This window comes from Pistacia vera, unplaced genomic scaffold (assembly GCF_008641045.1).
Source record: "Pistacia vera cultivar Batoury unplaced genomic scaffold, PisVer_v2 Contig374, whole genome shotgun sequence".
Taxonomy (NCBI): Eukaryota; Viridiplantae; Streptophyta; class Magnoliopsida; order Sapindales; family Anacardiaceae; genus Pistacia; species Pistacia vera.
The window spans coordinates 1,682,600-1,754,688 of record NW_022196195.1 but is presented as its reverse complement, the minus strand read 5'-3'; the positions used below and the strand labels follow the sequence as shown (position 1 = coordinate 1,754,688).

The 72,089-nt window shown below is 36.5% G+C and overlaps 1 protein-coding gene, 2 long non-coding RNA genes, 1 other non-coding gene and 1 pseudogene across 9 annotated transcripts; 2 read left to right on the top strand and 3 right to left on the bottom strand.

The window, feature by feature from the left end:
- Positions 1-12,510: 12,510 nt before the first annotated feature.
- On the bottom strand, positions 12,511-19,126 carry LOC116140623 (annotated as a pseudogene).
- Positions 19,127-19,195: 69 nt separating this feature from the next.
- LOC116140645 lies at positions 19,196-20,580 on the bottom strand. The gene is made up of 3 exons (XR_004129663.1): positions 20,392-20,580; positions 19,918-20,048; positions 19,196-19,417 (listed from the first exon to the last, which is right to left on the bottom strand). It is a non-coding gene; the product is annotated as an uncharacterized LOC116140645 (long non-coding RNA).
- A 14,619-nt stretch (positions 20,581-35,199) lies between these two features.
- Positions 35,200-45,010, top strand: LOC116140567. Of its 6 annotated transcripts, XR_004129658.1 has the most exons (8): positions 35,200-35,931; positions 36,232-36,300; positions 37,828-37,916; positions 38,296-38,353; positions 38,780-38,906; positions 41,023-41,142; positions 43,112-43,324; positions 44,635-45,010. It is a non-coding gene; the product is annotated as an uncharacterized LOC116140567 (long non-coding RNA). The 6 variants fall into 6 exon arrangements; XR_004129659.1 differs by lacking the exon at positions 38,296-38,353; XR_004129656.1 differs by having other exon boundaries at positions 38,296-38,906.
- A 4,113-nt stretch (positions 45,011-49,123) lies between these two features.
- Positions 49,124-49,195, bottom strand: TRNAD-GUC. Its single transcript has one exon. It is a non-coding gene; the product is annotated as a tRNA-Asp (tRNA).
- A 3,662-nt stretch (positions 49,196-52,857) lies between these two features.
- Positions 52,858-53,889, top strand: LOC116140622. The gene has a single exon (XM_031426230.1). The coding sequence runs from the start codon at positions 52,858-52,860 to the stop codon at positions 53,887-53,889; it is 1,032 nt and encodes a 343-aa protein (XP_031282090.1).
- Positions 53,890-72,089: the final 18,200 nt, after the last annotated feature.

Here is a 72,089-nt window from a genome sequence, read left to right as displayed (position 1 = left end):
ATATATTATATATATGTAGTGTATGTATGTATGTGTGTGTGTATATATATATATATATATATATATATATATATATATATATATATATATTCCCATTTTGCCCTTGTACTTTTATGATTATGCCATACGTACATTTACCGATATACCCTCATTTTCAATGGATTTAACACATGTTCTTGGTCATTTTCACTTCACACTCTTTCATCTAGTTGTGAGTGAAAATACCATTTTACCCTTATTCTTTAATTTCTTTCTATTACTTTTCAAACACGTATTTATCTCGGCATCACACCATGTGTATTTTCCATAATCTTTCTACACTCTATTTTCATGACTAGCACACTTAATACATTATATTTATCATACTCACTTTTTCACTTGAACACGTGATTTTTTGTGAAATGACTATTTTGCCCCTATTGAAACTTTTATGGAATTCTACTATAAAACTAGTTAAATATATTCACTATGACTATAAAATAATCCCTACCATATTTCTGAATGTGGGTATTACATATCAGGATTTGAAGAAAGGCTTTTGGTGGCCAGGGATGAAGAAGGATGTAGCTGACTATGTAACCAGATGCTTAGTGTGTCAGCAAGTTAAGGCAGAGTATCAGCGTTCGTTAGGATTGTTGCAACCACTCAGCATTCCTTCATGGAAGTGGGAGTATATTTCTATGGATTTTATCACTGGTCTTCCCAGAGTATAGAAAGTCTATAATGCGATATGCGTGGTTGTTGATAGACTAACTAAGTTTGGTCATTTCATTCTAGTGTCAGATAAGATTTCCTCTGACCAGTTGGGTCGATTATATGTTAAAGAGATAGTGAGATTACATGGAGTACCCAATACTATTGTCTCAGACAGGGATGCCAAATTTATGTCAGCATTTTGGTGTAGCATGTAGAAGACATTGGGTACTAAACTTAACTTCAGCACAACCTATCATGCTCAGACTGACAGGCAGACAGAAAGGACGAATCAGATATTGGAGGATATGTTACTGGCTTGTTGCATGGATTACCAAGTAAGTTGGTGCAACATTCTTCCATTCACTGAATTTTCCTATAATAATAGTTATCAAGCAACATTTAAATGGCACCATATGAAGCCTTGTATGGAAGGAAATGTAGATCTCCGTTACATTGGGACGAAATAGGAGAAAAGAATGCATTAGCTCAAGCTCTCAGTCCAGAAATGACACAAAAGATGATAGAAGATGTAAAGTTAATTTGAGAGAGAATGAAGCAGGCCCAAGACAGACAAAAGAGCTATGTAGACCCGAAAAGAAAGGATATAGAGTTCCAAGTAGGAGACAAAGTGTTTATGAAAATCTCTCCTTATAAGAGCGTGATGAGGTTTGGAAGAAAAGGGAAGCTTACTCCTAGATATATCGGTCCATATGAGGTATTAGAGAAAGTGGGCAAAGTAGCTTACAAACTTGCCTTACTAGCCAGTATGGACCGGATCCATAATGTTTTCCATGTTTCCCTATTGCGAAAGTATGTTAGTGATCCTTCGCATGTACTACAAACCAAGTTTCCTGTATTGTCTAGGATGGCTCGAGAGATACTAGCCATCCTGATCACAACGGTTGCTTCAGAGTCTGCATTCAGTGCTGGGAGTAGGGTTATTGATAGTTACCGAGCTTCTTTGTCACCAGCTATGGTGGAGATGTTGTTATGTGGATGTGACTGGTGTCACACTTTGAATGGAGTGAAGAAAGGGTGCAAAGTCAGTTCCATTGCTTACATGTTTTGTTTAATTCTATATTTAAAATAACTTTATTCTAACCTATAGATTATTTTTATCTATTTTTCATCTTAGAAAGAGGAGGATGAGAATCACTTGGAGATTCAGCTTCCTGTTCTATCAGGTGATGGGAGTCAGCAGATTGGTTGATTCACTCGTTAGTTATTGGCTGTGTCAGTTGGATTCTGCAGGTCTATATTTATTACTTTTGTGTTGAGGTTTGCATTTTCATTTTTATGGTTTATATAAAATGACAATTATACTTACTATGTTTCACATTAATTTGTTTGTAGGAGGAGTAGGGCTACAATAGACATACAGCCAATTATCTTTTGCTATTATATATATTTTTTGATGGATGGGGATGTCACTTGATGTATAGTTATGCTAATCCCCTATTTTGTTTTTGTGAAAACTTTATTAAGTCAAGTGAACTAAACAAAAATTATTTAGTTCACTTAACTTAATTTATGGTATATATAGTATGTTAAATGATAAATTGTTAATAGCAGTAGTATTTCATTTAATATTGATTTTACGTAGGTTTAACTGTTGGGTGATGTATGAGAAAAATAAATCAGTTTGACAAAATAAATGAAAAGTGGAAAATTTAACAAAATGAATTAGACATTAGTGATTCTTCCTCTGCCCAGCAAATTAATGAAAAGTTAAAGTAATTCGCCTGGCATATTTAAATATTTTAAACTAGATTTTCTCATTTTCAATTTTGAACATTGATTCAGCTTCAAAGTGAAATTATGATTTCAATTTATTTGAATTTGAATTTAAGACAATCAGACATTCAGACGGCAGCCCAACGATTTTTTGTAAAAAAAATTGAATTAAAAACAAAAAAAATTAGTTTATTTGGAGATGGCTCGCGAGCCGGCTCGAACTCGACGCGAGCCGGCTCGAAATATGCAAAATCTATTGCCGAGCCGAGCCGAGCCACATAATTTCTGGCTTGGCTCGGCTCAGTCTCGGCTCGTTTAATTCTCTTCTCTCACGAGCCGAGCTCGTTAAGCCGAAAACTCGGCTCGGCTCGGCTCGATAACACTCCTAGCTTTGATGCTTTAAAAAAAATTTATTAAAAAATATTCTCTCAATAGTATTTATGTGATGCTATAGTAAGATAAGATTTCTTAACCTCTCAAAGCTCTCCAAAAAGAAAGCTTGTATTGTAAGTTCAAATTCCTTAAATCTGTCAATCTTTTATTGTTTAATCTTTCAGTTCTTTAATTATTCTCTATAATCATTTATCATTCATCATGTTTGATTTTAATGTTTATCCAAGTTTTTATTTGTGTTCTTTGTTTTTTTAAATTTTTGTTGATCACTTAATCTGGTTCTAGTGCGGCACTGTCGCCGTTACCTGGTTAAGAATTAATCTCACTTCTTAATACGATTTCAGTGTAGCGCTGCCGTTGTTATCTTATTAAGTTGTAAGATTATTTAAGTTAATTTTTTTTTAAGTTTTGTTTAATCTCTACATATCTCCTCTTTGTGTGCAACAATCCTATGATCCCTCTGCTATGAGGATTAGTTCCTACAAAATACTATAAAAAAAACACTAGAATCTGCTAAGTCAGCCAATGGCTCAACCCTTTTTATCAATTAAAAATTATTAGATGTTAAAGTCTGTAATCAAAACATTTGTTTAAAAACCTCCTTTTTATTAGTAAAAAATTTGAGAAGAAGAATGATATTAGGAACACCCTTCATTAATTTAATACAACCATTTAGTGTTGATGACTCAGGGATATCCACAGAAATAATGGGTGAAGTTCTTGTCTTCAAATTTATACACAAACCAATCCAAAAAAACCTTAATATTCTTCAAGAATACTCAACGTCAAAGAAATAAATTAATCACCTTATGCTAAGCAAACAAAAACACATACACTTCCTCCAAGAAGAAGTTAAAACTAAAAAAATCGAATATCAACTTCAACATAATGATATCCGCTCAAAGATAAAACAAATAAAAATTGAAGTTAAAGAATTAAAAGAACAACAAAAACAACATTCGAAATTACTTATTGCTAAAGAAAAAGATAAATTTGAAGAATCTGATCATAATGAAGATTTTATAAATATGCTAACCCAAATAACTTATAAAAAATGGCATATTCAAATAAAACTCTTAATCAATGATGAATTTATCCTAGAAACAATTGCTCTATTTGATACTGGAGCAGACTTCAATTTTTATTTGTTGGATTTCTTTTGTTAAATCTTCAAGTGTTAATTTCCTTTTTTTCTTGTTTTTCGAATTTGTCAATAATATTTTGAAAAGTATAGGCTTTATGGGTTTCTATTTTCCTATTAATTTTTTCGAAGATATTTTTCAGTCTTTCTAGATACTCTTTTCTCAAAAGAGGATCATCAATTTTATAGCTTCTAAGAGGAATTCTTGGTCTTTGGTTAAGACATTTATTTCATTTTCACTTGAGGTTTCGATTTCATCAATTTGGTTGTCATCAGACATTTCTTTTTCACCTGAATCTAAATTAGAGGATTGCATCATTAACATTTCTATTTTATGTATGATTTCTTCATCAAGGCTAAATTCTTTAATTCCTTTACTAATTTTGCAATACTTAGCGATATGAACCTGTTTACTGCATCTAAAGCACGTGAATTGTTTTGTGGGTTTGTCTATTTTAGAAAATTTGCTTTGTTGAAAAGGTTTTTTTTTCCTAAATATAGGTTTGTATGTATGATTCTTATGATCATTCATGGTTTTATTATGATTATTCATGGTTTTAGCACGTTGACCTTTGCAGGTTATTGTTTTCTTGGTTTTCTTTCCTCTAAAAGAATTTTTGTGATGATTGTCAAATTGTTGAAAAAAATTTCCTAGTTCTTTTCCTAGCTGTTTTCTTTCTTTTTGCCTTTGGTAGGAGAGTTTTTCATCTTTGCAAATTTTCATTCCACCTTTCTGGACAAAACTATGCAATTGTCCACAAGTTAAATTGCCATAGGTATAATACCATCGTATTGTTTCCTAATTTTTTCTCTAACCTTTTCAGCTAAGATGTTGGGTAATCTGTAAGGAAATGATCTAACCCAACACAGCAGAAAACAAAACAAAAACAAGCATAGATCGATTCCTTTCTAAACTAAGATCAGGGTATAGATAATACAGATAATAATTATAATTAAAATATCATGATTGGGAGTATTTGGACATAGGGGCTGTATGGGTTGAAGCCCAAGTCTATTCCTTATTGGAATAGGGTTTTATGTGCACTATATAAGTGCAATGTTATGTGAATTAAACTGAATAGAAATTCAAGTAAGGTCCTAATCCCTTCTTTTAGATACACCATTATACTAGAGTGTACGCGGAGATGCGAGTTTTAATACTATCCCACATTCCTTCAAGTATGTTTAGCTCAACTTGCCATAGTTGACATAGTTGTCATTTTGAGATTATCCTTATTGTCTATCTTAAGAACATATTATTATGAAACAATTCCATAAAGAATATTATTTACACTTAAGGACAATAATCCATTAGTAAAGTAATATTCTCATTTGTCCTAAGTGGACACAGAAATATAATTTCTAGAAACTGAAGAAAGATCATAATAATCCACAAGTTCCAAGAAACAAGCCCATCGACAAAATCAGACGATAAGATCCTACAGCAAATGCAGCATCATGTGCTCTATTTTCAACTGGTAGGTCCACCTCTCCCTCGACGAGCAATCTACTCCAACATAATCTTGCCAAAAATTTAACCTTCTAATAAGCTCTTCTCAGAGCCCAACAAATACAGAGATTGAAAACATAACTGAAAATTCTGATGGAAGTGTTCGGATTAGATTTAGTAGGCCTCCAAGAATAAGTTTTGATGACTCACACTTATCCTCATTCGGATTAAATCCCAAAGAACCTCTTGACAAAGAAGATTTTCTTGTTCAATAAGAGACCCCCCTAGACCTAGCCAGGTTAAAACAAATATTCAAGGAATAAATAATTCCTCAACAATACCACAACCTCATTATTCAATTCAAACACCTTCCCAACAAGATGGGGAAGAAACATCACAAAGAATGTCTCCAACCTATTCCCAAATGACAGATTTGCTAGAATTAAACATGATTGAAAATTTTGAAATAAATAAAACCTTCTTAAAAAATATTTTTTATTCAAAAGAAAATCAAGAATTAAGAGAAACGTTCTTCAAAAACTTTAATAAAAAAGAAAGAGATATAATTCAACAAAATTATTACAACTTTATGAAAACACACCAAATTCTTATACCTTTATTTCAACGGTTTGATAGTGAAAAAACAATCAATGTCCAAACAAAAGCAAAATAGTGGAAAATCACAAAAGGAAAAGATATTGAAGAAATAGAGTCAATTCATCCACCTTTAGCAGAAGTAACGATTCCCTATAAAGGAGTATAAATTAAGGCTTCACCTTTTAAAGTCAAAAAAAATTTAAGTGAAATATCAACAAATGATATAAAAAATATTTACCAACAAAATAATTATGCAAACCAATGCTTGAATACTATTGGCGAACAACTAAATAGAATTGAAGACATTGTAGGAAAACCTATCCTAAAACCCATTGACATAAGGTCAAAACCACTAAAAATTGTAGATAATAAACCTTTATTTGTTCCACACGAGATCCCTCCAAAACACACTAAAACTTTAACCAACAAAAAAGAATTTATGCAAGAAATAAATAAAAAACTCAACCAAATAAAAGAAGAATTCTCTAGCGTTGTCGTACCAGAAACCCCACAAACTTCTAGACATATAAATTTTATTGGCAAAACAGATTCATCATAATCATTAGAAACTAATGATCAAAATACATCCTCAAGTGATAATTCTATTCAAATCAATAACATGAATTGGAAAAAACCCCCAAAAATGTATTATCCAAGAGCTTTAGGCCCAAATTTAGTTTTGGAAGAATCCTCTCAAATACAACAAAGAAAATACAAATGCATAAAGAATTAGAAGAACATTGTAAAAAGGAAATCAATGATCTTCTACAGAAAAAAATTAATTAGGAAAAGCAAGTCTCCTTGGAGTTGCTCAGCCTTCTATGTTTAGAAATATGCTGAACTTGAAAGAGGAGTTCCAAGACTTGTCATAAATTATAAACCTCTTAATACAGCCTTAAGATGAATAAGATGCCTAATCCCAAATAAAAAAAATAACTTCAAATTTATACACAAACTAATCCAAAAAAACCGTAATATTCTCCAAGAATACTCAACGTCAGAGAAAGAAATTAATCACCTCATCCAACTCCTGCAATTACCCCTAAAATCACCAATTTTTTACAGAAAAAGACTATGGCATCAGTATCCTTAGCAGGAGCCAAAACAAAACAAGAACGTAAAGACCACCCCAAGACTATTCTTTCACAACTCCAAGATGAAGATGAAGAAGAAGAATCTAACCGAAGCTCCAGTGCCTCGATCAATCTCACCCAGAGCAATGGAAAGCCAATTCTCAAACTTTCTCCTCCCTCACTGTCTTTTCATGTAACCTCTCAAAGCTCTCCAAAAAGAAAGCTTTTATTGTAAGTTCAAATTTCTTAAATCTTTCAATAATCTTTTAATGTTTAATCTTTCAGTTCTTTAATTATTCTTTATAATCATTTATCATTCATCATGTTTGATTTTAATGTTTATTCAAGTTTTTATTTGTGTTCTTTGTTTCTTTAAATTTTTGTTCATCACTTAATATGGTTCCAGTGTGGCACTGCTGCCGTTACCTAATTAAGAATTAATCTCACTTCTTAATATGATTTCAGTGCGACTCTGCCACCGTTATCTTATTAATTCATAAGATTATTTATTTTAATGTTTATTTAAGTTTTATTTAATCTCTGCATATCTCCTTTTTGTGTGTAACGATCCTATGATCCCTTTGGTATCAGAGCCAGGGAGGAGGCAGGGATTTAGGATTGTTAAAATTTTGTTTATTAATTATTTTGAGTATCGAGTCTTTTTGGGTTGTGTAGGGCCATAGGATGTAACCATTGTAAGTCCTTTAGATCAACCACTGTAGGGAAAGAAATAGGTGATAGACAAAATGGAAAACTTTTCTAGATCAATGTCTACTTCCAGTTCAAACACTAGAGATGAACAGATTATTTATCAAGAAGAGATTTGTATAAATCAAAATGACAACATAATTGAAACAAGTCATGCTTGTACACAAAAAGAAAAACAGGTCATAAGACCTCAAGATTTACAGAAACATTTTGATAAATGGAACATTCCCAAAATTTCTGTAACAGATGTTTACAAAGAAGGAAAACTATCAAGTCTCAATAGAGTAAACCCTTTAAACAAATCAAAATACATAAACTAAACAGAAGAAAAGACTCTTAAGGTAAACAATTCAACTCAAATAACTCAATTATTATCTAAGGAAATGGTCGAAAAATACAAAAAGAGTTATAATTATCTTCATATAGGATTAGTCCAAATAGGAATCAAACCTCTAAGCATTAAAGGCATGGATACTACCATCTTTGCCTGTTTAAGAGATTGTAGATGGCTAAGATTTAGAGAACCTCTATTAGAAGCAATAGAATCCAGCCTATCCAATGGATCAATTTATTGCAATTGTTATCTTGATTTCACAGTCTACTTAGATGACCAAAACATACTAGATGTTTTAACTTTAAATATTAAAACATTTAATTATGACTTAAAACTAGGAACCATCCCTATATAGCAACCATTTATAAGATCCAATACAAAGTAATACAATCTGCTTTTGAAACTAGAGCCATTAATCATGACCAAAAAGGCCACACAGTGTTATTTTAAACTGATTTAACAAGATCAAACATAACAGTTCCTAAAACAATAAATTGGAACCAAATAACTTTATCAAGGGATTGGGGATTAGCTAATGTAGTCATACCTTTAAAAATGAGAATTCCTAAACCTTTAACCCAACCAATATAGTTTACTTAATGAAATTTATATATATATAAAGAGAGAGAGAGAGAGAGAGAGAAGTGGGAATTAGGCCTAGACCCAAAAAACCTAGCCCAAAAAACTAGTCCTAGGGCCAGTCCTTGGGAGGACCAATTCTAGGACCAAACCAGGCCCAAGGGAGGAGGGCCTAGGCCTAAAGTCGGTCCCTCCTCCAAGGCTCGAACCTAGGGTCAGTCCCTCCTCCAAGGCCCGGGCCCAAACCCCCCTCCTCAAAACCCTTGTAAAATATCCAAAACCCCTTTATTTAATATGAAATTGACAATAAATATAAGGGTTAAAATAAAATTTTACAAAAAAAAATTGTCCAGGCCCATAAGATTGGTCCCCAAAGAAATCTCATGGGCCCAAGACTAGTCCCTGATTAGTTGGGCCCAGGCCTAAGACCGACTAGGCCCGGGCCTTTCCAACCTCTCTGTCTCTCTCTGTCTCTCTCTCTCTCTCTCTCTCTCTCTCTCTCTCTCTCTCTCTCTCTCTTATAGATGTGCTTATGTTTGAAAGTCATCATTTATTCTATTCGTGAGGGGTACTAGCTGGAATATTTGGGTTTGATTCCCATTATACGTGATGTGGCAATGCAACATTAGTAGTAGACTTGATAAAACATGCGAGCGGGTTGGGTATGGGTTGGGTCTAAACAGGTGCGGGTCTCACGGGTACGGGCCCAAAACGGGTCGATTTAAATGGGTCCAATATTTTGGACCCATACCCTACCTTATTCGGATACCGGTGGACCCGCGGGTGCTCGTACTGTTCACTCCAGTTTTAGATTTTTGTAGTTACACCCCCAAATCTTCCTAAAATCTTGATTCTTGAGCAAAATTTGTCTTTCCCAAGTCCAAACAAAAATACTTTTATACCCAATACAGTTTTAGTTCAAAAAAAACATATCCAAATTTCTATAATCATTCAAATTATTATCAAAACGAATAAGGAGAATTGGATTAAACCAAATAAAAATCTCTAATCCCCAATTTTAGATGTAAATTGAATCCTTTAACATAAAAGAAAATAACTGAAATTTTAAATAATTAATTTTGATGAACTCGGCTAACACAAGATTTAGATAAATCAATATGATCTCTTTTCTTTTTCCCCACAATTTAGAATCCTTTTCCTTAGTTTTCTATGCTGCCAATCACGAATCAAAACCATACACACAGACAACCCCAATTAAAAAAAAAAAAAAAAAAAAAGTCCCTTACATTATTTTCTCCCAACTTTTCTCACCAACCAAACAGAAACCTAGAACCTAACAAAGAAAAAGATAAAAAAAAATTTATAGATTGTCCTCTCATTCCTCATCAACCAAATCAACCCACATAAAAAAATCTGAAAAAAAGAAAAAATTTATACAAGAAAAGCAATAGCGGCACAAGCTAGAAAGTATCTACTAAGTACAGTAAATGGAGACAAGACAAATTAGAAAAACCTCTAGATTTAGTTTGATTCATGTTACAATGGTTTCCAAGGGAATACACATGATTGACATCTGTTATCTGCAGAACAATAAGAATAAAGCAAGAAGAGCAGCCTTCAATGTTACTAGATTGTAGCCGAGGAGAAGCTAAAGATGCCAGAGAGTCGACTCCAAGAATTGGAGCTGTTGAAGAGTGAAGAGTGAAGACGAAGGAGATGAGATCAAATCGGCGACGGTGATACACATACCTTGCTACGTCGACACACATACCTTGCTACGTCGACAGTGGAGACTACAAACGTGGCTGATGAGAAGCGGAGACAGGAGAAGCGACGACGGTGGAGTTAGGGATTTCGATGATGATGAGTTTGAGAGAAGGCTGATGAGAGATTAAGTTTGAGTTAGGTTAGGGATTTTGCGATTTGGGGCAAAATGAAAAGGGCAAAAGGTTTCTTTTTTAAAAAAAACCAATGGGTACCTACGAGCACCCGCGGGTGTACCGCTTGACTAGTTGCCAAAACGGGTTGGGTCGGGTACGGGTAGAAGAAAAATAGGTCCAATATTAAAGACCCACACCCTATATTTTTTACCAGGGTTTAGGATCGACCCACAGGTCCAAACCCGTTTTGCCAGGTCTAATTAGTAGGTCTTGTGGGGACCGTTGAACCATTTTATTTCTCCGGAGTTCCTTCACTTGCATGAGTGAGCTTAATCCCCTAGACTTTCAGCATTTGAAAGATCTTTTTGATATTAAACTCGCTAGAGGAACTCTAGTTTAACCCCATCACCCAATACTGCTTGTCTGTTTCAAATCCAGTCAATAGAAGCTTCGAGAACCCTTTTCCTCACTCATGAAGGGGGCTCAATCTAGACTCTATCTCGCACCTAATGTTTTTTCATTTTATTTGCATCAGTTATATTTTCCTTACTAGATCTCTTGCTATGTCCCATAACATTACAAAATACCACACTTTTAGTGCGGAAATTCTTCTTCTTTTGATTCCTCAGTTCGATCTCCCATCCAAGCCCTTAGGGGTCCATCAATATTGGTAAGCTTGTATAGTGGCCATATTTTGCACCTTCAATTTGCACTCAAGTCCCCTTGTCACATTACTAATTGGTTCTATCAGTTCTTATTTCCTTACCACAACACCCTAAAAAGTTTTAATTTCTTTCAAGTTACCCCCACATAGAAAAATCAATTCTTCAACTTTAATAAATGAAATATCGGGGCATCTGATTTTTGACCCTATTTTGAATTTAAATTTTTTATTTTCTCTTTTAAAGATTTTTAGTTTAATGTTTATTATTTTATAATTTAGTAATTACTAAAATAAGTATTTTTAAATATTGACTTTGTAGAATAGTTGACCAACATTGACCAGTCATTGACGAACGTTGGCTTGTTAACTAGTCGTTGACTACCATTGATTGAACGTTGATTATCGTTTACCAGCATTGACCAATATTGACTAGCATTGAGCAGCCATTAAGTTTTAATTTTTTTAGTTAGAAAATTTATTGTTAAAGTAAAAACAAAATAATGAATTTAAAAATATAAATTTTTTATTATTATTTACATAATTAGTTTTTTATTTAAAAAGTATAATTATTACTTTTTAAAACATTGAATATTTTAATGTTGCGGTATTTTTGTCACTTATCACATATATCATTCGATTCCCTCTATTTTATCTTAAAACTAAATAATGGAATCATAATTAATTCCACCGTCGATTCACTATTTGAATATCTATCATTTTCCATTTCGTCTTCCTTTTCAGTACAATTCCAACAAGTAAACACAACCTTAATCCCCTATTTTATATAATGAACTTTAAGAATACATTTGGCATGCGACATTGTAATGTACTATTTACATTACATAGCATAGCATTGTATTATATTATATAATGTTATAAGAAATGTTGTATGATATTTGATAAAAAATTGCATTGTATTATTTTTATACAGTACTATGTTTGGTGTATAAATTGCATTGCATTATTTTTATTCCTTAACAAAAAATCATTTTGTTAAAAAAATAATGCTATTTTTCAATTAAAAAGATTAATGTAAATATTTATAAGATTCTTTAAATAAACATTTATAGTAAATAAAATATTATTTAACTACAATTTTCAATTTTGTACTGAGCATTATATTGTAATAAATTAGTATTACATAATTTGCTTAATCTAAAATGTCACGTGTCAAACATACAGTAACTTTTTTATCTTTACTAGGATGCTAACATGCTTATATCATTGATATATTGAAAGTGGGCAACACATCAAACATTAAACTGCTAACGTAGAAGATCAGACTCTTGGCCACCAGAGATTTCCAAGAAAAGTTGAATTCACAATCTTTACATATTCCTCGGCAGCAAGGCCCTGCCAGGGCAAAGATAGATTTATAACTGTAGGCATAGATTGATAATTATGAGTACAAAGGATATCTATATTTATTAAAAAAAAAAAAAAATCAGGATTAAAGATTAATAATACAGGAAAATTCTTTGTTTCCTCATCTCAGACTAATTACATGAAAAAATTCCTATGTTATATGTATACGTCTAATTCAAGATTGAAGTTGGTTATCTCCTTTGGAAGTTGAGGAACTTGATGCCATAGGCAAACACAAAGAAGAAGACCAGAACCCATGCCATATGGACAACCGCACCCCACAGGAAGGAAATCATAGTCATATCCCAATTGTCTTTAATGTACTGTTTCACAGTTGTTGAATTTCTTCCAGGAACAAGTACAGTCTCATCATTGTCACCCAACTGAGAAGTCACAAGGCCATAGATGGTCCAAGCGACAGAGAAGCCAGTAGTACCAATTGACCACACAGGAAGTTGCGGCAAGTATGTAGATGTGTGAATTTTTTATGAAAGAGAAATGATATTAAACTAGAAATATTTGAGAAAAGTACGAGATTTTCAAGTCACTTATAGTTCCCAAATTCTAAATGTTTCTAAAGCAATATATTGCTTTGGGAAAACTGGGAATGAGTTAAAAGTATTGAAAAGAACTTGGAATTAGGTAAATCCTTGCGTTAATGTTGATGGGTCACAGGTCAGAAAAAATATTTGTTTGAAGTCACATACCCTCGAGGAATGAGAAAACCAGAGAACAAGTTCCACAAGCTTAAGAAGAAGGACATAAAAATGGCAGCAATTTGGTGGCCTGGCGTCAATGCCCAACCATCATCCCGTACAATGTGAAGTAGAAAGCACATGAATAGAAGTAGAGAACATGAGAATTTTCCCCCCTGCCACTTGAATCCAATCATAGAGTAAGGATAAGGGTGTACAGATGTTTTGAATTAACACGTACAGTTCTCAATGAGTACCTGGAAAATGAGGGAAAGTAAATTAGTCAAGTAGTATTCAGTGGCTTCACATGCACTTTACCTTTTGACGACACATATATAATATTAGCTTTTCGAGTGTTGGGCTTATAAAGGAATTTTCCGTGATTATTTGATTTACAGTTTCTAATTTGAAAGAAATAAGCTCCTGTTCAATGTTCCATTAGAAGGGAAATAAAAAACTATGTAACTTCAAGAGATGAGATTGTTTACTTGAGCGAATGCATAAGGTAGTGCAGAATACATCCCAGCTGCTCTTTCACGGTAAAAAACTGTCCTCTCAATATCAAAAACGGACTGCACACCAGTAGCTTGGAAGCTCCGAGGAAAGTCATGGCAGCATACACAGCCTCTAAAAGTTAATCAGATCTTCTGATTGGTTCTGTACATAAATAAATAAATAAATCAAGGTCCAAACAAACACCAATTATTATATTTTCATCCAGATGTAAGCAAAGAACTTTGAAAAAGAGAGGATGCTTTCATCCATATTTCTTTCAACAAGCAAAATACTTGAATCCAACTGATTATTTACAAAGAAATGTTTTGTTGGCTAATGGAATTGTCTGATAACATCTAAAATTTTAGAAAAACATTTATTTATAGATTTTTTTTTTTTTGCTGACCCTTTATGGTAACCAATTAATTAAACATAGGGAAAGTTAACTTACGTTTTTTGACCTTTATCCCAGAAGATAAGACCAAAAAGAAGGCCATACATAAAGTTAGGATAAACCGGATGGTATTATATTCAGGGTGTCTCCAGTAAGACCAAAATTGTTTCAGAAGCAAGCTTTGCACTGAGTAAAAAAGGATCGTGAGTATTTGGTTGAAGAAGAGTCATTAGAGCCCGGAGCTGGAGTACTAAGCTCTTGATAAGTTCTTGATTCCTCCGAAAGAGTGCCAAGAAAGAAATCATTTGAACATACTTAAAATTCTAAGCCATATGGAAAAAGTTAAATAATGTAAAACTATGTATTGAACACTCAACTACTGATATAAAGAGGAGTTGGCATAGATTTCAGCAAAATCCACGTCCATTTGACCTCGACTGAAGGAGCAGTGACCTCAAGCATCCCGTGCTGGATTGCATCCTCCTTAATTTGAGGAACCCTTGGGACAGCCGAAATAGGTTATAAATATTAGGTCTCAGTGCAATTTCCGATCCACGAATTCATAGGATTTTTCTAAAATAAAATGAATAACATGTGGAGGACATGAAATTAATATTAGAGTCTATTCTTTGTGTATTTGCTGTTAACAGATCAATCATACAGACAACGAAACATGAAATATTTACCTCAAAATATTCTAGATTTTGGAATGGCGACCAAGGGGTCCTGTATAATGACTTGTCCACCTCGTTTCACAATAGTAGCTGTAATAACCCAATACCGTGTTGCATGTTAAAAACATGTAAACAAATAAGAAAGCATAAATAAAGAAAACACCAAGGGAAGTCTATAAAAGTTGAGCATTACATCGTCAAGGCTTCAAATATGTCTATGCTAGGTTGGTGTATAGTGCATACAACAGTTCTCCTGTATCCACTGTATTTCTCACAGTACGCATGACAATGGCAGCTGCTCTAGCATCAAGACCAGATGTTGGCTCATCCATGAAGATTAGAGGGGTTAGCAACCAGCTCTACAGCTATTGTCAACCTCTTTCTTTGTTCTGTTGAAAGACCATCTATTCCTGGAAGCCCAACTAAGCATTCCTCAATGGTTTGAGCTCAACCAACTCCATAACTTCTTCGACAAACATCTGCATGATACTTGAGGTGAATTAAATTATAATGGCATCATTAATAATAGTTCAAAGTATGAAGATAGGAGCAAGTTCCTTCAGAGTTGGAACTATTATTCTACAAGATTTCAGCATACCTTCCGTGATTTTGTATCTATTTCTGAAGGAAGACGAACCAAGCTGAGTATAGGAGTGATTCATAAACAGTAACATGAGGTGAATGATGTCATTTGTTCACAAACCACTCACCTGCAAATTTTTCTTGGTTCTTTGGGTAGCCGAAATGCTAATACTTCCTTCAATATACCCTCGGCTTCCTTCCTGCCAAGACATCCATCAGTTGCTTCCCGCACCACTTACACCTACTAGTCCGTCAATACCCCTGGTCTGAACACCACTAACATCTCGTAGCAGTTGAAGACGATCTTCTTCAATCCTTGGCTCTTATTTCTGATAAGCAATGATAATTAATTCATCTCAGCATATGCTTGTGAGAATCAAAACATTTTCAACAAGATCATTCATTTAAATGCTTCTAACAATTTTAAAAAAATGTTTAGATACATTATGGACTTAAAAAGCCATTCTAATTTTTTGAGAGGTGGTAAACCGAAAATGAAAATGTGTTACGAATGACATACATATTGTTCTCGAATGATCTCCCAAATTCCATGACTCTATGCTATAGCACAGAAGAATCTAAGGTCAAGCAACCTAGTTATTAGTGTTTATTTCATCACTCATGCGGATTTTTGGCACAGATCATCATTGACTAGCAATGGTAAGTGTTAATTTTTGTGTGAAATGATAGATTTCCGGTTTTCAATGATATGGAAATTTGGTTATGGTTTCGGAAATGTCAAGGGTTAAATTTCAATAATCAGGGAAGCTTCTAGGACAAACAAAATCTATATAACACTTGAGATAAATATACGCTTCGAGATGAATGACTTACAACAGGCATATCACGTAGTAGTTCACGGTTGAATACAAGTGAATGGGGTTGGAAAGGCAAAACCATTCCTCTTTTAGAGTCAGCCAGGTTAACCATTTCTGATGAACTTCTCACTGCCAAGTTAATACCTGCAATTGTTTGTCAAGTCAACGTATTTAGACAATATAATATCAATGGACTTTACACAGTACATGAATAAGAAATTTTCCTTGGGAACATGACATAACAATCTGAAGATAAGTACCTTCCATACATGCTTTGGAACATAACTATTATATTCATCATATCAGTTTGTTTTTCTATGAAATCTTAAAGAGGTGGATGAAGGTTTGTGGAAAAAAGCTGGAATATGATTCTGACTGGTACGGTAAATACACAATTCTCCAAGATACATATTCTGCTAAAATATTAGCCCTACTTAATGCAGTTTTCATTTCATGTTCATGCATTTGATATACCAGCTTTAATTCTTGTACAATAAAACTTGACTTTTGTAAACCTTATGTATTGCTGGTTTATCAGAATGTAAAACAAGTTCCTCCATCATCTAATAGAAAACAATTTGAGTGTAGAAAACTCCTAAAATCTCCTAGCAAGGCTAGAATCCCTATAGGAAAAAAGAAAAAGAGAGCTAAAGATTACCCAAAAAAAAAAAAGAGAGAGCTAAAAAGTTTTATACCTACAGTGTTGCTACATACATATAATATCTAATTGAAAAACAGAATAATTGCTGGCCATTCTATGATCCGCATTTTAACAGGATTAACAAGGTTTGCAAGGAAAAATAGGAAAAACATAAACCTTCTACTCCATGTTCCTCAGAGGCTTGCTTATTCTTCTTGTCTCCATTATCCTCTATGACAGTTGCTTTTGACTCACCAAAAGCTGAAAACAATTTCCAATACGAGAAGAGATGTTAATTAAACATTGAAACTTGAACTCTGTACAAGATATCCAGAGATGAAATTAGATACAATAACTTACAACTCAAATCAGTCAATGCGCCAATGAATAAAATGTTGAAGAGAAGAGAGAATCCAGAAAGTGCTACAATGCAAATCCAAAACCAATACTCATTGGTGAAGAAGCCTCTAGCCTTAAGAAGTGCTTCCCCAACTGTAGGCGCATCAATGCTGGTGTCATTGTTGGGCTGCATGAGATTGTAACTTATAAGATCTTTTTGATGAATTAAGGACAGGAAAACTAGATACACCATAGTGAAAATTGCAATGCGAATAAAAAAGAAGATGATCAAAGCATAATAGAACTTACTGTGTCCCATCTTTTATCAAGAAACTCATTCACAACTAGTGCATTCTGTCCATACATCATAGGAGACATATAGTAGCCCCACATTATCCATGGCTCAAGGTCATCTTCAGGAAAAAAAGCAAAAGATTTTTAAAATGAATCATGTTCAAGGAAAAAGTATGTCTAGCAATGAACCTAATTATTTAGTAATATTTACCATCCAATACTAGGCATAATAAATTGGATTATAAACAGGTTTTGCTTAAAAAATAAATTAAAATGGCAAACAGGGTTAAATTCTCACTTTTGGAAATAATAAATCCTCCAAGCAGAAAAACCATTAGCAAGGTGAAGGTACCCAGCAACTTTGATACAACTTCTGTTCTTCCAAGAGCAGTAATGAATCGAAAGAGGGACAGAGCCATCTGATGTACACCAAGTAATGCCAAGAATTGTCGGAAAAACCTACAGAAGAAAAAATAAAAGGATTATTAGCAAAAGAACTCTAGTAGCTGATCTAGTTCTAATTACAGGTATGACAAAACCCATTACATAGAAACAATAATTTCAAAATATAACATCAATAGTTTTCAGCAGGTGATTATTATGGACTGAATGGAACTAGATGAATTGCTTTACCTGCTAGGAGGGAGCAAAACCAATTGTGAAGTATGTCAGAACGATCCATATAGCTGACTCCATAAACGATAAAGGGATCCTAAGAATCCATATAGGTAAGGCAAAAGCCCATGCAGGATAGAATAAGTGATCCCTTTGTTTATAGAAGACAGGAAGCTTCATAATAGTCATTGCAAGTTCCGCCATCCCATTAAACATCACATTAACTAAACTGAAGAACAATGCTCCAAAATACTTAATTCCACCAAAGAAAGTGTCAGGTTTCATTTCTGATCTAAAGAACACGGACATGACTATCAATGACATAATCGGTATCTGGGTAGTCTTGAATATATAAACAAAAGAATTACGCTTCATTGGCAGCCACTCCCTTGCAAAACATGCCTTGAACAATTCCCGATTTAGAATGCGCCATACTTTTCAATCACCAATGCAGCAGTGTGGGCTCTGGATGTGTCAAAAGGAACCCTAAGATCTAACTCAATCTGTCGGCTAATGTGGAAAGAATTGAAACCGAAACAAATCTGTATTGTTGGTTCTTCCTTAACCAATACTGTTCCTAGTCCCTTCTTGGAAGTTACTTCTTGCAGAAAGTCAGCAACTCCTTTTCTATCTGGGCATTTGAAACCCATGTATTCAAAGAATTGAAGGATATTCTCTCGTGGACCTTGATAGACAATTTGACCTTCTGAAAGTAGGACAACTTGGATGTATGCTTTGTTTTACCTTGGGCTCATCTTTTACTTCTACGTTGCCAGACTGGCAATGTAATTTGGAGTAGACTCTTCACTACATTTTTTATTAGGATGTTGAGCGCCTAAAGCACAGTAAAGAGTGCTCTCTATAGTCACTCTTACATCATCACATGTGTTAGATATTAAGTTCAGTCCTTGGCAGATTCTAATTTATTCTCTATTTGAGCAGGTTCCAGTTCCTTCTCGATTGGAGCAGGCTCCAATTCATCCTTTACTTGAGGTTCCAATTCATTATCTACTAGTGCACAGACAACTGTTCTACTCGGTGCATATACCAAGAAGGAACGAGGCCGGNGTCACCACTCACACGTGCAAATGTTTCTTGGTTCTTTGGGTAGCCAGAAATGCTAATACTTCCTTCAATATACCCTCCGGTCTTCCTTCCTGCCAAGACATCCATCAGAGTTGTCTTCCCCACACCACTAACACCTACTAGTGCCGTCAATACCCCTGGTCTGAAAGCACCACTAACATCCCGTAGCAGTTGAAGACGATCTTATTCAATCCCTTGGGTCTTCATTTCCTGGTAAGCAATGATAATTAATTCATTTCAGCATATGCTTGTGAGAATCAAAACATTTTCAACAAGATCATTCATTTAAATGCGTCTAACAATTTAAAAAAAAATGTTTAATTACATTATGGACTTAAAAGAAGCCATTCTAATTTTTCTAGAGGTGGTAAACCGAAAATGAAAACGTTGTACGAATGACAATACATATTGTTCTCGAATGATCTCCTAAATTCCATGACTCTATGCTATAGCACAGAAGAGATCTAAAGGCCAAGCAACCTAGTTATTAGTGTTTATTTCATTGCTCATGCTGGTTTTTGACACAGATCATCATTGACTAGCAATGGTAATTGTTGATTCTGTTGTGAAATGATAAGATTTCCAGGTTTTCAACGATATGGAAATTTGGTTATCGTTTCAGAAATGTCAATAATCAGGGAAGCTTCTAGGACAAAAAAAGTCTATATAAACACTTAAGATAAATATATGCTTCGAGGTGAATGACTTACAACAGGCATATCCGCATAGTAGTTGACATGGTTGAATACAAGTGAATGGGGTTGGAAAGGCAAAACCATTCCTCTTTTAGAGTCAGCAAGGTTAACCCTTTCTGATGAACTTCTCATTGCCAAGTTAATACCTGCAATTGTTTGTCAAAGTCAACGTATTTAGACAGATATAATATCAATGGACTTTACACAGTACATGAATAAGAGATTTTTCTTGGGAGCATGACATAACAATCTAAAAGATAAGTACTGTTCCATACATGCTTTGGAACGTAACTATTTATATGTTCATCATATCAGTATATTTTTCTATTGAAATCTTAAAGAGGTGGACGAGGGCTCGTGGAAAAATGCTGGAATATGATTCTTGATTGGTACCGGTAAATAACATAATTCTCCAAGTTACATACTTTTGCTAAAATCATTAGCCCTACTTAATGCAGTTTTCACTTCATGTTCATGCATTTGATATACCAGCTTTAATTCTTGTACAAATAAAACTTGACTTTGGTAAACTGAAGGAGAAAAAGTTGGAAGGAATCAGTTGAGAGGCAGACAGATGAGAATGTGATACGTACACCTGCAAACAAACTAAAACCACAACCAAAAAGCAATAGTTCTCACACAAATCACCCACTCACTGTCAATCCACAACCAGAAAACACAAGAACAGAACAGATAAAAACTCAGCACAAATTGGTATTAATCGGATAACTTGAAGAAACAGATATGATATGAGATGATTGGAATGTAACCAAAACCCTGGCGTTTGGAGCCAGGTACCTCCAGTGTTTTATCAATGCCAAAAAGATGATCCTGCTGCTAGACCCTTTCTGCTTATATCAGTTCCTCTTTTCACAATTACCCTTACACAATTCATATTCTCAAAACAGACTCTCATCCATGACACCGTACCTTGTGGACCCTACTCCCTTAACAACCTTCCTAATGTCTATTATGCCCCTTACGGTTGTAAACCTTATGGATTGCTGGTTTATCAATACCCCCCCTTGAAGATCACCTTGTCCTCAAGGTGAAACTGAGGAAACTGCTTGTGAATCACTTATATGGTTCCCAGGTAGCTTCAAATCAGGTAAATGCTGTCATTTGATGAGGACCTCCTTGGATCCATCTAAAAGAGTGCTCACAGAGAGAACGCCGTCTGGCTGGACCAATAATTCCAGGTCTTCAGAAAGTGATTCCGGTAGGGGTTGGATGGGCACCGAGATGTAGGGACTTTTTGAGCTGAGAAAAGGAAGACAGGATGAATACAGGCAGTGGGTGGCAGATCCAATTTGAAGCCACTGGTCCATGCGTTCCAAAACCGTATAAGGGCCATAGAAACAGGGGCTGAGCTTTTCATTCAATTTCTGGGCAAGTGATTTAAACCTGTAGGGTTGTAACTTCAGGAAGACGAGTCACCAGGCTGGAAGCACTCGTCTCTCCGATGAAGGTCAGCATTGTGTTTCATGCGGGTTGAGCCTAACTAAATTGTCTTTAAGCTCCTGTAACATGGAATTCCTCTCCGTCATTTGGAATTGACACTTCCATTGCTGAAGGGCATCTGTGAATTTTAAAAGGGTGGGGTGGGTCTGTCCCTAGAGAGCTTGAAGGGAGTCATTTGAATGGACCCGTGGTAGGTTGTGTTGTACCAATATTCTGCCCAAGCAGCCAATTCGGCCACGTCGTGGCTGAGAACTGCAGAAACAGCGGAGATACGCTTCGAGACACTATTGACCACCTCTGTTTGCCCATCGGTCTGCGAGTGCTAAGCCGAACTAATTTCAGAACAGTACGGCGGCCTTGAAAACTCCTGCCAAAATTGACTCATAAACAGTTTGTCTCTGTCAGAACAATGGAGTTAGGGAACCCTGGAGCCTGACCACGTCTTTCACGAATATGGCAGCCACATCCTTTGCATTGTAAGGATGACCGACAAAAAAAAAATGTGTGTACTTGGTCAGTCGGTCAACAACAACGAAGATTGATCACTCCTTTCGAGCGTGGTAGCCCCCAGATAAAATCCATAGATAGATCCTCAAAAACCTGTTCTGGAATGGGAAGGGGCTGGAGAAGGCCTGCGGTTTTAATGAGGAATGTTTATTAAGTTGACAGGTAGTGCAGGCCTTGATGAAGCGTTGTACATCCCCCGAATACCCTCCCAATAAACTACTGAAGAGACTTTCTTATACGTTCTGAAGAAACCCGAGTGACCGCCACTAGGGCTCTGATGGAACTCGGCCAGTAATATGGGGACATCTGGACGCCTTTTGAATAACTAGCCTGTCTTTTAAGAAGAGGCAGCCCTGTGGAGACGGTTAGTTTGGTCGACTAGAAGAGTCAAGGAGAAGGTCTGAATGAGTTCCTTGAGTTTTGGATCTATTTGTGTCTCCGAAGCCAGTTTCAAACTGAGAACTGTACCGCAGATAAGGGGACAAGTGTGCCAATTCAGTCCCATCTTCCCTTCTTGAAAGAGCGTCTGCTACTTGGTTGGAAGCTCCTGGGTAATACTGAATTTCAAAGGTAAAACCCATCAACTTGGAAATCCATTTGTGTTGTTCCGGGGTTTTCGATTTTGGTCCGTTTAAAAACTGGAGGCTGCGCTGATCCGTCTTAATTATGAATTTTCTGCCAAGTAGTAGTGACTCCATTTCTTGACGGCAAACACAATGGCCATCAACTCGCACTCATAAACCGATTTCAGCTTGGCTGTCTGGGAAAATGCCTTGCTGAGGAAAGTATAGGTCGAGCCTGCTGCACCAAAACAGCCCAGGCCTCTTCCAGATGCGTCCGTATGAATTTCAAAGGAAGAGTGAAATCTGGAACTGTTAAACTGGGACAGTAGTCATGGCTTCCTTGAGCCGATAAAAGCTAATTGTGCCGAATCATTCCAAGTGAAGGAGTCCTTTTTAAGTAGCTGAGTAAGGGGCTGTGCGATGAACCATAACCTTTTACAAACCTCGGTATACCCTGTCAGCCCAAGAAAACCCCTCAACCCTTTACATTCATAGGTCGCGGCCAAGACACCATGGCCTCGATCTTTTTCGGATCTGCTCCCACTCCCTTTGCTGAAACCAGATGACCCAATATTCCAGTTTAGATTGGCCAAACAAGCATTTTCTTTGTTGATAACAGCTGGTGTTCCTGCAAAATCTGAAAAGTTAGTTGTAAATGCTGGATGTGGGTTGATATGCAGGGGCTGTACAAAGGATGTCATCAAAGAAGACCAGGATGAATTTACGGGACAGGTCTAAAAATGGTTCATTCAGGCTGAAAAGTTGAGGGCGCATTAGTGAGTCCGAAAGGCATCACAAGGAACTCGTAATGCCCCTATGTGTGCGGAAGGTGTCTTGGGAACATCACCTCTCGCACCCTAATTTGATGGTATCCGAACTTGAGATCGAGTTTTGTGAAAATCATTGCCCCAACCATTCGTCCAGTAACTCTTCAATGGTCGGTATCGGAAATTTACGGGTATTGTAATGTCGTTTACTGCCCGATAATCAACACAAAATCGCCAACTCCCATCTTTTTTTTTGACAAGTAAGACAGGGCTAGCGTAAGGACTAACACTAGGCTGTATAATTCGGCAGTCAACATTTCTTAACCAGTCTCTCGATTTCATTCTTCTGAAAGTACGGGTATTGTAGGGTTGATATTGGGTGGTTTGGACCTGGGTGGAGTTCTATGGCATGGTCATGGGTCTATGGGGAGGTAATTAGGGTCCTGGTCACAACATTTGGGGTAGCTATTCATCACTTCCAGAATTCCCGGGTCAGTTTCCTCCTACGTTGGTTTTCCTAAGACCTATGGCTCCAAATCCACTACGTAGCCAGTTCCCGCAGCATGCACAAGACTTGACTACGGTTTTCAGAGAGACTTCAGCCTTTACTAGTTGAGGATCCCCTCTCAATTTTACCCTCTTGCCATTCCAGACAAATTCCATTGTTAATCTCTTCCAATTGGCACTTACATCCCCAAACTACTCAACCATGGAATTCCCAACACAACGTCTACCTCCTAATTCAAACGAAAAAACTCCTGCTGTATCTCAATCCCCTGAAGTTTCAGCTCAATCCTAATCCCTTCTCCCCGAATAGTACACCCATCTCCAACCATGACTCCAAGGGTCTCCCCTTATCCATCTTCAACCAAGCTTCTGTACAAACTCATGGGACACGAAATTGTGGGAAGCCCCATATCCACCAACACCACCACACTCTCACTCCAATCTCCCCCTTTAACTTCAAAGTTTTCCCTGACGCAATACCACAATAGAGTTCATGGAAAGAGCTGATATTACCTTCACCGATGGCATCCTCGTAAGTTTCTGTCTCCATTTCAGGTGGGTTTGATTCTTTCATCCAAAAGTAATAAAACTTGCAGAGATCGGTTTTTACACTTGTGGTTTGGCCCGAATTTCTCGTCGCAACGGTAACAGAGACCACGCTCTCGCTTGAAACTGGAGTTCGGCATCGGAGAGTCGCCGGAAGTGTCGCTCGATTGACGGACCCCACAGACTCAGTCGCCCTCTCTCGTCGCAGGTGGCTTACTGGCAAAGGAATCTGGTGGTTTTGCGTTGGAGTTCCACCAGTTAGGGCGTGAGATTTCCGGGTTTGGGCTGACCGCGAATATGCCTCTCCACGGCCCATTTGATTTTAAACACCCTGGGCCTTTGTTTTTCCAGCACCCAATTTCTTCCTCAATTCTGTGGGCCTGATCCATTAGCCCAAACAATGAATTGGCTGAGACAGACGCAACTCCAGCTTTCACTCTTCCTTAACCCATTCGAAATATCCCTTTTAACAGATCCTCACCAGATCCTTCAATGGCGCAGCATGGCTTCAAACTGTTCCCTATATTCTGTGATTGTCCCATCTGCTTCAAGGCTACTAAAGCCTCATATGCGGATCCCTTAAATGAAGGCCGAAAACGACGATCAATGCCGTTTTGAACGCTTCCCACGACTGGAATGGTGCTCTGGATTCGACCATTGATACCAACTCAGTGCTCTTCCCTCCCATGCAAACTGCTGCTGCTTCCACCATTTCTGTTTCCTGATAACGGTTGATGGTGAAGTAACGGTCCGCTCTGAAGGACCATCCAAATGGGTCTTCGCCATTAAAGATTGGCAACTCCCGCTTGGGTACCTTTTATCCTCTTTCCCACTGTCGTCCTGATCTGGTTCCTTGTTTCTACTGGAGTTCAGGTTTCTTGCCGATGAAGAGGATTTCTCCCTTTCTTGGTCTCTTCTTCCTTCCTTTCTTCTCTCATGCGCAATAATTCTCTCATTTCTGTCAAGTATTCCTTCACACTACCCATATCAATCTTCAAAGTTCCAATGTCTTCTTAACTGTACTCATTCCCCTTTCCACGTTACCATCCTATTCTCCATCTTGGATTTGACCATTTCCAACCTCGCTCTGATACCAATGATACGTACACCTGCAAACAAACTAAAACCACAACCGAAAAGCAATAGTTCTCACACAAATCACCCACTCACTGTCAATTCACAACCAGAAAACACAAGAACAGAACAGATAAAAACTCAGACAATTTGCATTAATGATAACTTGAATGAAACAGATATGATATGAGATGATTGGAATGTAACCCAAAACCCTGGCGTTTGAGGAGCCAGGTACCTCCAAGTTTTACAATGCCAAAAAAGTGATCCTGCTGCTAGACCCTCTCTGCTATATACAGTTCCCCTTTCCACAATTACCCTTACTCACACAATTCACATTCTCAAAACAGACTCTCATCCATGACACCTGTACCTTGTGGACCCTACTCCCTTAACAACCTTCCTAATGTCTATTTAGCCCCTTACGGTTGTAAACCTTATGTATTGCTGGTTTATCAGAATGTAAAACAAGTTCCTCCATCATCTAATAGAAAACAATGAGTGTAGAAAACTCCTAAAATCTCCTAGCAAGGCTAGAATCATAGAAAAAAAGAAAAGAGAGCTAAAGATTACCAAAAAAAAAAAAAAAAAAAAAAAGAGAGAGCTAAAAGTTTTATACTACAGTGTTGCTACATAAATAAATATTAATTGAAAAACAGAATAATTGCTGGCCATTCTATGATCCGCATTTAACAGGATTAACAAGGTTTGCAAGGAAAATAGGAAAAACATAAACCTTTATCATGTTCCTCAGAGGCTTGCTTATTCTTCTTGTCTCCATATCCTCTATGACAGTTTCTTTTGATCACCAAAGGTGAAAACAATTTCCAATACGAGAAGAGATGTTAATTAAACATTGAAACTTGAATCTGTACAAGATATCCAGAGATGAAATGATACAATAACTTACAAATCAAATCAGTCAATGCGCCAATGAATAAAATTTTGAAGAGAAGAGAGAATCCAGAAAGTGCTACAATGCAAATCCAAAACCAATACTCATTGGTGAAGAAGCCTCTAGCCTTAAGAAGTGCTTCCCCAACTGTAGGCGCATCAATGCTGGTGTCATGTTGGGCTGCATGAGATTGTAACTTATAAGATCTTTGATGAATTAAGGACAGGAAAACTAGATACACCATAGTGAAAATTGCAATGCGAATAAAAAAGAAGATGATAAAGCATATAGAACTTACTGTGTCCCACTTTATCAAGAAACCATTCACAACTAGTGCATTCTGTCCATACATCATAGGAGACATATAGTAGCCCCACATTATCCATGGCTCAAGGTCATCTTCAGGAAAAAAAGCAAAAGATTTTTAAAGAATCATGTTCAAGGAAAAAGTATGTCTAGCAATGAACCTAATTATTTAGTAATATTTACCATCCAATACTAGGCATAATAAATGGATTATAAAACGGTTTTGCTTAAAAATAAATTAAAATGGCAAACAGGGTTAAATTCCACTTTTGGAAATAATAAATCCTCCAAGCAGAAAAACCATTAGCAAGGTGAAGGTACCCAGCAACTTTGATACAACTTCTGTTCTTCCAAGAGCAGTAATGAATCGAAAGAGGGACAGAGCCATCTGATGTACACCAGTAATGCCAAAGATGTCGGAAAAACTACAGAAGAAAAAATAAAAGGATTATTAGCAAAAGAACTCTAGTAGCTGATCTAGTTCTAATTACAGGTATGACAAAACCCAATACATAGAAAAAATAATTACAAAATATAACATCAATAGTTTCAGCAGGTGATTATTATGGACCGAATGGAACTAGATGAATTGCTTTACTGCTAGGAGGGAGCAAAACCAATTGTGAAGTATTTCAGAACGATCCATATAGCTGACTCATAAACGATAAAGGGATCCTAAGAAACCATATAGGTAAGGCAAAAGCCATGCAGGATAGAATAAGTGATCCCTTTGTTTATAGGAGACAGGAAGCTTCATAATAGTCATTGCAAGCTCCACCACCATTAAACATCACATTAACTATACTGAAGAACAATGCTAAAATACTTGTTCCACCAAAGAAAATGTCAGGTTCCATTTCTGATCTAAAGAACACGGACATGGTATAATGACATAATCGGTATCTGGGTAGTCTTGATATATAAACAAAAGAATTACGCTTCATTGGCAGCCACTCCTTGCAAAACAGCTTGAACAATTCCCGATTTAGAATGCGCCATACTTTTCAATCACCAATGCAGCAGCGTGGGCTCTGGATGTGTCAAAAGGAACCTAAGATCAACTCAATCTGTCGGCTAAGGTGGAAAGAATTGAACCGAAACAAATCTGTATAGTTGGTTCTTCCTGAACCAATACGTTCCTAGTCCCTTCTTGGAAGTTACTTCTTGCAGAAAGTCAGCAACTCTTTTCTACTGGGCATTTGAAACCCTGTATTCAAAGAATTGAAGGATATTTCTCGTGGACCTTGATAGCAATTTGACCTTCTGAAAGTAGGACAACTTGGATGTATGCTTTGTTACCTGGGCTCATCTTTATTCTACGTTGCCAGACTGGCAATGTAATTTGGAGTAGACTTTCATACATTTTTTATAGGATGTTGAGCGCCGAAAGCACGTAAAGAGTGCTCTCTATAGTCACTCTTACATCACCATGTGTTAGATATTAAGTCAGTCCTTGGCAGATTCTAATTTATTCTTAATTGAGCAGGTTCAGTTCCTTCTCGATTGGAGCAGGCTCCAATTCATCCTTTACTTGAGTTCCAATTCATTATCTACTAGTGCAGACAATGTTCTACTCGGTGCATATACCAAGAAGGAACGAGGCCGGCCATCATAACACCCTTCTGCACAAGCACGATTGAGTAAAATCACAATTAATCAAAAAGTAAAAGAACATAAGATTTAAAAATCCTTGCAAGTGAAATTTCTTACTGAGCTGAACTACTCAGCATTATGGTCAAGCCTGTTAAAGCCTCAAACAACTGATCATCTGAATCCAAGACAACTGGAAAGAAGAAAACAATATAATTTAAAACAAAATTGATAGAATAATGACAACAAATTTAACCATTCTAAGTATATATCAATATGAAGTTTAGTTTAAAGATGAATTCTGTTTGATATAGAGTAATTAATAAAATACAAATGCGGAGCTATTACAATTATATTTTCTTACCTTGATTAGAAAAATAATATTAAGTTCATATCTCAGAATATATGGGGTAATACTATAATTTACAATATTAAATGCAATTAAATTCAGTTTTATTACTCGATATGTGAAGCTTAGGTTGACAAAATAGTTCTAATTAAGATTAAATCTTCTCTACTAAAAGAATCCATCAGGTCACTATGAGAGAGGTACGAAAGGACAGAAAAAAAAAAGGTGTGAATCAAAGCATAATTCAAGAAGCCTAGAATTCGCACATGGTACATGAAATTTAACTTGATTAAAATCATTGAACGATTATTAAATACATTTCATTGACGCAAATGATATTAGAATATTAGAATACACTACACCTTGATAAGTAAAAATGAAATCTAGAACAAAGAGAAAGTTAATCTAAGATTCAAACTTTCTATTAAATAATTGGATTATCACCAAAAAAAAAAAAAAAAAAAAATTAGGTAAGAAAAAATAACCACAAGCATAAAATATTTATAAGTATTAAAGCTAAAACAAGAAAAAGTGAAAAAAATTAGCTTACTTTATACTTTTCTGGCTTTAAGCAGCTGATTCGGTAGTCAAAATCGCTGTTACTCCAATGAAAATTGAAGACAAAAACAAGGTTTCCCCTCTCAAAGACAATAATCCTGTCTCCTTCATCTTTACGTGATATGTATTGATGCTCGGAAGTCATAAACTGCATCAACAGTTAACTAGTAAATCAATAAAAGTGATTAAATTCAAGAAGCCTAGAATTTGCACATGGTACATGAAATTTAACTTGATTAAAATCCTATTGAACCGCTTATTGAATACATTTCATTGACGGAAATGATATTAGAATACACTACACCCTAATAAGTAAAAATGAAATCTAGAACTAAGAGAAAAGTTAATCTAAGATTCAAACTTTCTATTAAAATAACTGGATTATCACAAAAAAAAAAAAAAAAAAAAAAACCATATGCATAAAATATTTATAAGTATCAAAGCTAAAACGTGAAAAAGTGAAAAAAATTAAACGCTTACCTTATACTTTCCTGGCTTTAAGCAGCAGATTCGGTGGTCAAAATTAGGGTGTTCAGTTCCAGGTACCCTGTATTTTTTGAAGGAATCAGAATTAGAACCGACGGTTCTTTGAAATTTGGAATCAGATGGTTCTGGTTCCTAGATACCCAGAACCAAAATGTGTAACAATGGTTCCAGTTCCGATTTTGGTTCTGGGTACCCTATAAAATTTATGACCCCCCAAAAGTTTTTAAAATGGTAAAAAAACCCTTAAAAACTTACAAATACCCCCCCACCTGCACCTGGCACTTGTTAAGAAAAATAAAATTACAAACTTCATTCCTTTGTAAAGATAGATTCTCAAAAGTCAAACCAATTTACTTTAAATGTTATGAAATATAAATATAAATGTATTCACATTATTTTTTCTACAAAAATTTTTATTAACCCCCTACTCTTTAATTTTATTTTATATTAGTCTCAATTCTCGATTCTGGTTCTTATAGTTAGGAACCAGAACCACACAATAACTGTTCCAAAAATTTGGAACCGGAACCTATCCGTTGACGGCTGGTTCTGGGTAAGAACCGAAACCAAACCCTCGATACCCGTATGTTTTGATTCCAATCGGTTCTTTTGAACACCCCTAAAATAGCTGTTACTCCAATGAAAATTGAAGACAAAAACAAGGTTTCCCCTCTCAAAGACAATAATCTTGTCTCCTTCATCTTTACATGATATGTATTGATGCTCGGAAGTCATAACTCATAAACTACATCAAAAGTTAACTAGTAGATCAATTTTTAATTCTAAAAAGTCTTAAAGGTGTACTGGTCATTAAAATAAACCCTATAATAAATATTTAAATGATAAAAATGGATGTATACCATAACATTACATAATTCCAAAATTTTTTAACATTAATTATACAACTAAGAAATGTTGTTCAATTAGAACTTGCGGTATACTTCTCTTCAAGATGGTGCATCCCCTATCAAATTCTTGCATTCTGTGATATCTTAAATATTCTGCATCCCCCTGGTTGTATCCAACACCCGATAATATATAGTTACTTTTAAGAATTATATAGATGTCATCTATGAAAATTGCTCTTCAAAATCTAATATGGCCGTCAACGACAAAGCCTGTGGCCATAGATCTGGCTTTTTTCGACCAGTTCCACGTTAGATCTTGTTGGAAAATGTCAGATCAGCGTACTACTAGTGAGATCCAACCGGTAGTACGCTATTATGGTAGATTTTGGCCAATATGGGTGAGTGGGGTGTTTTTATCAATTTATAAACTTTTATTATTATGGGTGTTTAGTTAAATTAACAAACCTAAGGGGTTAAAATAGTATAAATATTTTGAGTTGAATAGAATAAGATTGGATTTTGAGAATATTGAAACAAATGTATTTTTGGGTTTTTATGATAGGATAGTGGGAAAGTAGGGAAACAAACGGAGCTTGTGCGAGTGACCCGCGGGTTCACTGTATCCGCATGGGCAGGTACGGGTCATGCATTTTCTTACCTGCGAAATTTTTTTACTTGTGGACCCATGCCAGTTTTACCCATTGCCCGTAACTACCCGGCTCGTACCCGCTCGTTTGCTAGGTCTAGTGGTAATTGTCCCTCATCCATCTCTACTCTTCTACCTTTATGTACTGTACTAATTAAAAGATGATTGAGAAATACCGATAGTATCGTTTAATTAGCACAATGAGACTATCTAATAATTTAATGATATATATAATTTTTTCTTTTATTGTTTTATCATCAATAATTTACTTTATCTAATTTGAAGATAAATTGTAAATGCATATAAACATTTTTCATGGTATTTAAAATTACTTTTCATATAAGCCGTTTGGATCGGGGGTAAATAAGATAATGGAGGTAATCTTCGTTTATTTTGTAATATTCCTATGTTTGGTTTCTAAGTAATAAAATATTACGGTAATCTTTTATTGTAAATAATGTTTATTGTTGGTAATGCGGGGGGTAATCTTATTACCTTGTTAGGGGGTGTTATTAAAACATTATCGGGGTAGTCTGATTTTTCTACTCATTTTGCCCTTAATTAAAAACCATTTCGGACACAATTGCCCTCAAATATCCACCAAATAACAATTATTCAACCCCCCCTACATTTGAAAAACTAGCTAAAATACCTCAGCCACAAAAAAGTTTAAAAGTTAACAAAATACCCTCAGCCACTCAAAACCACCGCCGGTTGTGACTCACCACCGCCGACTGTTAGCATCAGTAGCCATAGTGGTGCATAACCAGTAAGATCTGGCCGGTCATGCACCATAAGGCCTTTTCCGACAATGCATCCATGGCTAGAAATGGCCAGATCTAGCGTTTCTATGGCTATTTCACGGCCAAAGATGTGGCCACAAAACAACCACAAATCTGATTGTGAAAATGCCAGATCTTTGGTCGTGAAATGGCCATAGATCTGGCCATTTTCTGACCATGAATTTGTGATCCATGGCCATTTTCGGCTTTGCCGGTGCACAGCTGGCCATATACGGTCAGTCGTGTGCCATTCCATCGATTGTCGACGGCGACTGGTGGTGGTGGCTAGTTGTCATTAGCGGCTTGGGGTGGGTGGGGTATTTTGCTACAAATTAAAGTTTTATATGGCTAGGGTGTTTTAGCAAAATTTCAAGTGTAGGGGGTTAAAAGAAATCATTCAAAAAATAATAATAAAAAAATACTATTATATTAATATTTATAAGGAAGGCAATTTAGTAATCTATATAACATACCTACTCATTTATCTTCCTAACCAAACATATTATTTACCAATTTTTATTTTTTTTTGATAAGTAAGTAATCATATTAAAGAAAACAGCACATTTTATAAACATTCCCAATAATCTTTAAGGTGATCTTTCTTGCCGTTAATATACCCCTATGGTTGCGTTTGGTTCGCGGTGATATAAGATTAATCATGTAATCTTTGTTTAGTTTTCAAGATTCCCTCGTTTGGTTGTCAAGTAATAAAATATTATGTAATCTTTTATGGCAAATAGTGTTTACTGTTGGTAATATTGGGGTAACCAGATTACCTTCCCAATGGGTGTTAATATAAGATTACTGAGATAATCTTAATTTTGACCTTATTTTGCCCTTAATCTTTTATCATTTAGGACACATTTGCCCTCACATGTTTACCAAATAACAATTAACCTAGACCCCCTACATTTGAAAATATAGCTAAAACACCCCAGCCACAAAAAGTTTAAAACTTAACAAAATACCTCCAGCCACCCAAGACCACCCCCCGCCGCTAGCCACCACCACTGGCCGCTGGCGAAAGTCATCATATCAGGGCAAGACCGATAGAATCTTACCGGTAAGGCTGTTTGCCGGAAACGACTAGATCTAGCTGTTTCACGACTAAAGATGTGGCTGTGAAATGCCATAGATCTAGCCGTGAAAAGGCCAGATCTTTGGCCTTGAAATGGCGGCCATTTCACGGCCAAATCTAGTTGTTTTTTGCCGGATTAGGCCTTACCAGTGCACGACCAGCCAGATTCGATCGGTCGTACGCCATTACGGCTACTACCGACAGTGGTGGTTGACTGTTGGCAGTGGCTTGGGGTGGATGAAGGTGATTTTGCTACAAATTAAAGTTTTATATGGCTGGGGTGTTTTAGCAAGATTTCAAATATAGGGGGTTACAAGAAATTATTTTAAAAAATAACCGAATAAAATAATAATAATAATAAAAATTATATTATATTTATTTGAAAAGGAGGACAATTTAGTAATCTACATAACATACACACTTATTTATCCTCCCAACCAAACATATTATAATAACATATCCACCAATTTATTCCAACCAACTAAATGGATTTCTCTGAAGATTTCTTGATAATCTATCTTTCTAGTAATATAACATTCCTTGAATCAAACGCACCCTATAATAAAACATTATATGATCCAAACACCCCCATATAGTACTAAAGGATACCTAACTCCTCTCAAAATGCCAAAGGATGCACAGATTCATTATCTATTTTGGTTGTCTTCAATTGGTTTGGAGATATTGTTGGTGACCCAATCCATTCTCATAAAAATTGAAGTCATTATTTTGGTCGGTTTTGATAGTTTAGTTGTGAAATCATTTTCATATAGATAATTAAATTTAAAATAACAAATATTTAAGATAGGGACTCTTAGGTGTATTACTCAAGAGGTCATGAATTCGAGTCATTTCTCGATTGCTAATAGAGGTAGCCATTGAAGCTCTTATCTAATCGATAGCTCAAGAGTATTAGAGAATTAGTTGATGTGCATGTAAACTGGTTTGAACACCGCGATCATAAAAGAAATAAATAAAAAAAAATTAAGATAGAAGAGAATATTATTTCACTCCATGGAGATCAACCCAACAATTTAAAAATGAACAAAATACAAAGACCCAACAACCAAAAATGAATAAAAAACAAAGAGGGATCATTGTCATTAAAACTTACATAAATGGTGGGAGTGTCATAGGATCCAAGGCCATGCAAATTTGAAAAATGATAGAGTTATCGAAAAGTGTACATCGAAATTGTGCACCGAATGACGTGACAAAATCCTGACCATTGATTAATATTAACTTATAATGAATCAACGGTCAGGATTTTGCCACATCATTCGGTGCACACCCGTCGGTAACTGTAGCATTACTCATGCAAATTTATATATAATTATATGAACAAAGGTGGGTAAGGTCAGAACATCATAGCAAAATTTCGTTTTCAAATTCTTGTTTCATTTCTTTATATTAAATTCTTAATGCAGCAGCTGGGATATATGATTTTAGAGTAATGCTGCAGTTACCGAAGGATGTGCACCGAATGACATGACACAATACTGACCGTCGATTAATTATGAATTAATATTAATCAACGGTTAGGATTGTGCCACGTCATTCAGTGCACGAATTCGATGCGCATCCTTTAGTAACTGTATTATTTTAATATTTTCCATGATTTTATGGGCCACACAAAAAGACTCCCCTACAATTGTTTTAGCAACTAAGCTTTTATTTTATTTTATTTATAAAGAAAGCCTTAATTTTGAAGTAACCAAAAATACCTTTCTTTTTAAGGATATTTCCTTCCTAATTTTTTTTTTTTTTTTTAACCAGTGTCTAGACTAACTGCGTACATCTTAACTAATCTCCAAGGTCTATTAAACATCTTACAAGTCCAATAGATTAGGCAAACCACAAATGTTAACATTAACAAACTCATAATTCAAAACCCTGGACCATGATCTAATTAATTGATCAGAACCTAAGGAACATCTAGAATTATTATAAGTCAATAAACATTGGTGGAACTAAGTTATTAGAATTTCAAATTTTAAAAATACAAAATTAAAATTTTCTGAAAAAGAATATTAAAAAAGGCCTCCTAAAAAGTTAATAGAATTTGAGATGCAACTTGAAATTGAATGGAAAAAGCCAAATAAGAGTCGGAAGCATTGTTTTAAAACTCGGTCTGGCCTGGCCAGTTGAATCGATTGGACCAAGAACCGGGTCAATTCACATAAAAAACCAAAATCAGTAATTGACTCTCTTCAAACCGCGATTGGATTGATTTTTGTGTGACGAGCCACCGGCCTAATCGGTATAAACCGGTTTGTTATAGTAAAATATAAAATAACTAATTAAAATAATAAATTAAAACCCATTTCTGCCTTCCCCAATTTCATTCGACAAAACCCAGCACAGTAGAAAAGGAAAAATCGAAAAACCATTACCAAACAACGAAACCAGCTTCTTCGATCTTGGGGTTCTTTGACTCCGATTTCAATCATCAAAATCTTCAACCAATCTTCAATCTTCAGGCCTGAGAATGGGGTTCTTTGTTGCATGGTAGTGGATAGAGATGGAGGGTTGAACCGTTGATTTTGAAGAAGTGAGTTTTGGTCCTTTTGGCTTTGAAATTGTTTGCTGTGAGAATGGGGCTTCAATGAATTTGGTTGTGTTTTGTTTTTGTTGCATGGGAGGGACTGTAGTACATAGAGATGGAGGCTTGATATTGAAGAAGTGGGTTTAGGGTTTGAGATGTTCATGTAAAATCAAATAGTTAGAAATTTGGTTTTATTTTCTACCTGCTACTTAAATTAAAGCACTACCTTCAATGTATTTATAAATGTGGCTCCAACAACATATGCGATGGAAAGCTGAAAATGGATCTGTTGTTGATTTGTTTACCAACTTCAATTGAACCTCACATTTTGACTGATCCATATTCCTTGCTTACAAAAGATAAAATAACAAGACGGATTGAAAGTGGGGGTCAATCTGTCGCTGCGGTTCTCTGTTGTGTTGGTAAGGAGTTTCCACCCCACGAATCAAGAACTGATTTCATTGAAGATATTGTTGGCCTTGTAGCACTTATTGGAAAAGCTTGGACCATCAAGCTTAGAGGTCACCATTCTTCTATTTTCTTCAAATTTCTTAACTGAAATGATTACTTGTCCATCTTGACAAAAGTATCTAATAAAGTCTTTACATTGCATCTTGAGAGAGAAGCTTTACTCAAGTGCTCAGATTCTTAACTTACTTGGTGGGTAATTAAGTCACAATAGCAAATTATTGTCTTACTAATGGACATTTGTTTCTTTAGCACAAGTTTTTCAACTCTGGACAATGTATGTTTTTATTATTATTGTTATTATAATTGTTATTTTTGGTTGTATTAAGGTTGCGTTACTCTTTCATTTTTAGACTGATGGTGGCATCAGGATTCCTTCAGAAGATGAAAGCACATAATCACCTCATGGAAGTTTTACAAAGGTGATCTCTATTTCATTTTGTCTAGCACTTTGTATTTATTCTTTGGGATCAAGTGTTGCTTACATTTCTGAGCTCTTCAGTTTAAAGTTAGATCATGGTCCTATAATTGAATAAGTGATGCTGATCTTTGTAATTTTGAATCTTTATTTTTGCGACACTGATTGAATTAGTTTGATACTTGTTATGTTTCTCTCCAGTTTTTCCGTCCAATTGTTTTGGATTGTTCTCATTTTCCTTGATACAGTTTGCATTTCAATTTGATTGATTGACAAAATGATCCAGTCCCTAAGGATAGCATAATCTTTCAGATGAGTATTGATAATAATCAGTCAAGCAAATATTTTGTTCAATTAATGTCTTGAATTATCCTTCATGTATGAAAATAATTTCTGAGCTATGTTTTTTTCATTTTTTTTTTTTGTTTGATAGGAAACACTAGTATATTGATGTATAAAACAAGATTTATGATTGTTTATGTAAAGCTCTAACTCTTTCTGAGCTATCTTTTAACAATTTTTTTGTCAAAAATTAAATATTATTGTCTTATTTACTTTTATTACCTAAACTATTGTAGAACAATATGCATTTTATGAGTTCAATTAGACTGTATAGTTGCAAAACATCTGTAACACAAATATCTCTAATTTTTTTCTTTAATACTTTTCCTTTATAATCTGTGTTGTCAGGTTTGTTTCATTATTTGGAATACTTACTGGGACTTTGATCGGTGAAGGTTTAATGAGCTTATCACTTTGATTTATGAATTCCTTTTCTCCGTTAGGAGATGGACATTAGTGAAATATTCTGAGGCTTAGGACAATCAATGGACCTTGATTTGATGTTCAATATAAATATTTTGATATGCTAGTGAAGTTTTCTGAGGCTTAGGACAATAAATGGACCTTGATTTGATGTTCAATATAAATATTGTGATATGCTAATGGAGCTTAAATTTCCAAACCTTCTAGCTTTAAAATCCATGCAAACTGAATATATTAAGATTGGTCTTATTTGGAGTATAGCCTGCATATTAACAAAACTATATATTACTAGCTAGTTGACTGCAACATATGGAAGTTGTGCTGGGTGGGTAATTGAGATTATGAAATTAGTGGGAAGTGAAACCTAAATTGGGAGTAAGAGGATGATAGGGAATTTCTTAAGCTATATATAAGCACTAGAATGTGTTTAAAGTTTTCTTTTGCGAGGATGTATAAGAATGTTACATAAGAGCATGTAAAGCCTTTATAGCTAGTTCTGTCAGTGCTCTTGCAGATTTTCCTCTTTTACATCTCCTTGATTTTGCTGAATTGTTGGATAAATACTGATCTTTTGAGTCAAGCGGTTGGCTGGTGTTTGGTTATTTACTTTGAATTATAGATGTTGATAAGGCCACCTAATTTTTGTCTACAATTGGCTATATTTAGTAAAACAAACAAAATAAACTTTCTATCTTTCCCATTCTCTTTTAAAAAGTTTTTCTTATTTATGTTATATTGAAACTTCTGATTTCGAAAATTATCGCAGGTTTGGCTGGGTTATTGACTGCAAAATATCTGGCAGGTGCAGGTCACCAACCTTTGTTACTAGAAGCAAGAGATTGTCTAGGTGGAAAGGTTTATGTTTTGCTTTATCTTTACCCCTTTCCAATTAGTTGACGCCAAACTAAAGATATATATGTATACTTTTCTGTTGATTTCTTAGTCTTTTGTTAACTTCTAGAAACTTACAAAAGCTTGCTAGTTAGTGATTAGAAGATAGGCCATTTTTCAGCATCGTTGAACAATAGGCGATTTTCATATGGATGATAATCTGGAAGAAGTTTTTCATTCTGGTTGATATTGTGGCATGAGTACTTTCCTGTTGCTAGGAGCAAGGATGGACACAATTGCATGATAATTTTTGTTTCCATCTTGATATCCATATGTAATGCAGGGTTTTATCTTTTCAATTTCTTTGTCATTCAACGTTAAACTTTGGTCTTTTTCCTATTAGGTAGCTGCCTGGAAAGGTGATGATGGGGACTGGTATGAGACAGGCCTGCATATATTTTGTGATTTGATATAGTTTCTTTATATTACTTAATTATTTTTTTTTTATTATCATTTTAGTTCGTGATGCTACAACATTATTTTCTATTAACCATCATTCCTAAGTTCTACTGCATTTTTTACTCGGATAAATTATGTAATTTTTGAAACTAATTCTTGTTTGCTGATGTCTTTGATGTTTGACTCAACAACTTTATTATTGTCTTCTAGTGATTGTTCTTTTGATGTTATGAATGTCTTAATAAGTTCTAATGCACTTTCACTTCATAGTGATGATCTAGTGGGTATCTTTTACCTTATGCAGTTTTTTGAATGTTGCAATAACAAACTTTGATGAAGTCACCTCTTTGTCTTTTCCTTTCTTAAAGTGGGGCTAATCTTATGCATTTCCTTTTAATTGATAAATATTTTCTTTTCTTGTTGGCAAGTTGGGGCTTACCCAAATATACAGAACCTGTTCGAAGAACTTGGTATCAATGATATTTACAATGCCAAACAAGCCAGGAGAATTCGATCGATTTGATTTTCCTGAAGTTCTGCCAGCTTCTGTAAATGGTTAGATACTTGTACCCACCACTAAAGAGAAAAAGGAAACCCCGCGACCATTATTAATTGAAGTTATGTTCTGCTTCTTCTTTAAAAAAAAAAAGTATGTGCTCTTTACGTAGATCTGGAAATGCATGTTGAGGAACCAGGATTGGACACAAAGAGTAAATTGGCTTGTTGGTTTATGTAGTTATTACCTGATAAATATTTGAACACAAATTCAATTCTTCCGACCATGTCTATGACAAAGTGGCCCCGTAATCAATATATGTATTATAAGAAACAAAACATGCGACTAATTCATTAAAATGTTATTAGTAAAGGCGCACTAGAAGTTAAATGTCCTTAGTTATGGAATTCTTCTTGTAAATGCTTATGTATATGGTTTTTGTATTTTGATACTTTTGAACCTAACCTAGGACATATCCTATGGTAGGTGAGATTCATTGTATTCTTTAATCTCCGCTTGGGTTCATTTCTTTGACAAGAAGAATGGAAAAAAGAGTAGATTAGGGGTAGACTTAGATAGTATCATCCTTTTGCTCCTAACCCAGTCCATTTCTTTGACAAGAAGAATGGAAAAAAGAGTAGATTAGGGGTAGATTTAGATAGTATCATTCTTTTGCTCCTAACCCAGGGCTTGTCTTGAGGTAGGTTGGCCGACTTTTAGGCCTTTTGTACATTCTTTCCCCCTTATATAAAAGCTTACTTACCCCCCCCCCCCCCCACAAAAAAAAAAAAAAAAAAAAAAAAAAAAAAAAAAAAAAAAAAAAACTATGAACAAAGATTTATAAGTCAAACCTTCTTATTAAACAAGGAAATGAAGAATAATCTGGGCAATACAGCTTACCAAATCTCATGAATAAGAGAAAGAAGAATGCTGAATTGAAAGGTTCATCACTTATCTTTGTAGTTTTTCAACTTCAATGCTAACTTTTGGTTGTTAATGTCATTTATAATTTTTTTTTTTTCAAAATTTAAATTTCTTCAAATTTTCACAATTTTTGCAGTATATTTTTCTGGAGTTTACAAATTTAAATATTATTTTTGTTTCCTTGTGAAATTGCAAGGTAATTGACATTAGTTTGTAGCCATGGCCCTCATACTTCACTTTTTGAACAACTGGCCAAATACGACATAAATGTGTATGTATGCACAATGTATCTGTGACTGTATCTACAAATTTGAGCATTGCTTTGTCTTTGACTAAAGAAGAATATATCTTACCGACAAAGAGATCCTAGGTGTTGTTAGTTGAGGCTTGTGTACTAGTGATAGTAAAGTCACTCTTGAGTGTTGATGCAAGCCTCAAATGTCAACCGTCTGAAAGAAGCTGCAGAAACTTCCAGAATACTAGAAACTGACAGAAATTGGGAAAACTTTATTCTTGGAAGAGTATAAGTAAAGAATTTGAAGTACCTCCAAAATTTTGTGGTTTTGTGGGCTGTTGAGTTCTCTCTCTTTTTGGTGTTTATATTGCACTGTTTACACAAGATTTTGATTTATTGTGAAGATCTAACTCTCTTGCAGTGGACATATAGTCCACCTCTGTATCTTTGTTCTCTTTTTCAGTATATTGGTGTTTCTATAAAAAAGAAAAAAAAAAGTGCCTCCAAAATATAGTCTAAATTCATGGAATAATTTTCTTGTAGAAAACTTTATTTATTGTGTTTGCCTTTGAAAGTTGTTAAAACTTTATTTATATTGTTGGGTGCCCTACCTATGAAATCTAGACTTTTGGGATTTTTTGAGTCTACAACATGGTATCAGTATCAATTTGAGCTGGATGTTTTTCCTCGTACTATAGATTAAAACCGTGAGGAATGTGTTTGAACACAAATATTCTTTTTGGGTCACTACCTTTGTTTTTTTTTTTTTTTTTTAATGTTTGGGAATTAATTCACTATTACTTTTTTAACTTGTCCAACCTATGTTTATATATAAATCAGCTTCTGAATTGAGTTGGTTATTTTGTATTGTTCATGTTAAATTTATTGAATGTTAGTGCACACTGCAAATTTAGCAAATGAACATGTATATTAACTCAAGTTGAGTTCTGTATTCTCTATCTTCAAAGTTAAATTTTCAGAATGCTTTGTGCTCATGAATTTGGCGTAAACTTTAGGGGGTACCTGAGCGTGTGACGACAAAGGTGTTTATTGCCATGTCAAAGGCACTAAATTTTATTAACCCTGGTGAATTGTCAATGCAATGTATATTGATTGCTATAAATCGGTTTCTTCAGGTACAGTAATCCTCCTTTTTTTCCTTAAATTTTTTTTAATCTCTTGATTGTCCACAAGAAACTTTATATTAACATCAATATCAAAATAATTTAAATGATCTTTGGTAAAGTTTGGCTGACGATCTAATGTTGGATTAGTGTATAGATGTAAAACTAAACATATCAAGTAACATGTCACTTCTATTTTGTTTACCATGACCAAATTCACTCTCAAACATTTTTTATTGCTCTCTTTGTGTTTGAAAGGTTTTGGGGTATTTGGTGGAATTTTGCGGAAATGATTTCTTATTTTCAAAGTCTAGAACATGGATACAATGTGTTGATTAACATATTTTAGAAAAATGTTTCATAAAACGCAAATCATTTTCTAACTTTTGTGAAGGAAATGACAAAACACTTATCTTTTTTTCACCATTTTCATGATTCTTTTGTGAAAAACCATAAAGCATTTTCGAGCTTTTGAATTCTTATTAATATGTTTATTTATTTATTTTTTTTAACTATTGTCTAATTTAATAAGTTATTCTAGTAATAATATATCGAAAACATATTTTTTTCCTTCCAAAGACCTATATTGAACACATTTGCATTATTTCATTTTCATAATGCTGTCTTTTGAGAATGATACTGCACATTCTCGAAATTTGAAAATACAACGTTCAGTTTCTATTTTTCAAATTTCTCTCTTAAAATAATACCGAACAACTGCTTAGAACCACATGTTTTGATTACCCTTATTGAACTGTTATTTTATGGCAATCCGCCATGTGTGATATATAAACTAGTGCTTGTTCTCTCTGTATATTTTTATTTTTTCTTAATAATATTTTAAGCTAGAGAAAATAAACACATACACAACAATGTATCTCATTTGCGGTATTCAACTTCTTTATAGATCCATCTAAAAAATAATTACTTTCCATTTTGCAAGACCGATATCTTTTTTTTTTTTTTTTTTTTTTTTTGGGTAAGTACGCTTTTATAGAAAGGGGGAAAGAATGTACAAAAGGCCTAAAAGTCAGCCAAACTACCTCAGGACAAGCCCTGGGTTAGGAGCAAAAGAATGATACTATCTAAGTCTACCCCTAATCTTCTATTTTTCCCATTCCTCTTGTAAAAGAAATGGACCCAAGCGGAGATTAAAGAATACAATGAATCCCACCTACCACAGGACATGCCTTGGGTTAGGTTCAAAAGTATCAAAATAAAGAACCATATGAATAAGCATTTATAAGAAGAATTCCAAAAACATGGACATTAACAAGATAGGGCCCATTAATGACATAAAGACAAAACACTAGATCAACACCCCAAGTCTTCCAATAGCCAAAGTAGCCTCGTCTAGCATAATCAACCGCCGGGATGTCATATAACCAAATCCCCTTACATCACCGAAAACTCATCACATAACAACAAACCATAAAATTAGCTCCCATGGGATGTTTTAAAAATAGACATGGGAAGACCCTATTTCTCGGCAAGTCCTCTATTGTAGGTATTCTTTATGATCTTGCTAAGGTCCATAGCTCTCTCTCTCACCACATTCTTGATGGAGTTGTAGAGAGTATGTGCATCCTTGCATTCTCCACCTGTTACAAGACCGATGTCAATTAGAATATAAATCAATATTCCCCTTTTTATTTAAGGAATGTTTTCATTCTCCTTTTAATTCTATTTTAGATTGACATAGGTAGAATGATCTATGGGTCTTTCATCAAATTAAGTTACTTACTTTTCTTTACTTTGTTTTACCATCTGATCAAGTCAAATCAGGACCTAATTTAGTTTTCTCATGATAACAACTAACATATTGTTGTGAGTATTATGTGTTTTGGTCGTATTTGTGTATATGAATATAGGTATACTGTGAATAAGCATTGTTGTTGATGTACTATTGGATATACGTTTCCAGTTATTTATACTTCACCACCTAGTGGCTGACAGAATATATTTTTATTATGTTTAACAGTAGAAGCATGGTTCCAAGATGGAATTCTTGGATGGTAGTCCCCTAGAGAGACTTGCATGTCGATTGTTAATCATATTCAATCACTCGGTGCTGAAGTCCGACTAAATTCTCAAATACAGGAAATTGAGCTTGATAGTAATGGAACTGTGAAGAATTTCGTACTAACTAGCGGGGAAGTTATTGAAGGAGATGTTTATGTATTTGCCACTCTAGGTATACTCTCTCTCTCTCTCTCTGTATATATATATATATATAGTTTCACTAATTTTGATTATGGACCTTGTTTTATTCGGTTGACATCCTAAAGCTTCTTTTGCCTGAAAATTGGAAAGAAAGAGAAGCTATACTTCAAAAGATTGGAGAAATTGGTTGGAATTCCAGTTATCAATGTTCACATATGGTTTGTGTGATGAACTCTTTGTTTTGTCTGAAAATAATATGAGTAACCCTCATTCATGGCATGATTTGAATTAGAAAGTCTATTGAAACTGACTTCTTTGTTTAAATGGTTTGGCTGGGAACTCCGATAAATGGAAAAGAATAAGTTGATAAGATGTGAGTTTTTCTTGTAATCCTTAAAATGGTCCCCCAATCCAAAGTACTGGTGTAACATAGGGAAAGTTGCATTATTTTGTATATCATCACTAGTTTTGATCAATTTCTTTGTTCAAATGATTTGGCCTGGAAATTTCATAAATGGAAATAACAACTTCAGTGCATGTAAAAATCATTGTAATATTTAAGATTTCGGAGCGTTACGCAGAATGGTTTTTGCTTGGTTGTGTTTTTATTATTTGTAACGAGTTTGATATTGCGTTTTTCTTTTAAATGATCCTAGCCTAGGGAGGTGTCCTATGGTAGGTGGAATTGTTGTTATTCTCTTTGCTTTCTTCTTGGTTTTTGTGGTTTAAGATTAACCTCAAAGAGTGAATGGTCGTTTGTAGGCTTGTTTCTTTTGATTCCTATTTTGGGGCATGTCCCAAAATAGACTAGTCTCCCTTTATCAGGCCTTTGTAAATTCTTCTCTTTTTTATTATATTTACTTAACAAAAAAAAAATTGTAATATTTAAGATTATCTAACAATGCAAGTACTGAGGTATTACGGGAAAATCATATCATCGCTCATTTTAATCAATTTCTTTGTTCAATTGTCTTTGTCTGTGAATTCCCTTAAATGGGAAGGTAAGTTGGTAGAAAGTGAAAATTTATTTCAGTCTTTAAAATGTTCTGAAAATGCAACTATTTATGTAAATTGGGAAATTCATATGAATTGCGCTTTTTATATTATCAATTCATCACTCTTTTCTTCATTTATTTATTTTCAATTTCATTGTCATTTGCTGCTAATTAACTGATTGACAAATGAATACTCGTTCCTTCTTTTAATAGTCAATTGGATTCTTATCGTATATAATCAGCTATCTTTGGGAATTGTTGGCAACTTCATTTCTACAATTAGTTATCAGTGAAAGCTAAATCATGAGCCCAGTGGTTAACTGATACAGGTTATTCTCATCTGCAGGTTCAACAGGAAACTGAAAAACACGTATGATTATATCTACTCTTCAGCAGGTCCTGCTCTTAGTTAATGCTTAATCCTCAGTTCCGTTTAGAGAGATGGCGCTGTTTGTGCAATAGTTCATTAGCGATTCAATGCAAATGTTTTAGTACAAATGTGGTAATTATTTGTATTAAGAGAAAGAGAGGGAAATAAAAAAATTAATTATTTTTTATAATTAAGTGTGATTAGTGCTGTGATTAAAGCGGCTGTTATGGATTAGTCGATTCTTTGTATCTTATCCTTAAATATAGCTGTAATGAGCAAATGATAATCACAGCTCTATTATGTAATTCAAAGAATATTTTGTGAGGCTGGCCCGATATTAGCCCAAAACAAACCACGGCCCTAACTTTTAAACCTTGGGCTTTGTTTCAGAACTCCTTACAACCTGAGCCTTCATTATGCTAAATCCGTTCATAAAAATCTGTTAGATTGCGAAATGATTTTTTTGCCCTTGTTCAACCTATTCTAAAATTACAAGCACCCCCTTATCATGAAACTTCAAAACATCTTCATCACAAAAGATAATTGCCACTGGTGTCGGGGCTAGGGGTGTAAACGAGTCGAGTCAAGCTTAGGTCTAATCAAGCTCAGCTCGTTTGTTGCAGTGTCAAGCTCGAGTTTGAACTTCAGCTTGCCGAGCTTTAAAATTTGATCTCGACACTGAAAATTCCAGTTCGATCTCAAGCCTAATCTAGCTCGAGCTTGTTGAGCCAAAATCTAGCGAGCTCGAACTCGACTTGACACTATAGCTGAACCAAGTTAGTGGTTAGAAGAGAGGTCATTTTTCAGCATAGTTGAACAATAGGCGATTTTCATATGGATGGTAATCTGGAAGAAGTTTTTCATTCTGGTTGATATTGTGGGATGAGTACTTTTCTGTTTCTAGGAGCTAGGATGGACACAATTGCATGATAATTTTTGTTTCCATCTTGATATCCATATGTAATGCAGGGTTTTGTCTTTTCAATTTCTTTGTCACTAAACATTAAACTTTGGTCTTTTTCCTTATAGGCAGCTGCCTGGAAAGGTGATGATTGGGAGTGGTATGGGACAGGCCTGCATATATTTTGTGATTCGACATAGTTTCCTTATATTACTTAATTAATTTTTTTTTTTTATTATCGTTTAAGTTCGTGATGCTACAACATTATTTTCTATTAACCACCATTCGTAAATTCTACTGCATTTTTTACTCGGATAAATTATGTAATTTTGGAAACTAATTCTTGTTTGCTGATGTCTTTGATGTTTGACTTAACAACTTCATTATTTTTTTTTTTNAGGAGCTGGACATGTTAATCATACAAGTGAGAATGGAGCTGAATTTGCACAAGACCCTTTGTCACTTCCTAGTGGCCCAATTACAAGACTTAGAGCCAAACGTTTCAAGGAAGCACTAAATGGGCTAATCCAAGAGAATTGGGCTAATTCTAAAAAGACCAAGATGGGCTCAAATAATAATCAAGGCCTAGTCCATGTCATCAAAGCAATTGAAGAGGCTAATTAGCATGCGAATTCGTAACCAGCATGGTTTGACCATTAAAGGGTGTGAATTTGTTGAGTTTCAAGGATATTAAATAGGAGAATGACTTGGTCTTGGCTGGGCATGTTAAAATACATTGAATCTAGTCATTTAGCTATTTTTGGCTGTCTTTAGAAGTCCAAGAGTCCTAAAAAATGTGGGGACTTGTTTAGGTTAATTTTTATGTTGTTTTTAAAGCTGTAATTATCACTTTGCCTATACTTGGAGGGTTATTCCAAGTATCTAGATGGGTATTAAGATTTTTAAAGGCAGATTTGGTTATTCAGAAAATTATCATCTTGTGAGGCCTGGTGTTCCTTTTAGTTCTTAAAAATAACTCTTGAACTTATCAAGTTAATCTTGTGGCGTTCAAACAACCAAACTTATCACCTTGAATTCATTAGAGAATTCGTAGGTTTTCTTAGTGTGGTGTTTCAATCCTTCGTAGTCTAGATTTTCATCTTGTTAGGTGACGGCCCAAGACTCAACAAATCTTGTCTTCATGATCTCGGGGTTTAATCCATCATTGTTATCGGGTTTCATCACAATTTTTGGTGGAGTTCGTATCACTGAATGAGATTTCCAACGGTATCTTTCAGGCTCCGTAACTCTTCCCGGATGAAAAGTTATGGTCGTCTGAATGGGCCATGCTCATTTAAGCCCTTTGGGCTTTATGCACAGAGATCTGATGTTCAGCCCCCTCCATGAATTCATATGTCAAACATTCTATGTTAGTTTGCATGGACGAGCTCTAAATGAGATATCCAACGGTATATTACAGGCCTCGTAACTCTTCCCAGATAAGAAGTTATGGCCGTCTGAAAGGGACATGCTGATTAAAGGCCTTTGGGCTTTATGCACGAGGCACTAACGTTCAGCACGCTCCATGAATTCATCCGTTAGGTGTTTTACATTAGTCCATCTCAACAAAGTTTTGACGGACTCTGAATAAGCTTTCCAACTGTATCTTTTAAGCCCCGTAACTCCTCCCGGATGAAAAGTTATGGTCGTCTAAATGGGGCATGCTCATTTAAGCCCTTTAGGCTTTATGCACAGAGTTCTGACTTTTTTCCTACTCCATGAATTCATCCGCAAGATGTTCTTCATTAGTGCATGTTGACAAACTTCTAACGGGCTTTGAATGAGCTTTCGTTCGGTATCTTACAGTCCCCATAACCCCTCCCGGATGAAAAGTTATGGTTGTTTGAATGGGGCATGCTCATTTAAGCCCTTTGGGCCTTACGCATAGAATTCTAATGTTCATCCCGCTCCCTGAATTCATCTGTCAAACACTTCACATTAGTCCACATCGACGGGCTCTGAATGAGATTTCCAACGGTATCTTACTAGCCCTGTAACACTTGCGGAATGAAAAGTTAAGGCCGTCTGAAAGGGCATCCTCATTTAATCCCTTTAGGCTTTTTGCACGGAGTTCTGACATACAGCCTGCTCCATGAATTCATCTGCCAGATGCTCTACATTAGTCCTCGTTGATAAACTTCTAACAGGCTTTGAATGAGCTTTCTTTTTTTTTTGTTAAGTAAGTAATCATATTAAAGAAAACAGAACAATGTACAAAGGCCTAATAAAAGGCGACCAGCCTATTTTGTGACATGCCCCGAAAATAGGAAACAAAAGAAACAAGCCTACAAACAGCCATCCGCTCTAGGGGTTTATCAAAAACCACAAAGGGAGATAAACACCAAGAAGAAAGTAAAGAGAACACCAAAAATCCCACCTACCATAGGACACCTCCCTAGGTTAGGATCATTAAAAGAAAAACACAAAATCAAACGCTTTACCAATGAGACAAAACAACCAAGCAAAAACCCTTCTGCTTAACCCTCTGTAATCCAATCTTCAAACAGTGTTGAGAACTTGAGGAACGTCTTTGAAAATAGATCTAGGGAGGCCCCAATCATTCGCCAACTTCCTATTGCCCTAGTCATTGGACCGCCAATTCCTTGCAAAGGATCTTGGGAATATTTGGGAAAATGAACTTGGTCAGCACCTTGATCTCCATTAGATGCACTTTCACTTCATAGTGATGATCTAGTGGGTATCTTTTATCTTATGCAATTTTTTGAATGTTGCAATAACAAACTTTGACGAAGTCACCTTTTTGTATTTTCCTTTCTTAAAGTAGGGCTAATCTTATGCATTTCCTTTTAATTGATAAATATTTTTTTTTCTTGTTGGCAAGTTGGGGCTTACCCAAATATACAGAACCTGTTCGGAGAACTTGGTATCAATGATCGATTGCAGTCATTGCGTGCCTCGCCATTGAAACTTTAGCTAAGAGAATATTTGGTACCTTAGATCTTACCTGACGTTTTGATCATTAAAAGTTTTAGACACTTGACAATTCTGCTTGTTAGTGGATTTGTCTTCCAGGAACTTTAATTGTGGCATATGATACCTGTTAGGCACTCAAAAATATTATCTTTGTTTGCTTGTGAAATTGCAAGATAATTGACATTAGTTTGTAGCCATGGCCCTCATATTGCACGTTTTGAACAGCTGACCATATACGACCTAAATGTGTATGTATGCACAATGTATCTGTGACTGTATCTACAAACTTGAGCATTGCTTTGTCTTTGACTAAAGAAGAATATATCTTACCGATAAAGAGATCCTAGGTGTTTTTTTTTTTTTTTTTTTTGGTTAATAAATCCTAGGTGTTGTTAGTTGAGGCTTGTGTACTGGTGTTAGTAAAGTCACTCTTGAGCGTTGATGCAAGCCTTAAATTTCAACAATCTGAAAGAAGCTACAGAAACTGAAAGAAATTGGGAAACTTTATTCTTGGAGGAGTATAAGTAAAGAATTTGAAGTACCTCCAAAATTTTGTGGCTTTGTGGGCTGTTGAATTCTTTTTTTTTTTTGATAAGTAAGTAATCATATTAAAGAAAACAGATGAATTTTCGCCATTGCCGTGGATCGAACCCAGGTCACCCGCGTGACAGGCGGGAATACTCACCACTATACTACAACGACTTGTTGATGGCTGTTGAATTCTCTTTTTTTTTTTTTTTTTTNGCTGGCCAGAACTATAAGGTTTGTGTTTTCACCCTTTTGGTGAAGTTTACTATATCATCGAATGGAAATTGAGTTTCCAAATAGTCGTTATTGGTGTTATTCTTATTGTTGGTAATGGTGGTTTAATATAATCAAATGTTTGTTTTTTTGTTTCAATGGTTTATGTGAATAAACCAAATTGGAAGAATAGTAAAATAGGAACTGTTTAGGTTTGGGCAACAACTGTTTTAGATCCTAAATATTTATTTTTTTTTTTGATAAGTAAGTAATCATATTAAAGAAAACAGAATTCCTCATGTTAATAAGAGCCCAAGAATTCTCTTTCTTTTTGATGTTTATATTTCACTCTTTACACAAGATTTTGAGTTATTGTGAAGATCTAACTCCCTTGCAGTGGACATCTAGTCCACCTCAGTATCTTCGTTAACTTTTTCAGTATATTGGTGTTTCTATAAAAAAGAAAAAAAAAGGACTTGATTGTGACATGTTTTTTCTCTCCTAAAGAGGTTACTAAATGAGTAAAATAAAGAAGGTATTGTTTACTGAGTCATATCATTACGAATGTAAATATAATGAAAAAAAAAAAAAATGGAAGATTGGTAAGATTTGATATTTCAACTGAAGACAGCAAGAATTTTTTTTTTTTTTTTTTTGTCAAGTAAGTGATGATATTAAAAAGAGAGGAATGTACAAAGGCCTAATAAAAGGCGACCATCCTATTTTGGACATGCCCCAAAAATAGGAATCAAAAGAAACAAGCCTACAAACGGCCATCCACTCTTGGGGTTTATCTGAAATCACATAGGGAGACAAACACCAAGAACAAAGCAAAGAGAACACCAAAAATTCCACCTACCATGGGACACCTCCCTAGGTTGGGATCATTAAAAAGAAAAACATGAGATCAAACTCTTTACAAATGATACAAATACAACCAGGCAAAAGCCATTCTGCGTAACCCTTCGTAATCCAGTCTTCAAACGGTGTCGGGAATTTGAGGAATGTCTTTGAAAAGAGATCTAGGGAGGTCCCAATCATTCGCCAACTTCCTATTGCTGTAGTATGCTTTGACATTCCTAAGGTCCATAGCTTTGTCTCTCACAACACTTTTGATATCGTCAATTATGGTGAAGGAATCCTTATAGTCACCCCTAAAAATTCGTGAATTCCGCTCCCTCCCAATCCAATAAACAGTAGCCCCTAAATAAAGCCGACCCAAAGTGAATTTTAGACTATTACCTTTCCATTTCCTTGCCAAATGGGGGATGTAATCATGCCAGGGCCTAACCACTTGGCCAAGGTCAGCAAGCATAAGGATCTTGCTCCAAATAGACTTAGGAAAAGGGCATGCATAAAATAAGTGGGCAAGGAATTCCATTGATGAGTTACAAGGGCAACAATAAGTGTTAGTAGTAGCGCCCTACCTCATCAACCTTTCCCTTGTAGGTAATCTCCCATTTATGGCAATCCATATGATCATAGAGTACCTTGGGATAGCCTGTGGGAACCACACCAAGTCACACCGCTCAACTTTTGCTCTTCTTCCTCTAATAGCCTCCCAAGCTGATTTGGTAGAGAAGTTTCCCAAAGGTGAGGGTATCCAACAAATCTTGTCGTCAATATTAGAAGGTGTGCACAAAGGGCAGGCCCTCGGTTTCCAAGAATACTCCACCCCTATGTTCACATAATCACCACTCGGGAGGCCTAGTTCCATTGAATTTGGGAATGAAGAAGCTGTGACAATTTCAACACAAACTCTTGCATACTCCAATCTATCACCTGCATGCGTGATGTTATCCATGTAGAGAGATTTTCCAATAGCACTCGCAACATAGCTTAACCCTTTAGCAGTCCAAAACTCCAATGGAACTCCACTAAATTTGACCCAAATCGGGACACTACAAATGCCTCACCTGCCATCTTTAAATTCGGACGCCATTTTTTGAGGAAAAGGGGCTGCCCCCCAATATTCCAAGTGCCCCCTTCCAAGGCCTCATCCCTAGAGCTCTCATTATCAAATTTCAGAATAAAGCCCCCAACCCCATTTGAGACAACACCAACCTTGCCGAAGCACTTCCAATTCCTATCGATAAAACCCTTCACAAGAGAGAATGGCAACCTTCTGCCAAGGAAGAAACCAACGAGACAATTTCCCCATTTATCCTTCCCCAAATCAGCAACCTCTTTAGGCGGTATAACCCTTATCCTCCTCGCATCATCAAGGACTTCCGGTGCAAAATATTCCACTGGAGCACTAGATTTCGAAACAGAAAGTTTTCTCCAGGATGCAATACCGACTGGCTTTAATTCCCCATTCACCTTTTCCCCAAAAGTCCCGCTTCCACTCACCGCTTTCTCGCCATGCATAATAATTGGAGACACCTTTGAATCAACCAGCACATTCCCATCACAAATTTTCATGCCAACCTTATAAATCACTCTTCCACCCCCAGCTTGCTGCCTTTTAAGCACCCCACCAGAACTCTTTGCCTCACTTGTATTCAAAGAATTCACAAGAAACAGACCATTGGGAGGCAAAGTATGGCTTTGGGAAGGTTTGGGAAGTGGAGGGGAATTTTTTTTTTTGGTGATGTGGGAGGGCCGGTGACGTGGCAGGCTGGGGGACGTGGCAAGATGAGTCAGCTTGAGATTGATGAGGTGGAGGGGAGAGATGGATGATTGGTTGGTGAGTTGTCATAATTTGTAGTCAAAGAGACAAGAGATAAGGAAATCAAAGGGGAACCAATGAAAAACAAGTGAGGACCTGAGGTGGCCAAAAACTTATGAAACAGACTATTAACCAGTCCAAAGGGAATGTGGATAAGAAAAAATCTCAAAAATCCAAATGAGCCAACGGAAGAGAAGATAACCAATGGATAGCAAGTGGAGGGATTCAAGTTGTCTCACTCAATGAGTGAACCACAATTTGAAGGAATGTCGCTTGGCCCCTAGAATTGATAAGGAAAGCGCCGAGAAGAAGAACTTGAATCTTACTCAAGAATGGTGAGTGGTGACCAAGAGGAAGGAGAATGTGTCAAAGGACGTGGTAACGCAAGCGGAGAATGTGGGCGAGAGCTCTAGCCGCAAAAAAGAGCAGCCCATTGGTGAGTCGAGAGACGGGGTTAGCAAACAAAACTCTCCGCTAATCCATTTGTTGTTCTTAGTTCGGGAAACAGGCTGGATAATGGGGAACTTGATGGCGAAGAGGGTAGTGAAAATGTTGAAGATAGGTTTGGGAAGGATAAGGATGAAATGAGTGGGATAAATGTCCCTAGCGGGGCTGTTCTTAACAGGGTTTATAATCGAGGTGCGTGTGATGATAGGGATAAGTGTGTTAAGGGGAATGAATATGCGGTGATTGTTCCTAACATAGAAGAGAGGAGAATGGCAGTAAGCAAAAGGTTGAATGCTTTGAATGCTGGTGACAACAACGGGTCCCTTGGTGGAAAACCATGAGGGATGTGAAATGGGGTCTACTTCACCGGCTATTGTGAGGTTTGGAAATTTGATTCGAGTTGATGAAAAGGAAGGTCTTACGGAGGGGAACATAAGTCTTTCTAAAAGCCAAAGGAGGAGATTATCCAGGAAGGCGAGAGAAGTTCCTAACGCCCAGCCGTCCCATGATTAAGCTTGCTTCGTGGAATGTAAGGGGTCTTAATTCCCCTTTGAAACAAAAAGAGGTTAGACATCTAATCTCTTCCAATAAAATTGCAATTTGTGGTATTTTGGAAACTAGAGTTCGTGAACCAAATTTTGAGGTTACTAAGTCCTTGACTTTTGGGGGATGGGATGTAATCCATAACTATGTGTGCTGCCCTAATGGTAGAATTTGGGTTGCTTGGAATCCTAGTTTGGTGAGGTTTGAAATCATTCAATCAACGAATCAAGCCATCCATGGTAAGGTTGTTATTTTGGAGTCTAATTACTCCTTTGTTAGCTCATTTGTCTATGGCTCTAATGGTCCACAGAAAAGGAAAGAATTATGGAGAGTCTTATCGGGTAAAGCTCAAGATTTTGAGGAAATACCATGGGTGATTATGGGTGATTTTAATGCGATGAGATTTGGGCATGAGAAAATAGGGGGTTCTTATAGGTGGAGAAATTACGTTTCGGACTTGAATAATATGTGTAATGAGACTAGGCTTGAGGACCTTCGGTTTATGGGTAACTTTTTCACGTGGAGTAATATGAGAGAAGGGGAACATAGGATTACCACTAAGATTGATCGAGCTCTTGTGAATGAAAAGTGGGGCAGTGTGTTTGGTAACTCCATAGCCAATTTCCTTCCCCCAAGCATCTCGGATCATTCTCCTTGTATTGTTGAATGTGGGGTTATGTCTTCATTTAGGAAAATCCCATTTCGGTTCTTCAACTTTTGGGCTCACCATGAAAGTTTCGTTAGCATTGTTAGGAAGGCTTGGGAAGAAGAAGTTAGGGGTACCCCTATGTATCAATTGGTTACTAAACTGAAGAGAGTCAAAGCAGCATTAAAAGTGTTTAACAAGAGGGAGTTTGGGAATATCTCGGCAAGAGTTATTGAAGCTAGAGAAAACCTTCTAAGGGTCCAGCATGCTCTTGCTTCTAATCCTCTTGAAGAGAACCTTATTCTTGAGGAAAAAGCCAAAGCTTTTTATTTTAATTCTTTTAGTTGAGCTGAGGAGTCTTTAGCTAGGCAAAAATCTAGAGTGCAATGGCTTAGAGAGGGTGACCAGAACACAAGCTATTTCTTCAAGTGTGTCAATGGCAGAAAGAATAGAAATAGAATCACCCAGCTTAAGTGTGATAACGGCATGGTTATTTATTTTTTTTTTTTTGTTAAGTAAGTAATAATATTAAAAAAAAGAGAAGAATGTACAAAGGCCTGATAAAGGGCGACCAGACTATTTTGGGACATGCCCCAAAATAAGAATCAGAGGAGACAAGCCTACAAATGACCATTCACTCTTGGGGCAAATCTTAAACCAAAAAACCACGAAGAAAGCAAGGAGAATAACAACAATTCCACCTACCATAGGACACCTCCCTAGGTTAGGATCTTTAAAAGAAAACCACGATATCAAACTCGTTACAAATGATAGAAACACAACCAAGAAAAAACCATTATGTGTAACCCTCCGTAATCCAATCTTCAAATGGTGCCGGGAACTTGAGGAACATCTTTGAAAATAGATCTGGGGAGGCCCCAATCATTCGCCAACTTCCCATTGCTATAAGATACTTTGATATTCCTAAGTTCCATGGCTTTGTCTCTCACAACACTTTTGATAACATCAATTATGGTGAAGGAATCCTTATAGTCACCCCTAAAAATTCGCGAATTTCGCTCCCTCCAAGACCTTAAGAATTTTGGATTCCCGAGTGTACTTGTCAATTGGATATCCCAATGCATCACTACTCCTAGGTTCTCGGTGGTAATCAATGGGGAGCTGGTGGGGTTCTTTGGGAGCTCTAGAGGGCTGAGACAAGGGGATCTGTTATCCCATTACCTGTTTGTTATTGCTATGGAGGTTCTCTCTAGGCCCTTGAATAGAGTGGCAGCTAATCTGAACTTTAGTTTTCATTAGAGATGCAAGAAAATGGGCCTGACTCATCTTTGTTTCGGGGAAGATCTCATGCTTTTTCGCAAAGCCGAAGGTATTTCTCTATCTCTCCTTAAGAATGCTTTAATTACCTTTGAAAGTTGGTCAGGATTGAGTGCTAATCCGGATAAGAGCAATATATTCCTTTTTTTTTTTTTTTGATAAGTAAGTAATCATATTAAAGAAAACAGAAACAATGTACAAAGGCCTAATAAAAGGCGACCAGCCTATTTTGGGACATGCCCAGAAAATAGGAAACAAATGAAACAAGCCTACAAATAGCCATCCGCTCTAGGGGTTTATCTAAAACCAAAAAGGGAGATAAACACCAAGAAGAAAGTAAAGAGAACACCAAAAATCCCACCTACCATAGGACACCTCCCTAGGTTAGGATCATTAAAAGAAAAATGCGAAATCAAATTCTTTACCAATGAGACAAAACAGCCAAGCAAAAACGGTGCTGTGGAGGTTCTCTCGAGGCTCTTGAATAGAGTGATAGCTAATCCGAACTTTAGTTTTCATTAGAGATGCAGGAAAGTGGGGCTGACTCATCTTTGTTTCGCGGACGATCTAATGCTTTTTTGTAAAGCCGGAGGTACTTCTCTATCTCTCCTTAGGAATGCTTTAATTACCTTTGAAAGTTGGTCAGGATTGAGTGCAAATCCCAATAATAGCAATATCTTCCTTTCTGGTGTGGTGACAATGAGAAGGTGCCGAGGCTACTCTTCCCATCAAATACTTAGGTGTACCCCTTATTACCTCTAAGTTAACCTTTGGGGATTGTTGACCTCTCCTGGGTAAAATCTTGGCTCGGATTACCTCTTGGAGAAGTAGGTTTTTATCCTATTTGGGGAGGATCATTTTGCTTTAGTCCATCCTTTGGAGTATCCAAATTTATTGATCGTCTCTCTTTATTCTTGCTTCCAAAATTCAGAAGGAAATTGATGCTAGGTTGAGAGCTTTTCTTTGGTCTGCAGTTGATATGAATAGACACAAAGCTAAAATAGCTTAGGAGGAGGTATGTGTACCCAAAAATTAGGGCAGACTTGGTTTTATGAAATTTAAGGAATGAAACCTCGCTGCTTCACAGCATCCTACAGCAATAGGAAGTTGGCGAATGATTGGGGCCTCCCTAGATCTATTTTCAAGGACGTTCCTCATGTTCTCAACACCGTTTGAAGATTGGATTACAGAGGGTTACGCAGAAGGGTTTTTGCTTGGTTGTTTTGCCTCTTTGGTAAAGAGTTTGATTTCGTGTTTTTCTTTTAATGATCCTAACCTAGGGAGGTGTCCTATGATAGGTGGGATTTTTGGTGTTCTCTTTACTTTCTTCTTGGTGTTTATCTCCCTTTGTGGTTTTTGATAAACCCCTGGAGCGGATTGCTGTTTGTAAGCTTGTTTCTTTTGTTTCCTATTTTCGAGGCATGTCCCAAAATAGGTTGGTCGTCATTTATTAGGCCTTTGTACATTCTTATGTTTTTTTTTTAATATGATTACTTACTTATTAAAAAAAAAAAAAAAAAAACCTCGCTGCTTCTTTAAGACATATTTGGAATCTATGCAATCATAGAAACCATACTTTGTGGGTCTCTTGGGTCCGAATTCATCTTTTGAGAAATAGAAGCATTTGGAACATAAGCATTCCCCAAAATTGTACATGGTCATGGAGACATCTAAAAAAGAGGGTAATGGCTAGAAAGAATATCAAATGTAACATTGGCAATCGTAACACCACCTCTCTTTGGTTTTATAACTGGCACCCGAACGGCCCCCTTCTTTGCATCTATGAGGAAAGGATTATTCATGATGCAGGGATTGCTAAGGATGCTAAGGTGAATTCTGTGATTGACGGATGTAATTGGAAGTGGCCAAGTGCGAACTCTTGGGACAAGATTTGTTGGATACCCTCACCTTCGGGGGATTTCTCTTCCAAATCAGCTTGGGAGGCTATTAGAGGAAGAAGAGCAAAAGTTGAGTGGTGTGACTTGGTGTGGCTCTCAAAGGCTATCCCAAGATACTCTACAATCTTATGGATGGCTACTAAGGAGAGATTACCTACAAAGGAAAGGTTTTCTTTTTGATAAGTAAGTAATCATATTGGGGCCTCCCCAGATCTATTTAATTGATGTTATCAAGAGCGTTGTGAGAGACAAAGCTATGGATCTTAGGAATGTCAAAGTATCCTATAGCAATAGAAAGTTAGCGAATGATTGGGGCTTCCTTAGATCAATTTTCAAAGATGTTCCTCAAGTTCCCGACAACATTTGAAGACTGGATTACGGAGCATTACGCAGAATGGTTTTTGCAGGCTTGCTTCCTTTGATTCCTATTTTGGGGCATGTCCCAAAATAGGCTGGTCGCCCTTTATCAGGCCTTTGTACATTCTTCTCNCAAAAAGGGAGATAAACACCAAGAAGAAAGTAAAGAGAACACCAAAAATCCCACCTACCATAGGACACCTCCCTAGGTTAGGATCATTAAAAGAAAAATGCGAAATCAAATTCTTTACCAATGAGACAAAACAGCCAAGCAAAAACGGTGCTGTGGAGGTTCTCTCGAGGCTCTTGAATAGAGTGATAGCTAATCCGAACTTTAGTTTTCATTAGAGATGCAGGAAAGTGGGGCTGACTCATCTTTGTTTCGCGGACGATCTAATGCTTTTTTGTAAAGCCGGAGGTACTTCTCTATCTCTCCTTAGGAATGCTTTAATTACCTTTGAAAGTTGGTCAGGATTGAGTGCAAATCCCAATAATAGCAATATCTTCCTTTCTGGTGTGGTGACAATGAGAAGGTGCCGAGGCTACTCTTCCCATCAAATACTTAGGTGTACCCCTTATTACCTCTAAGTTAACCTTTGGGGATTGTTGACCTCTCCTGGGTAAAATCTTGGCTCGGATTACCTCTTGGAGAAGTAGGTTTTTATCCTATTTGGGGAGGATCATTTTGCTTTAGTCCATCCTTTGGAGTATCCAAATTTATTGATCGTCTCTCTTTATTCTTGCTTCCAAAATTCAGAAGGAAATTGATGCTAGGTTGAGAGCTTTTCTTTGGTCTGCAGTTGATATGAATAGACACAAAGCTAAAATAGCTTAGGAGGAGGTATGTGTACCCAAAAATTAGGGCAGACTTGGTTTTATGAAATTTAAGGAATGAAACCTCGCTGCTTCACAGCATCCTACAGCAATAGGAAGTTGGCGAATGATTGGGGCCTCCCTAGATCTATTTTCAAGGACGTTCCTCATGTTCTCAACACCGTTTGAAGATTGGATTACAGAGGGTTACGCAGAAGGGTTTTTGCTTGGTTGTTTTGCCTCTTTGGTAAAGAGTTTGATTTCGTGTTTTTCTTTTAATGATCCTAACCTAGGGAGGTGTCCTATGATAGGTGGGATTTTTGGTGTTCTCTTTACTTTCTTCTTGGTGTTTATCTCCCTTTGTGGTTTTTGATAAACCCCTGGAGCGGATTGCTGTTTGTAAGCTTGTTTCTTTTGTTTCCTATTTTCGAGGCATGTCCCAAAATAGGTTGGTCGTCATTTATTAGGCCTTTGTACATTCTTATGTTTTTTTTTTAATATGATTACTTACTTATTAAAAAAAAAAAAAAAAAAACCTCGCTGCTTCTTTAAGACATATTTGGAATCTATGCAATCATAGAAACCATACTTTGTGGGTCTCTTGGGTCCGAATTCATCTTTTGAGAAATAGAAGCATTTGGAACATAAGCATTCCCCAAAATTGTACATGGTCATGGAGACATCTAAAAAAGAGGGTAATGGCTAGAAAGAATATCAAATGTAACATTGGCAATCGTAACACCACCTCTCTTTGGTTTTATAACTGGCACCCGAACGGCCCCCTTCTTTGCATCTATGAGGAAAGGATTATTCATGATGCAGGGATTGCTAAGGATGCTAAGGTGAATTCTGTGATTGACGGATGTAATTGGAAGTGGCCAAGTGCGAACTCTTGGGACAAGATTTGTTGGATACCCTCACCTTCGGGGGATTTCTCTTCCAAATCAGCTTGGGAGGCTATTAGAGGAAGAAGAGCAAAAGTTGAGTGGTGTGACTTGGTGTGGCTCTCAAAGGCTATCCCAAGATACTCTACAATCTTATGGATGGCTACTAAGGAGAGATTACCTACAAAGGAAAGGTTTTCTTTTTGATAAGTAAGTAATCATATTGGGGCCTCCCCAGATCTATTTAATTGATGTTATCAAGAGCGTTGTGAGAGACAAAGCTATGGATCTTAGGAATGTCAAAGTATCCTATAGCAATAGAAAGTTAGCGAATGATTGGGGCTTCCTTAGATCAATTTTCAAAGATGTTCCTCAAGTTCCCGACAACATTTGAAGACTGGATTACGGAGCATTACGCAGAATGGTTTTTGCAGGCTTGCTTCCTTTGATTCCTATTTTGGGGCATGTCCCAAAATAGGCTGGTCGCCCTTTATCAGGCCTTTGTACATTCTTCTCTCTTTTTTTTTTTTTTTTAATATAATTACTTATTAACCAAAAAAAAAAAAATTTAAATATGATGGTTCCTCATTTCATTCACAGGCTTTCACAGTGTCGGTGAGGTCTTTAAAATAATAAAGACATGCCATTATTGCAGCATTTTGTGGCTAAATAGTCCTTAAAAGGTCAGAAAAAAAAAAATAGAGCATACTGTAGCATTGAAATGGATGTGTAAAGACAAACCTATATGCTACAGGATCATATGGGTAAAAAATGTTGAACATTTGATGACAAGCCGGCATCTCTTCGATTATATTTTCTTCATCCCAATAATCTTTCCTTATCCTGAATAGAGAAGGAAAAAACAACTAAAAAACTGGGTTTCCTGAGCTTCAAGTATGGAACCATGTGTAATAGAAGTTCCGAAGACAAAAAGCAGAAATTAAAATTAAAATCAGCAAAAGATGTAGATGCTTAGAGGATGGTTGAAAATACGAATTTTTTGTGTTCAAAATGCCCGATTGCCTGAACTAGCATCAAAATACACAAGAATTTATTACATATTACATATCTATGAGCTTTTAAAAAAACATACAATTGCTAATAACAAAAACAGCCAAAGTAATGAAAACAAATTCTTCTAACTAATCATGATTTATCCTGAATTTCCCACTCAAATTGATGTAAAATCAGGTCCAATAACGAAAACGTGAAAACCTTTAAACTTCAATAAAGAACTATTGAGATTCTAAAGATGAAAGCATTTCTCAAAACACTTCATTATCCACACGCATGACCAAATGATATAACTATTTACAAATATACAAAATACTTCTGTGAATGTCATGTCCCAACAGTGAGAATATTCACTCATCAAAATTTCAATCATACAAGTGTATTGAGGATTACCTATTCCAGTACGGATATTTCGAGAGCAAGGAAGACCCCAAGAGGTGATCCAACAGCAAAGAATATGTCAACCTGATATGCAAGAATTAATGTCAAATCAGTAACAAGACTCGCCATCTTAAATATACAGCTCGTAAGAAGTTCCGTTTCTGACCTTGAATTCGAGCTTCGTGTACTTAATATAAGGGGTATAACTCTTTGGCTCATCATCTAGCATCGGTTCAAGCTTCTCAGAAATGGGTTGCTTTGGCTCAGTGCAATTAACTCATTTTTATCTGTTCGTGTAGCCAATAAAACCCTGAGATATTAACACACAAGAGCTCCTTCCATAACACAGAACCAAAAATAGAATGTGAAGATCAAAGATTAACCCAATGCAAGGCTAAACTTATCTCTACCTTGATTGTACGATTCCAGCTCTGCTATTTTGCCTTTCAGGGAATCAATTAGAAACACATAAAATTTCATTAAAAAGTGGTGTTTATTATCATGAACCAAAGATTTCACAAAACGTATCTGGCAAGAAAAGGTCAATTTTATATCCTTGGCTCATTAAACAAGATGTGAATAAAAGGCAAATGCATGTAGTGTTCAAAGAAAGCCAAGAAGAAGAAAAAAATAAATTTGCACCTCTTTCTTCACAAGATCAATTGTGTTGTTGTCCTTATAACATGTATCTTTGGACTCTTCCTCAACCGCTCATGCGGTTAGCTTCACTAAACCCAGCCTTATCTGATGACATTGTGTCACTAGAGCTTTGAACCGATTGATTTATATCTTTTTTAGCTGTTTGCTTAGAGTCCGTAGCTGTTGCAGTATCTGACACAGCAGTACCAACAAGAGAGGAAAAATCTTCAGCAGGTACTTCCTCGTGCCCTAGATGAGTTGATTGTAATCTCATCTTGTCCTCGTCAGCAACCTTAAAAGTGACTATTGGGACAGATTATTATCAATTGAAGTTTATTACAGAAAGCTATTTGCTCTTCCTTCGTGAGTGATTAACTTTTGTGGCATCTCAAGATTAGGGTTTTAAGGACTTAGTTTCCTTAGGGTTCTAATTCGATCATCCTCAATACGTTCCTAGCAAAAAAACTTGTTCCTATTCCATCATTAGGTATCAGAGCTTTGGTTGCTAGAAACAGGTGATTTATATCCAACACTCATTGTTTGCGTTCTTGATTTAAAAAAAAAAAAAAAAAAATGAATTTGTCTTTTTATAGTTCTTCTGCATAAAAAAGTGGCAATTTCGAGTAATTGATGTTATCACTCTTAAGCTTGGTGATTCTATTTCTATTCAAGAGCAGGTGCACAACTACAATTGAGCTTGGGCCAAGGAGAAAATGTGTGCCTTGAAAGTTGATTGAATGAAGGCTTATAACTCGGTTAATTGGGAGTTTCTCTTGCAAGTCCTAGAGAATTTTGGATTCCCGAGTGTACTTGTCGATTGGATATCCAAATGCATAACTACTCCTAGGTTCTCGGTGGTCATCAATGGGGAGCTGGTGGGTTTCCTTGGGAGCTCTAGAGGGCTGAGACTAGGGGACCCCTTATCCCCGTACTTCTTTGTTCTTGCTATCGAGGTTCTCTCTCAGCTCTTGAATAGAGTGGCGGCTAATCCGAAATTTATTTTTCATATGAGATGCAAGAAAATGGGGCTGACTCATCTTTGTTTCGCGGACGATGTCATGCTTTTTTGTAAAGCCGAAGGTACTTCTCTGTCTTTCCTTAAGAATCCTTTAATTACCGATAAGAGCAATATCTTCCTTTCTGGTGTGAGTGACAATAAAAGATGGAGCTCCTAAGTTTGATAGGTTTTGCAAGGGTACTCTTCCCATCAAATGCTAAGGTGTACCCATTATTACCTCTATGCTAACCTTTGGGGATTGTCAACCTCTCTTCCAGATGTAGGTTTTTATCCTATGCGAGAAGGATTATTTTGATTAAGTCCATTCTTTCGAGTATCCAAATTTATTGGTCGTCTCTTTTTATTCTTCCCTCCAAAATTCAAAATGAAATTGATGCTAGTTTGAGAGCTTTTTTTTGGTCCGGAGTAAATATGAATAGACACAAAGCAAGACTAGCTTGGGAGGAGGTATTGTACCAAAAAATGAGGGCAGGCTTGGGTTTGTGAAATCTATGGAATGGAACCTTGTGGCTTCTTTGTGCTCTGATAATTTTGAACCTAACCCAGGGCATGTCCTGTGGTAGGTGGGATTCATTGTATTCTTTAATCTCTACTTGGTTCCATTCCTTTGACAAGCAGAATGGGAAAAAGAGAAGATTAGGGGTAGCCTTAGATAGTACCATTCCTTTGCTCCTAACCTAGGGCTTGTCCTGAGGTATGTTGGCCGACTTTTAGGCCTTTTGTACATTCTTTCCCCTTTCCATAAAAGTTTGCTTGTCCAAAAAAAAAAAAAAACCTCGCGGCTTCTTTAAGACATATTTGGATCCTATGCAATCATAGAAACCCTACATTGTGGGTCTCTTAGGTCCGAATTCAACTTTTGAGAAATAGAAGAATTTGGGACATAAGCATTCCCCAAAATTGTGCATGGTCATGGAGACATGCCCTCAAAAATAGGGAAATGGCCAGAAAGAATATCAAATGTAACATTGGCAATGGTAACACCACCTCAGTTAAAGCTTACTTATCCAAAAAAAAAAAACACCACCTCACTTTGGTTTGATAACTGGCACCCGAACAGCCCCCTTGTTTGCATCAATGGGGAAAGGATTATTTTTTATGCAGGGATTGCTAAAGATGCTAAGGTGAATTATGTGGCTGATGGATGGAATTGGAAGTGGCCAAGTGCCAACTCTTGGGCACTTATTAACATGAGGAATTCTGTGAATTTCACNAAATATAACATTGGCAATGGTAACACCACCTCTCTTTGGTTTGATAGCTGGCACCCGAACGGCCTCCTTGTTTGCCCCTATGGGGAAAGGATTATTTATGATGCGGGGATTGCTAAGGAATCTAAAGTGGGTTCTGTGATTGATGGATGCAACTGGAAGTGGCCAACTGCCAATTCTTGGGCTCTTATTAACATGAGAAATTCTGTGAATTTCACTCCTTCTAATGTTGATGACAAGATTTGTTGGATACCCTCACCTTCGGGGGATTTCTCTACCAAATCGGCTTGGGAGGCAATTAGAGGAAGGAGAGCAAAAGTTGAGTGGTGTGACTTAGTGTGGTTCTCAAAGGCTATTCCAAGATACTCTATGATCTTATGGATGGCTCTAAAGGAGAGATTACCTACAAAGGACAGGTTGATGAGGTATGGGGATACTACTAATGCTCATTGTTGCTTTTGTAACTCATCAATGGAATCTCTTGGCCACTTATTTTTTGCATGCCCTTTTTCTAAGTCTATTTGGAGCAAGATACTTAGTCTTGTTGACCTTGGTTATGTGGTTAGACCCTGGCATGATTACATCCCCCATTTGGCAAGGATATGGAACGGTAAGAGTCTAAAATTCACTTTGGGTAGGCTTTGTTTACCTACGGTTTATTGAATTTGGAGGGAACGAAATTCACAAAGTTTTAGGGGTGATCATAAGGATTCTTTCACCATAATTGATGCTATCAAAAGTGTTATGAGAGATAAGGCTTTGGACCTCAGGAATGTCACAGCATCCTACAGCAATAGGAAGTTGGCGAATGATTGGGGCCTCCCTAGATCTATTTTCGAAGATGTTCCTCAAGTTCTCAACACCATTTGAAGATTGGATTACAGAGGGTTACGCAGACGGGTTTTTGCTTTGTTGTTTTGTCTCATTTGTAAAGAGTTTGATTTCGTGTTTTTCTTTAAATGATCCTAACCTAGGGGGGTGTCCTATGGTAGGTGGGATTTTTGGTGTTCTCTTTACTTTCTTCTTGGTGTTTATCTCCCTTTGTGGTTTTAGATAAACCCCTAGAGCGGATGGCTGTTTGTAGGCTTGTTTCTTTTGTTTCCTCTTTTCGGGGCATGTCCCAAAATATGCTGGTCGCCTTTTATTGGGCCTTTGTNGTAAAAGTATCCTATAGCAATAGGAAGTTGGCAAATGATTGGGGCCTGCCTACATCTATTTTCAAAGATGTTCCTCAAGTTCTCGACACCGTTTGAAGACTGGATTACGGAGCGTTACGCAGAATGGTTTTTGCTTGGTTGTGTTTGTATCATTTGTAACGAGTTTGATATTGTGTTTTTCTTTTTGTTTTTCTTTTAAATGATCCTAAGCTAGGGAGGTGTCCTATGGTAGGTGGAATTATTGCTTTCTTCTTGGTTTTTGTGGTTTAAGATTAACCCCAAGAGTGAATGGCCGTTCGTAGGCTTGTTTCCTTTGATTCCTATTTTGGGGCATGTCCCAAAATAGGCTGTTCGCCCTTTTTCAGGCCTTTGTACATTCTTCTCCTTTTTAATTTATTTACTTACTTAACAAAAAAAAAGGGCGACCAGCCTATTTTGGGACATGCCCCAAAATGTAAATCAAAGGAAACAAGCCTAGAAATGGCCATTCACTCTTGGGGTTAATCTTAAACCTCAAAAACCAAGAAGAAAGCAAAGAGACTTATTAAAAAAAAAAAAAAAAAAACAATTCCACCTACCATAGGACACCTCCCTCGGTTAGGATCATTAAAAGAAAACACAACTTCTAATGTTGATGAGAAGATTTGTTGGATACCCTCACCTTCGGGGGATTTCTCTACCAAATCGGCTTGGGAGGCTATTAGGGGAAGAAGAGCAAAAGTTGAGTGGTGTGATTTGGTGTGGTTCTTAAAGGCTATCCCAAGATACTCTATGATCTTATGGATGGCTATAAAGGAGAGCAAAAGTTGAGTGGTACTACTAACGCTGATTTTTGCCTTCGTAACTCATCTATAGAATCTCTTGACCACTTATTTTTTGCATGCCCTTTTTCTAAGTCTATTTGGAGCAAGATCCTTATCCTTGCTGAACTTGGTTAGACCCTGGGATGATGACATCCCCCATTTGGCAAGGAAAGGGGAAGGTAAGAGTCTAAAATTCACTTTGAGTAGGCTTTATTTAGGGGCTACGGCTTATTGGCTTGGGAGGGAGCGGAATTCACGAATTTTTAGGGGTGACTATAAGGATTCCTTCACCATAATTGATGCTATCAAAAGTGTTGTTAGAGACAAAGCTATGGACCTTAAAAATGTCAAAGCATCGTACAGCAATAGGAAGTTGGCGAATGATTGGGGCCACCCTAGATCTTTTTTCAAAGACGTTCCTCAAGTTTCTGACACCATTTTAACACTGGATTGCTGTGGGTTACGCAGAGGTGTCCTACGGTGGGTGGAATTTTTGGTGTTCTCTTCGCTTTCTTCTTGGTATTTATCTCCCAATGTGGTTTCAGATAAACCCCAAGAGCAAATGGCCGTTTGTAGGCTTGTTTCTTTTGATTCCTATTTTTGGGCATGTCCCAAAATAGGCTGGTCACCTTTTATTACGCCTTTGTACATTCTCCTCTTGTCCTATATCAAATGAGCAATGATATAGGACAAGTGCTAGTAATGTGATTTTTGCTTGTTACCTCAGTACTTGCATTTTTAGATAATCTGAAAGATTACAATGATTTTCACATACACTGAACTTGTTCTTTTCCATTTATGAGATTTCAAAGCCAAATCATTTGAAAAAAGAAATTGATCAAAAATAGTGATCATGGACAAATTAATGCAACTTTCCCTATGTTACACCCGTACTTTGGATTGGGAGACCATTTTGAAGGAGCGCAAGAAAAACTCACATCTTATTATTTTCCATTTATCGGAGTTCCCAGCCAAAACATTTAAAGGAAGAAGTCTGTTTCAATAGACTTTCTTCAAATCATGCCATGAACGAGGGTTACTCATTTTATTTTCAGACAAAACAAAGAGTTCATCACACAAAGTCACAAACCATATGTGAACATTGATAACTGGAACTCGTACCAATTTCTCCAATCTTTTGAAGTATAGCTTCTCTTTCCAATTTTCAGGCGAACAGGCAAAAGAAGCTTTAGGATGTCAACTGAATAAAACAAGATCCATAATCCAAGTTAGTGAAACTAACATATATATACATACATAACTATAGTTAATAGAAAATATATAGTATACCTGGAGTGGCAAATACATAAACATCCCCTTCAACAACTTCCCCGCTAGTTAGTAAGAAATTCTTCACAGCTCCATTACTGTCAAGCTCAATTTTCTGTATTCAAGAATTTAGTCGGACTTCATCACCTGGTGACTGAATGTCATTAACAATCGGCATGCAAAGTCTCCCTAGGGGACTACCATCTAAGAATGCCATCTTGAAACCATGCTTCTGCTGCTAAACGTAATGAAAATCTATTCTGAATCAGCCATTCTACAGAATTTCGCTTATATTAAGTATAGAAACGTATATCCAATAGTATATCAACAACAATGCTTATTCATTATATCTACATTCATATACACAGATATGACCAAAACACAAATAATACCCACAGCATCGGAGAGGAATTTGCTCCGCCAAGAATGAATGCGAGCCAAGATTTTGTCCATTTGGAGCAAGATCCTTACTCTTGTTGACCTTGGTTATGTGGTTAGACCCAGGCATGATTACATCCCCCATTTGGCAAGGATATGGAAAGGTAAGAGTCTAAAATTCACTGTGGGTAGGCTTTGTTAGGGGCTACGGTTTACAGGATTTGCAGGGAACGAAATTCGCGAAGTTTTGGGGGCGACCATCAGGAGTCTTTCATCATAATTTGCTTGGTTGTTTTGTCTCATTGGTAGAGAGTTTGATTTCGTGTTTTTCTTTTAATGATCATAACCTAGGGAGGTGTCCTATGGTAGGTGGGATTTTTGATGTTCTCTTTTCTTTCTTCTTGGTGTTTATCTCCCTTTGTGGTTTTAGATAAACCCCTTGAGCGGATTGCTGTTTGTAGGGTTGTTTCTTTTGTTTCTTATTTTCGGGGCATGTCCCAAAATAGGCTGGTCGCCTTTTATTAGGCCTTTGTACATTGTTCTGTGTTTTTTTTTTTTAATATAATTACTTACTTATCAAAAAAAAAAGAAAAAGAAAAAGAGATGCATTGTTGTGTATGTGTTTATTTTCTCTAGCTTAAAATATTATTAAGAAAAAATAAAAATGTACAGAGTGAAAAGGGGGAGAATTTGGGTGGGTTGGGATGCAGATATTTTGCATGTGCAGGTTATCCAAGCTTCCGCTGATGTAATTCTTTGTAAGGTTAGAATATTGAAAGATAATTTCATGCTCTTTTGCCCTATCATCGGTGGGGGAAAGGAAGGAGATTATTCACCATGCCAATGTTAGCCACCGTGAGCCCTGGGTTATTATGGGTGACTTTAATGTAGTTAGATTTGCCGGGAAAAGAAGGGGGGTTCTAATAAATGGAATTTGCAATATGAAGAGTTTAATGACATGTGTAAGGAAGCTGATATTGATGACTTTAATCCCATTATCTCCCTTACACGAAGAAAAACCAATCACGTACAACAATTCATATAATTATCTCCCATGGAATATTTTAAAAACAGACATGGGGGACCCCATTTTCCAGCAAGTCTTCTATTGTAGGTATTCCTTATGATCTTGCTAAGGTCCATAGCTCTCTTCCTCACCACATTCTCGATGAGTGGTAGAGAGTATGTGCATCCTTGCTTTTCCCACAAAAAATCCGGCTATTCCTCTCTCTCCCAAACTAGTTACCTTCCCTATAAACTATTTTAGCTTATTCTTCCTCCAACTACTAGCTATATGCTCAACATAATCGTTCCAAGGATGGGTGACATACCCAAGAAAAGAGAGCTCAAGGATTCGGTTCCAAATCCTTTGGGTGAAAGGACAAGCAAAAGAGAGATGATCAATCGTTTCTTGCCCTTGATTACGTTATCAATTTGTCCCTGGTCTGCCATCCACGTGATCATGGAGTTTCGTGGAATAGCTTTTGGGAACCATACAAGGTGATGCCACTCCACCCGGTGTTGGTGCACATGAGCAACCTCCCTAGCCGATTTTATAGAGAACTTACCGGATACATTAGGCTTCCAAACAACCACGTTTTCGCCCTCCCTTGGATTAAAGTCGATAGAATCCTTCATGTCCATCAAAGCCAAAGAACTAGCTGTTGGCCATCTCCACCTTGTTCCATCCCAAATCTCCTACAGCTTAGCTAGATGATGTAGTACCGAATCATACACAATGCGACTGCCATATCTATCCTTGAGAGGGCCTCTTGGGTGCCAATTATCATGCCAAAAATAAGTTGCTCGACCTCTTCAATAAGGATAGAAACCTCTTCCCATGCAACTTTGGCCTTTGAGGTTTTTTTTTTTTTTTTTGATAAGTAAGTAATCATATTAAAGAAAACAGAACAACGTACAAAGGCCTAATAAAAGGCGACCAGCCTATTTGGGGACATGCCCCGAAAATAGGAAACAAAATAAACAAGCCTACAAACAGCCATCCGCTCTAGGGGTTTATCTAAAACAACAAAGGGAGATAAACACCAAGAAGAAAGNACTATTCTGAAGTACCTATAAAGACATACAAACATGAGATGTTGCTGCTGAATCTAATATCCAGGAATGACTATCTGAATTAACACTTAATTCATATTCAATCATAAGACATTGGTTCGTACCTGCTTTTCNTTCTCTAACTTCTCAAGGCTATTGGTGTGACCATGTAGGTCCACCGTGGATTAGCCGTGAGCCGGTTCTGGATGAATCCGGAAACCTGTCCGGAGGCCCAACGACTATGGTAAACATCTAGCAATGTGCCATAGTCCCTAAACCATGATGAAGAAATACTTCATCGAACCCATTTCAGATCATACGTACCATGCAGGTAAAGTCCCTCCATTGAGATATCTTGATCGAGCACGGATTCATGGAACGTCAAAATCCTAAACTCGATCTTCTACCGAATCGTCGATCAATATGTCCAGAACTCGTCATCACAAACTTGCTTTTGTATGAAGAGATTCTATTTTTTGACATTTATCGATGTTCGTCTAGGAACTCAAATCCGGATGGAGTCAGCGGTACTCCCGATCCTATATGTTCGAGTCAATGGATCCCCTCTTGACCATCGTTCGTTTCCGCATATGAACAACGCATGACCAAATAGGCTTTATTATACGAAACATGATTAGTCTCGTACGTATACACTGTATGAACCATACACATCCACATCGGATCCGACTACAATGTCTTAGGTCAAAGGACTACATCGTGCACTGATATAACCAAACGATAAATCATTGACTACATGCTTTTCCAAGTGATTTGTCGTTATTCATTCACGTTCGAAAAACAGTTCACCAACCGTTAATCCATACCAATGCCCCAGTGACATGACTATCATCGTCATCCATACTTATATCAACTCATGATATCTTTCGGAAGCATCCTTTATGCCTACTTTGCAATATATTTTCCCAAATTATATTTCTTCTGTAGGTAATCCTTTTTGATAATTCATTTACCGATTAAATGAATCATCTGGACAATTCATATACATACTTTATTTTAAATGCATGACTGAATAAAGGAAGCAATTTATATATATGAATTGAAGAACTCTTTCTTCTATTATTTATGATATATATAGATACAAGACAAAATGCTCTGAAACCGACAACACGAATGGTTTATAGGGCATACACTAATATACACTAACAGCATCATCCATCTCTCCCCTCCAACTCATGAAACTCATGCTGACTCATCATGCCACCTCACCCAAGATGCCACGTCAGCCTACCATGTCACCAGCCATGCCACATCACCAAAACCCAAAAAAATCAATGTTTTCCCAAACCTGCCAAAAGTCATAATTTACCTCCAGGTGGTCTTTTTCTTGAAAATTCTCTGAATACAAGTGAGGCAAAAAGTTCTGGTGGAGTGATTAAGGAGCAACAAGTTGTGGATGGAAAAGCAATTGATAAGGTTGGTGTGGAAATGTGTGATGGGAATGTGCTGATTGTTTTAAAGGCGCCTCCAGTTATGATCCATGGTGAGAAACTGGTGAGTGAAGGTGGGACTATTGGGGAAAAGGTTAATGGGGAATTAAAGCCAGCTGGTATTGCATCCTGGAGAAAACTTTTTGTTTTGAAATCTAGTGCTCCAATAGAATATTTTGCACCGAAAATCCTTGATGATGGAAAGAGGATGAGCGTTATGCCTCCTAAAGAGGTTGCTGATTTGGGGAAGGATAAATGGGGAAATTATCTTGTGGGTTTCTTCCTTGGTAGAAGGTTGTCATTCTCTCTTGTGAAGGGGTTTTATCGACAGGAATTGGAAGAGCTTCGGCAATGTTGGTGTTGTCTCAATGGGGTTGGGGTCTTTATTCTAAAATTTGATAATGAGAGTTCTAGGGATGAGGCCATGGAAGGGGGCCCTTTGCATTTGGGGGCAGCCCCTTTTCCTCAAAAAATGGCATCCGAATTTAAAAATGGCAAGTGAAGACATCATCAGTGTGCCGATTTGGGTCAAATTTAGTGGAGTGCCATTGGAGTTTTGGACTGCTAAAGGGTTGAGCTATGTTGCGAGCACTATTGAAAAACCTCTCTACATGGATAACATTATGGATGCTGGGGATAGATTGGAGTATGCAAGAGTTTGTGTTGAAATTGACACATCTTCTTTCATTCTCAAATTCAGTGGAACTTGACCTCCCAAATGGTAATTGTGTGAATATAGGGGTGGAGTATTCTTGGAAACTGAGGGCCTGCCCTTTGTGTAGAACTTTTGGGCATAATTTGAAGGAATGTCACTTGGCCCCTAGAATTGAGAAGAAGAGTGCCGAGAACAAGAACTTAACTCTAACTCAGGAATGGTGAATGGTGACTAAGAGGAAGGAAAATGTGTCAAAGGACGTGGTTGTGCAAGGAGAGAATGTGGGCGAGAGCTCTAGCCGCAAAAGAGAGCAGCCCATTGATGAGTCGAGAGACGCGGTTAGTAAAACAAAACCCTCCAATAATTAATTTGTGGTTCTTAGTTCGAGCAATAGGCTGGATAATGGGGAAGTGGGTGTCAAAAAGGGCAATGAGAATGTTGAAGGTAGGATTGGAAAAGATAAGGGTGAAATGAGTGGTATTAACGTTCCTAGCGGGGCTGATCTTAACATGGTTTATAATCAAGGTGCGTGTGATGATAGGGTAGTGTGTTAAGGGGAATGAATGTGGGGGTGAGTGTTCCTAACATAGAAGAGAGGGGATTGGAAGTTAGTAAGAGGTTGAATGTTTTGAGTATTGGTGACAAAAAAGGAGAAATAACCCCACCTAGAGGACCCTTGATGGAAAACCATGGGGGTGTGAAATGGGGTCTACTTCACCGGATATTGTAAGATTCAGAAATTTGATATGAGTCGATGAGAAGGATGGTCTTAAGGAGGGAAATATAAGTCTTTCTAAAAGCCAAAGGAGGAGACTAGCCAGGAAGGCGAGAGAAGCTCTTAATGCCAAGCCGTCTCATGATTAAGCTTGCTTCATGGAATGTAAGGGGTCTTAATTCCCCTTTGACAAAAAAGAGGGTTAGACATCTAGTCTCTTCCAATAAAATTGCACTTTGTGGTATTTTGGAAACTCGAGTTTGTGAACCAAATTTTGAGATTGCTAAGTCCTTGACATTTTAGGGATGGGATGTAATTCATAACTATGTGTGTTGCCCTAATGGTAGTATTTGGGTCGCTTGGAATCCTAGTTTGGTGAGGTTTGAAGTCATGTAATCTACGACTCAAGCCATCCATGGTAAGGTTGTTATTTTGGAGTCTAATTACTCCTTTGTTTGCTCATTTGTCTTTGGCTTTAATGATCCTCTGGAAAGGAAAGAATTATGGAGAGACTTAATGGGTAAAGCTCAAGATTTTGAGGAAATACCATGGGTGATTATGGGTGATTTCAATGC

What these genes read in the sequence shown, in the direction of transcription:
- LOC116140622 (XM_031426230.1), top strand. Translation starts at nt 52,858, where the DNA reads ATGATTAAGCTTGCTTCGTGGAATGTAAGGGGTCTTAATTCCCCTTTG.